The sequence below is a fragment of the Oncorhynchus kisutch genome, linkage group LG17, assembly GCF_002021735.2.
Source record: "Oncorhynchus kisutch isolate 150728-3 linkage group LG17, Okis_V2, whole genome shotgun sequence".
Taxonomy (NCBI): Eukaryota; Metazoa; Chordata; class Actinopteri; order Salmoniformes; family Salmonidae; genus Oncorhynchus; species Oncorhynchus kisutch.
The window spans coordinates 3,894,848-3,966,936 of record NC_034190.2 but is presented as its reverse complement, the minus strand read 5'-3'; positions in this window follow the sequence as shown (position 1 = coordinate 3,966,936).

The window sequence follows — 72,089 nt, the reverse complement described above, 5'->3', positions numbered from 1 at the left end:
GAACGAATTTCAACAATCGCTGAACCTGGAGACATTGCCTCACTAACTTAAACATCAGCTATCTGAGCAGCTAACCGATCGCTGCAGCTGCATTTAGTCCATCTGTAAATAGCTCAACCTACCTACCTCATCCCCATATTGTTATTATTTACTTTTCTGCTCGTTTGAACACCAATATCACTACTTACACATCATCATCTGCTCATCTATCACTCCAGTGTTAATCTGCTAAATTGTAATTACTTTGCTACTATGGCCGATTTATTGCAATACCTCCTCACTCCATTTACACACACTGTATATAGACTTTATTTTTGTCTGGTGTATTATTGACTGTACGTTTGTTTATTCCATGTAAATCTGTGTTGTTGTTTTTGTCGCACTGCTTTGCTTTATCTTGGCCAGGTCGCAGTTGTAAATGAGAACTTGTTCTCAATTGGCCTACCTGGTTAAATAAAAGGTGAAATAAATACAATTAAATGAAATCATTACCCTGTTGTAGTCCTCTAGTACTGTCTCAGAGGTTGACCACTAGAGGGTGGTAGTGCTCCAGCACATTACCCTGCTGTAGTACTCTAGTACTGTCTAAGAGGTTGACTGACCACTAGAGGGTGGTAGTGCTCCATCACATGACCCTGCTGTAGTCCTCTAGTACTGTCCCAGGAAGATTGTGTGGAGAGAGAGCTGGGCAAGAGCTGTAAGGGAACATCTTGGGTACACTAGGGTACAACATCTAAGGTACACTAGGGCACATATAGGGAACATCTAGGGTACAACACCTATAGTACATAAACTAGGGTACATCTAGGGAACATCTAGGGTACACTAGGGTAAAATATCTAGGGAACATCTAGGGTACAACATCTATGGTACATCATCTAGGGTACATCTAGGGAACATCTAGGGTACACTAGGGTACAACATCTAGGGAACATCTGGAGTGCAACATCTAGGGTACAACATCTAGGGTACACGAGGGTACACTAGGGTACATCTAGGGTACATCTAGGGAACATCTAGGGTACATCTAGGGTACATCTAGGGTACATCTAGGGTACATCTAGGGAATAAGATCTAGGGTACAAGATCTAGGGTACAAGATCTAGGGTACAAGATCTAGGGTACAAGATCTAGGGTACAAGATCTAGGGTACAAGATCTAGGATACAAGATCTTAAACAAAATAAGTCTGGACTGATATGAAAGGGGGTTGATATCTGAACTGATATGAAAGGGTATTGATATCTGGACTGATATGAAAGGGTATTGATATCTGGACTGATATGAAAGGGTATTGATATCTGAACTGATCTGAAAGGGTATTGATATCTGAACTGATATGAAAGGGGATTGATATCTGGACTGATCTGAAAGGGGATTGATATCTGGACTGATCTGAAAGGGGATTGATATCTGGACTGATCTGAAAGGGGATTGATATCTGGACTGATATGAAAGGGGATTGATATCTGGACTGATATCTCCTGTACATGTCCACCTCTACCATCCCCTTCTCCTGTACATGTCCACCCCCCCCTCTACCGTCCCCTTCTCCTGTACATGTCCACCCCACCCTCTACCGTCCCCTTCTCCTGTACATGTCCACCCCCCCTCTACCGTCCCCTTCTCCTGTACATGTCCACCTCCCCTCTACTGTCCCCTTCTCCTGTACATGTCCACCCCCCCTCTACCCTCCCCTTCTCCTGAACATGTCCACCCCCCCTCTACCGTCCCCTTCTCCTGTACATGTCCACCTCTACCGTCCCCTTCTCCTGTACATGTCCACCTCTACCGTCCCCTTCTCCTGTACATGTCCACCTCTACCGTCCCCTTCTCCTGTACATGTCCACCTCTACCGTCCCCTTATCCTGTACATGTCCACCCCCCCTCTACCGTCCCCTTCTCCTGTACATGTCCACCTCTACCGTCCCCTTCTCCTGTACATGTCCACCCCCCCTCTACCGTCCCCTTCTCCTGTACATGTCCACCTCTACCGTCCTCTTCTCCTGTACATGTCCACCTCTACCATCCCCTTCTCCTGTACATGTCCACCCCCCCTCTACCGTCCTCTTCTCCTGTACATGTCCACCCCCCCTCTACCGTCCTCTTCTCCTGTACATGTCCACCCCTCCTCTACCGTCCCCTTCTCCTGAACATGTCCACCTCTACCGTCCCCTTCTCCTGTACATGTCTACCTCTACTGTCCCCTTCTCCTGTACATGTCCACCCCCCCTCTACCGTCCTCTTCTCCTGTACATGTCCACCCCCCCTCCACCGTCCCCTTCTCCTGAACATGTCCACCTCTACCGTCCTCTTCTCCTGTACATGTCCACCTCTACCGTCCCCTTCTCCTGTACATGTCCACCCCCCCTCTACCGTCCCCTTCTCCTGTACATGTCCACCCCCCTCTACCGTCCCCTTCTCCTGTACATGTCCACCCCCCTTCTACCGTCCCCTTCTCCTGTACATGTCCACCTCTACCGTCCTCTTCTCCTGTACATGTCCACCTCTACCATCCCCTTCTCCTGTACATGTCCGCCCCCCCTCTACCGTCCTCTTCTCCTGTACATGTCCACCCCCCCTCTACCGTCCCCTTCTCCTGTACATGTCCACCTCTACCGTCCTCTTCTCCTGTACATGTCCACCTCTACCATCCCCTTCTCCTGTACATGTCCGCCCCCCCCTCTACCGTCCTCTTCTCCTGTACATGTCCACCCCCCCTCTACCGTCCCCTTCTCCTGAACATGTCCACCTCTACCATCCCCTTCTCCTGTACATGTCCACCCCCCCTCTACCGTCCCCTTCTCCTGTACATGTCCACCTCTACCGTCCCCTTATCCTGTACATGTCCACCCCTCCCTCCCTCTCTTCCCCCTCTCTACCCCTCCCTCTCTTCCCCCTCTCTACTCCTCTGTCCCCCTCAGACGTGTTCCAGAGTCTGTTGTGACAGCCCAATGTCTCTCCTGCCACACAGCATGATGTCACTGCGTCCCCTGCAGGAGGTCACTGCCACGTCCAATCCCGTTCCACCTCACTCCCAATCAGACTCCGGGCCAATGACACGAGGCTGTATCCCTATGAAGTGTACCTCTTCCGACCAGGGCCTATAGGGGTCCATATACCAGTAGTGAACTGTATAGGAAATAGGGTGCTATTTGGAACAGGCAGACAAGAGATGGCTGATTACAGTCACACTCATTATCACCACTATCTCCGGCCCTGGAAAGCATCTGAAACAGCTGGTTGGAAAGTGGCTCTGAACATGGCTTGGAAAAATGACTCTGAACAGCGCTGAGAGGCAGAAAATGAGAGCTCTCTCTATTCTCTCTACTACAGACAAACACAAATGCATGTACCCACACGCGCAATGAAATTGTTTTAGTAGTTTTTTTTGGGGGGGGGGGGGGGGTGTTGGACAATTTGCAGAGGGGGATTTTGCTATTTGCCCTGTGAAATATTTCTCTCTCGTTTTATGTCGGTATCTCTCTCCTATCCTTTATCTTACACTCCTCTTACTTTCTCGCACTTACTCTTCCCCTCTCTCTCTCTAGGACTTTCTTACTGTCTGTCTCTTTCATTGAAAAATATATATATAAATATATACAGTACGAGTCAAAAGTTTGTAGAATAATAGTGAAGACAACATTTTATTTTATGTTTTATGTGTGGATTAATTGGCTGAGTAGAGGACCTTGTGCATTTCAGGTAAAATAACAACTCAATGTTTATATCCCAGGCCAAATAAGCTAGCAACACAAAGCTAGCTAGCTAAATCGCTTTAAATGTTTAATGCTTGTTGACTTGTTCCCAAATTAATGTAATTGGTTCAGAGTTTGTTTGGATATTTTAACCTGCGTGTCGTGATCGTATTTTGTGTAGGTGGACAAAATACATTTATGCACGATGGCGCACGTACTGTTTGGGTTCTGTTTAAGTTGACTGTGCTTTTAAAAAGCTTGGAAAATTCCAGAAAATTATGTCATGGCTTTAGAAGATTCTCATAGGCTAATTGACATAATTTAAGTCAATTGGAGGTGTACCTGTGGATGTATTTCAAACTCAGTGCCTCTCTGCTTGACATCATGGGAAAATCAAAAGAAATCAGCCAAAACCTCAGATAACAATTGTAGATAGACAATTGTAATAGTACGCAAGTATAAACACCATAGGACCACACAGCCGTCATACCGCTCAGGAAGGAGATGCGTTCTGTCTCCTAGAGATGAAAGTACTTTGGTGTAAAAAGTGCAAACCAATCCAAGAACAACAGCAAAGGACCTTGTGAAGATGCTGGAGGAAACAGGTACAAAAGTATCTATAGCCAGAGTAAAACGAGTCCTATATCGACATAACCTGAAAATCTGGTCAGCAAGGAAGAAGCCACTGCTCCAAAACCACCATAAAAAAGCCAGACTACGTTTTGCAACTGCACATGGGGACAAAGATCATACTTTTTGGAGAAATGTCCTCTGGTCTGATGAAACAAAAATAGAACTGTTTGGCTATAATGACCATCCTATTGTTTGGAGGAAAAAGGTAGATGCTTGCAAGCTGAAGAACACCATCCCAACCATGAAGCACGGGGGTGGCAGCATCATGTTGTGGGGGTGCTTTGCTGCAGGAGGGACTGCAGCAAATAGATGGAATCATGGGGGGGGGGAATTATTTGGATATATTGAAGCAACATCTCAAGACATCAGTCAGGAAGTTCAAGCTTGGTCACAAATGTGTATTCAAAATGTTCAATGACCCCAAGCATACTTCCAAAGTTGTGGCAAAATGGCTTAAGGACAACAAATTCAAGGTATTGGAGTGGCCATCACAAAGCCCTGACCTCAATCTCATAGAAAATTTGTGGGCAGAACTGAAAAAGTGTGTGCGAGCAAGGAGGCCCACAAACCTGACTCAGTTACACCAGCTCTGTCCGGAGGAATGGGCCAAAATTCACCCAACTTATTGTGGTAAGCTTGTGGAAGGCTACCCGAAACGTTTGAACCAAGTTAAACAATTTCAAGACAATGCTACCAAATACTAATTGAATGTATGTAAACTTCTGACCCACTGGGAATGTGATGAAAGAAATAAAAGCTCAAATAAATCATTCTCTCTACTATTATTCTGACATTTCAATTTTTTTAAATAAAGTCGTTTTTACTTGGATTAAATGTCAGGAATTGTGAAAAACTGAGTTTATGATGTATGTAAACAGGAAAGAATCCAGCAACCAGGACTCTGTCACTAAGACATCCAGTCGTGGTTGGTAACTCTACAAATCCAGTCCTGGTGCGGCAGGGTAGCCTAGTGGTTAGAGCGTTGGACTTGCAGCCGAAAGGTTGCAAGTTAAAATCCACAAGCTGACAAGATACAAATCTGTCGTTCTGCCCCTGAACAAATCCAGTTGTGGGTGGTAACTCTACAAACCCAGTCGTGGGTGGTAACTCTACAAACCCAGTCGTGGGTGGTAACTCTACAAACCCAGTCGTGGGTGGTAACTCTACAAACCCAGTCGTGGGTGGTAACTCTACAAACCCAGTCGTGGGTGGTAACTCTACAAACCCAGTCGTGGGTGGTTACTCTACAAACTCAGTCGTGGGTGGTAACTCTACAAACCCAGTCATGGGTGGTAACTCTACAAACCCAGTCATGGGTGGTAAATCTACAAACCCCGTCATGGGTGGAAATTTGCAAATTAGGCTATACACCATACTGTGTTCAAACAACACCTCAAGTCACTTAAAAGTTAACTCTAGATTAACATTGAATAGAAATAACACTGTGAGTGCTCAATTTGTGTAACACTGGCAAGGGTAATAGAGTTTATAAGTTTAACACTACAGAGTTAACATTCATAATGTAACACCTTAATCAGAGTAGTTTTTACACTCTGTAGAGTTGGACCATGTGTTATCTGAGGTAGTGGCAAAATGAAGTCTTTAAATGTTGATTTAACACTTCAAAATGTAATCTGTGTGCACTATATATTGAGTAATCAACCTAGATCCTTAGGACTGTCACATCCTCTGCTATTATAAACCAGGTGTAAGAAATGTTGAAATGTCACCCTCAGCTCTCAATTATCAGTTCTCTACTGTGACACTGATCTCCCAGATCAGTACCCCCTGCCTAACCCTCCCCGTCAATCCCTGCCAATCAGAGACCGAGTATGTAATTACCATGGCGATGGGAGCGCCACGCTCAATAGTCAGGTGATTAGGGTGAGACTGGGAGTCCTGCACTCTGACAGCTAGGGTGGGAGGGATAGGACACGGACACACGGACAACACACACACACACACAGACACAGACACACACAATCACACACACAGGTGTGAACAACACTCCTCAGCCTCACGATGACTCACTGGCCTGGCATTCACAATTCTCTGTAATGAGCAGCTCAGACAACCTATCTAGTTTGTAGGATTTTTACATCCATTTTATAATGCAGAAAGTTATACAGTACCAGTCAACAGTTTGGGCAAACTCTACTCACGGGTTTATCTTTATTTTGATTATTTTCTACATTGTAGAATAATAGTGACGCCATGAAACATTGGAAATAACACACATGAATTCATGTAGAAACCAACAAGTGTTAAATATACTTTAGATTTTAGATTATTCAAAGTAGCCACCCTTTGCTTTGGTGACAGCTTTGCACACTCTTGGTGTTCTCTCAACCAGCTACACCTGAAATGCTTTTCCAACAGTCTTGAAGGAGTTCCCACACTTGTTGGCTGCTTTTCCTTCACTCTGTGGTCCAACTCATCCCAAATCATCTCAATTGGGTTGAGGTCAGGTGATTGTGGAGTTCAGGTCACGTGATACAGCACTCCATCACTCTCCTTCTTGGTCAAATAGCCCTTGAACAGCCTGGAGGTGGGTTGGGTCATTATCCTTTTTAAAAAACAAATGATAGTCCCAATAAGTGCAAACCAGATGGGATGGCGTATCACTGCAAAATGCTGTGGTAGACATGCTGGTTAAGTTTGCCTTGAATTGAAAAATAAATCACTGACAGTGTCAACAGCAAAGCACCCCCACGCCATCACACCTCTTCCTCATGCTTCACGGTGGGAACCACACATGTGGAGATCATCCATTCACCTACTCTGCATCTCACAAAGACATCACACCTCCTCCTCCATGCTTCACGATGGGAACCACACATGCGGATATCATCCGTTCACCTACTCTGGGTCTCACAAAGACATCACACCTCCTCCTCCATGCTTCACGATGGGAACCACACATGCAGAGATCATCCATTCACCTACTCTGTGTCTCACAAAGATACGGCAGTTGGAACCAAAAATCTCTCATTGGGACTCATCAGACCAAAGGAGAGATTTCCACCGGTCTAATGTCCATTGCTTGTGTTTCTTGGCCCAATTAAGTGTCTTCACAAGTCTCTTCTCATTGGTGTCCTTTAGTAGTGATTTGTTTGCAGCATTTCGACCTTGAAGGCCTGATTCACACAGTCTCCTCTGAACAATTGATGTTGAGATGTCTGTTACTTGAACTCTGTGAAGCATTTTTTTGGGCTGCAATCTGAGATGCAGTTAACTCTAATGAACTTATCCTCTGCAGCAGAGGTAACTCTGGGTCTTCCTTTCCTGTGGCGGTCCTCATGAGAGCAAGTTTCATCATAGCGCTTGATGGTTTTTGCGACTGCACTTGACAAAATGTTAAAACTTCTTCACGTTTTCTGGATTGACTGGCCTGCGTGTCCTGGGGCGGCAGGTAGCCTAGTGGTTAGAGAGTTGAGCCGCCACAGGAAAGGAAGATCCAGAGTTAACTAGGAAGTCGGGGCACCACGGGAATGTGTTGTTTATAGAGTTTCAATTTCCCGAGTATAACTCTTCAGATATTTTATTATCTTATCAGAACAGTCGCTTATTAATGAATTGTTATTATTACCTCATCAGTTCTCATTACAGAATGTAACCCTTGGATATCTGCACAAACCCTAGAATAAATTATGAATCAGCGATATACAAATAGTTCAATTATTTATTTACTAACTAACTTAATCACAGAATTACATAATCACACACAATTAGTTCACACATGAGTTACTACATGATACAAAGAAAAAGTCCCTAGCGGACAAAACTGATATGATGGCTTGGTAGACTGTCACGCTCTGATCTGTTTCGCCTGTCCCTTTGATTGTCTCCATGCACTCCTGGTGTCACTTATTTTCCTCAGTGTATTTATCCCTGTGTTTCCTGTCTCTTTGTGCCAGTTTGTCTATGTTAGTCAAGTCAACTAGAGTGTTTTTCCCTGTACTCCTTTTCTATTCTGTTTTTTGATTGTCTTCCTGGTTTTGACCGCTGCCTGACTCTGGACTACTTTCCCACCTGCCTGATCATTCTGCCTGCCCTGACCTTGAATCTGCCTGCCCTTTCGGTAGCTATAGGACTGTGAAATGGTTTTGACCGCTGCCTGACTCTGGACTACTTTCCCACCTGCCTGATCATTCTGCCTGCCCTGACCTTGAATCTGCCTGCCCTTTCGGTAGCTATAGGACTGTGAAATGGTTTTGACCGCTGCCTGACTCTGGACTACTTTCCCACCTGCCTGATCATTCTGCCTGCCCTGACCTTGAATCTGCCTGCCCTTTCGGTAGCTATAGGACTGTGAAATGGTTTTGACCGCTGCCTGACTCTGGACTACTTTCCCACCTGCCTGATCATTCTGCCTGCCCTGACCTTGAATCTGCCTGCCCTTTCGGTAGCTATAGGACTGTGAAATGGCAACCGCAGTGATCGCAACCCCCTCCCCATTAGACAACCAATGGACGATTTGCAATGACATCTGAGTAGGAAACCTCCCTAAAGGGGCCCATTGAAGAGAGGAGAAACAACAAAAAAAACGAATATTCTCTCAGCTCCAACGTGACAGCGAGCGCTAGCTAGACAGAGAGAAGAACGTTTGAAGAGGCACCGCAATCTTTCAAATACACTTCTAACATGATGTGTCATTCACGTGGCCGTCACCCGGCCGTCACCCGGCCGTCACGTGGCCGTCACCCGGCCGTATCTCTTGCAGGTGGAGCTGGAGCTGCTTGATTTCCAACAACATTTTGTGACAAATTCAGAAAAACATGAAGAAATAACGAAAGCAGTGGGATTATACAAAGTATTATATAAAGTCAAAGATTTGATTGCCTATACAAGTATGTACCCTGCTTATTTAAAACAGAGAAGGCAAAGCACCTACAGGTTGCCAAAGCTAAGAAGCACTTTTAATTTGAATGTTTTTCACCCCTTCATTTCATACATTGGAGAAAGAAACCAGGCATAGTCAGTCATGCTGCCATTTTTCTAAATGGAACGTTTTATTTGTCTTTTGGTAAAATAAAGAGTTCATTAGTTAAAGGGTGATGTGTTTTTATTCTTTATTCTTTGTTCTTAAATATAAAGATACCGAAACCGTACCGTTACCGAGGCCCACTGTATCGTGATACATACCGAACCGTGGGACCACTGTATCGTGATACATTCTGATCCGTGGGACCACTGTATCGTGATACATTCTGAACCGTGGGACCACTGTATCGTGATAGATACTGAACCGTGGGACCACTGTATCGTGATACATACTGAACCGTGGGACCACTGTATCGTGATACATTCTGAACCGTGGGACCACTGTATTGTGATACATACTGAACCGTGGCGCACTGTATCGTGATACATACTGAACCGTGGGACCACTGTATCGTGATACATTCTGATCCGTGGGACCACTGTATCGTGATACATTCTGAACCGTGGGACCACTGTATCGTGATACATTCTGAACCGTGGGACCACTGTATCGTGATACATTCTGAACCGTGGGACCACTGTATCGTGATACATTCTGAACCGTGGGACCACTGTATCGTGATACATTCTGAACCGTGGGACCACTGTATCGTGATACATTCTGAACCGTGGGACCACTGTATCGTGATACATACCGAACCGTGGGACCACTGTATCGTGATACATTCTGATCCGTGGGACCACTGTATCGTGATACATTCTGAACCGTGGGACCACTGTATCGTGATAGATACTGAACCGTGGGACCACTGTATCGTGATACATACTGAACCGTGGGACCACTGTATCGTGATACATTCTGAACCGTGGGACCACTGTATCGTGATAGATACTGAACCGTGGGACCACTGTATCGTGATACATACTGAACCGTGGGACCACTGTATTGTGATACATACTGAACCGTGGCGCACTGTATCGTGATACATACCGAACCGTGGGACCACTGTATCGTGATACATTCTGATCCGTGGGACCACTGTATCATGATACATTCTGAACCGTGGGGACCACTGTATCGTGATACATTCTGAACCGTGGGACCACTGTATCGTGATACATTCTGAACCGTGGGACCACTGTATCGTGATACATTCTGAACCGTGGGACCACTGTATCGTGATACATACCGAACCGTGGGACCACTGTATCGTGATACATTCTGATCCGTGGGACCACTGTATCGTGATACATTCTGAACTGTGGGACCACTGTATCGTGATAGATACTGAACCGTGGGACCACTGTATCGTGATACATACTGAACCGTGGGACCACTGTATCGTGATACATTCTGAACCGTGGGACCACTGTATTGTGATACATACTGAACCGTGGCGCACTGTATCGTGATACATACCGAACCGTGGGACCACTGTATCGTGATACATTCTGATCCGTGGGACCACTGTATCATGATACATTCTGAACCGTGGGACCACTGTATCGTGATACATTCTGAACCGTGGGACCACTGTATCGTGATACATTCTGAACCGTGGGACCACTGTATCGTGATACATTCTGAACCGTGGGACCACTGTATCGTGATACATACCGAACCGTGGGACCACTGTATCGTGATACATTCTGATCCGTGGGACCACTGTATCGTGATACATTCTGAACCGTGGGACCACTGTATCGTGATAGATACTGAACCGTGGGACCACTGTATCGTGATACATACTGAACCGTGGGACCACTGTATCGTGATACATACTGAACCGTGGGACCACTGTATTGTGATACATACTGAACCGTGGCGCACTGTATCGTGATACATACCGAACCGTGGGACCACTGTATCGTGATACATTCTGATCCGTGGGACCACTGTATCATGATACATTCTGAACCGTGGGACCACTGTATCGTGATACATTCTGAACCGTGGGACCACTGTATCGTGATACATTCTGAACCGTGGGACCACTGTATCGTGTTACATTCTGAACCGTGGGACCACTGTATCGTGATACATACCGAACCGTGGGACCACTGTATCGTGATACATTCTGATCCGTGGGACCACTGTATCGTGATACATTCTGAACTGTGGGACCACTGTATCGTGATAGATACTGAACCGTGGGACCACTGTATCGTGATACATACTGAACCGTGGGACCACTGTATCGTGATACATTCTGAACCGTGGGACCACTGTATTGTGATACATACTGAACCGTGGCGCACTGTATCGTGATACATACCGAACCGTGGGACCACTGTATTGTGATACATTCTGATCCGTGGGACCACTGTATCATGATACATTCTGAACCGTGGGACCACTGTATCGTGATACATTCTGAACCGTGGGACCACTGTATCGTGATAGATACTGAACCGTGGGACCACTGTATCGTGATACATACTGAACCGTGGGACCACTGTATCGTGATACATTCTGAACCGTGGGACCACTGTATTGGGATACATACTGAACCGTGGCGCACTGTATCGTGATACATACTGAACCGTGGGACCACTGTGTCGTGATACATACTGAACCGTTGGACCACTGTATCATGATACATACTGAACCGTGGGACCACTGTATCGTGATACATACTGAACCGTGGGACCACTGTATCGTGATACATTCTGAACCGTGGGACCACTGTATCGTGATACATTCTGAACCGTGGCGCACTGTATCGTGATACATACTGAACCGTGGGACCACTGTATCGTGACACATTCTGAACCGTGGGACCACTGTATCGTGATGCATACCAAACCGTGGGACCACTGTATCGTGATGCATACCAAACCGTGGGACCACTGTATCGTGATGCATACCAAACCGTGGGACCACTATACCGTTGCATCCCTTAAAGTTATGTGTGTTAGTATTTGGTATAATTTATTTAATTTGTTTAACTTGAGTCAAATGTTTCGGGTAGCCTTCCACAAGCTTCCCACAATACGTTGGGTGAATTTTGACCCATTCCTCCTGACAGAGCTGGTGTAACTGAGTCAGGTTTGTCGGCCTCCTTGCTCGCAAACGCTTTTTCAGTTCTGCCCACACATTTTCCATAGGATGAGGTCAGGGCGTTGTGATGGCCACTCCAATACCTTGACTTTGTTGTCCTTAAGACATTTTGCCACAACTTTGGAAGTATGCTTGGGGTCATTTTCCATTTGGAATACCGATTTGCGACCAAGCTTTAACTTCCTAAATGATGTCTTGAGATGTTGCTTCAATATATCCACGTATTTTTCCATTCTCATGGTGCCATCTATTTTTGTGATGTGAACCAGTCCCTCCTGCAGCAAAGCACCCCCACAAAAATGATGCCTCCACCCCCGTGCTTCACGGTTGGGATGGTGTTCTTCGGCTTGCAAGCCTCCCTTTTTCTTCCAAACATAACGATGGTCATTATGGCCAAACAGTTCTATTTTTGTTTCATCAGACCAGAGGACATTTCTCCAAAAAGTACAATCTTTGTCCACATGTGCAGTTGCAAACCGTTGTCTGGCTTTTTTTATGGCGGTTTAGGAGCAGTGGCTTCTTCCTTGCTTAGCGGCCTTTCAGGTTATGTCGATATAGGACTTGTTTTATTGTGGATATAGATACTTTTGTACCTGTTTTCTCCAGCATCTTCACAAGGTCCTTTGCTGTGTTTCTGGGATTGATTTGCACTTTTCGCACCAAAGTACGTTCATCTCTTGGAGACAGAACGAGTCTTCTTCCTGAGCAGTATGACGTCTGCGTGGTCCCATTTTGTTTATACTTGTGTACTATTGTTTGTACAGATGAACATGGTACAATCAGGCATTTGGAAATTGCTCCCAAGAGTGAACCAGACTTGTGGAGGTTTACAACAACAAAAATTGGCTGATTTCTTTTGATTTTCCCATGATTTCAAGCAAAGAGACACTGAGTCAGTAACCTAGTCAGTAGCCTTGTCGGTAGCATATTCGGTAGCCTAGTCAGTAGCCTAGTCAGTAAGCTAGTCAGTAGCATAATCGGTAGCCTAGTGAGTAGCCTAGTCAGTAGCCTAATCGGTAACCTAATTGGCAGCCTAATCAGTAGACTAGTCAGTAGCCTAGTCAGTAGCCTTGTACGTAGCATATTCGGTAGCCTAGTCAGTAGCCTAGTCAGTAACCTAGTCAGTAGCATTTTCGGTAGCCTAGTGAGTAGCCTAATCGGTAACCTAATTGGTAGCCTAATCAGTAGACTAGTCAGTAGCCTAATCAGTAGCCTAGTCAGTAGCCTTGTCAGTAGCATATTCGGTAGCCTAGTTGGTAGCCTAGTCGGTAGGCTAGTCAGTAGCCTAGTCGGTAGCCTAGTCGGTAACCTAGTGGGTAGCCTAGTCGGTAACCTAGTCGGTAACCTAGTCGGTAGCCTAGTCGGTAGCCTAGTCGGTAACCTAGTCGGTAGGCTAGTCGGTAACCTAGTCGGTAGGCTAGTCGGTAACCTAGTCTGTAGCCTAGTCGGTAGCCTAGTCGGTAACCTAGTCGGTAGGCTAGTTTGTATCCTAGTCGGTAACCTAGTCGGTAGGCTAGTCGGTAGCCTAGTCGGTAGCCTAGTCGGTAGGCTAGTCGGTAACCTAGTCGGTAACCTAGTTGGTAGCCTAGTCGGTAACCTAGTCGGTAACCTAGTCGGTAGGCTAGTTTGTATCCTAGTCGGTAACCTAGTCGGTAGGCTAGTCGGTAGCCTAGTCGGTAGCCTAGTCGGTAGCCTAGTCGGTACGCTAGTCGGTAACCTAGTCGGTAACCTAGTCGGTAGGCTAGTCAGTAGCCTAGTAGGTAGCCTAGTCGGTAACCTAGTGGGTAGCCTAGTCGGTAACCTAGTCGGTAACCTAGTCGGTAGGCTAGTCGGTAGGCTAGTTGGTAGCCTAGTCGGTAACCTAGTCGGTAGGCTAGTCGGTAACCTAGTCGGTAACCTAGTCGGTAGCCTAGTCGGTAACCTAGTCGGTAGCCTAGTCGGTAACCTAGTCGGTAGCCTAGTCGGTAACCTAGTCGGTAACCTAGTCGGTAGACTAGTCGGTAACCTAGTCGGTAGCCTAGTCGGTAGCCTAGTCAGTAAGCTAGTCGATAGGCTAGTCGGTAACCTAGTCGGTAGGCTAGTCGGTAACCTAGTCGGTAGCCTAGTCGGTAGCCTAGTCGGTAACCTAGTCGGAAACCTAGTCGGTAGGCTAGTCGGTAACCTAGTCGGTAGTCTAGTCGGTAACCGAGTCGGTAGCCTAGTCGGTAAGCTAGTCGGTAACCTAGTCGGTAGGCTAGTCGGTAGCCTAGTCGGTAGGCTAGGCAGTCGGCTAGTCGGTAACCTAGTCGGTAGCCTAGTCGGTAACCTAGTCGGTAGCCTAGTCGGTATCCTAGTCGGTAGAGTAGTCGGTAACCTAGTCGGTAGGCTAGTCGGTAGCCTAGTCGGTACGCTAGCCGGTAACCTAGTCGGTAGGCTAGTCGGTAGCCTAGTCGGTAACCTAGTCGGTAGGCTAGTCGGTAGCCTAGTCGGTATCCTAGTCGGTAGACTAGTCGGTAACCTAGTCGGTAACCTAGTCGGTAGGCTAGTCGGTAGCCTAGTCGGTAACCTAGTCGGTAGGCTAGTCGGTAACCTAGTCGGTAGGCTAGTCGGTAACCTAGTCTGTAGCCTAGTCGGTAGCCTAATCGGTAACCTAGTCGGTAGGCTAGTTTGTATCCTAGTCGGTAACCTAGTCGGTAGGCTAGTCGGTAGCCTAGTCGGTAGCCTAGTCGGTAGGCTAGTCGGTAACCTAGTCGGTAACCTAGTCGGTAGCCTAGTCGGTAACCTAGTCGGTAACCTAGTCGGTAGGCTAGTTTGTATCCTAGTCAGTAACCTAGTCGGTAGGCTAGTCGGTAGCCTAGTCGGTAGCCTAGTCGGTAGCCTAGTCGGTACGCTAGTCGGTAACCTAGTCGGTAACCTAGTCGGTAGGCTAGTCAGTAGCCTAGTAGGTAGCCTAGTCGGTAACCTAGTGGGTAGCCTAGTCGGTAACCTAGTCGGTAACCTAGTCGGTAGGCTAGTCGGTAGGCTAGTCGGTAGCCTAGTCGGTAACCTAGTCGGTAGGCTAGTCGGTAACCTAGTCGGTAACCTAGTCGGTAGCCTAGTCGGTAACCTAGTCGGTAGCCTAGTCGGTAACCTAGTCGGTAGCCTAGTCGGTAACCTAGTCGGTAACCTAGTCGGTAGGCTAGTCGGTAACCTAGTCGGTAGCCTAGTCGGTAGCCTAGTCAGTAAGCTAGTCGGTAGGCTAGTCGGTAACCTAGTTGGTAGGCTAGTCGGTAACCTAGTCGGTAGCCTAGTCGGTAGCCTAGTCGGTAACCTAGTCGGTAACCTAGTCGGTAGGCTAGTCGGTAACCTAGTCGGTAGCCTAGGAGGTAACCTAGTCGGTAGCCTAGTCGGTAACCTAGTCGGTAACCTAGTCGGTAGCCTGGTCGGTAGGCTAGTCGGTAGCCTAGTCGGTACGCTAGTCAGTAACCTAGTCGGTAACCTAGTCGGTAGGCTAGTCGGTAGCCTAGTCGGTAACCTAGTCGGTAACCTAGTCGGTAGGCTAGTCGGTAGCCTAGTCGGTAGCCTAGTCGGTAGCCTAGTCGGTAACCTAGTCGGTAGGCTAGTCGGTAACCTAGTCGGTAGCCTAGTCGGTAACCTAGTCGGTAGGCTAGTCGGTAACCTAGTCGGTAGGCTAGTCGGTAGCCTAGTCGGTAGCCTAGTCGGTAACCTAGTCGGTAGGCTAGTCGGTAACCTAGTCGGTAGGCTAGTCGGTAACCTAGTCGGTAGGCTAGTCGGTAACCTAGTCGGTAGCCTAGTCGGTAGCCTAGTCGGTAACCTAGTCGGTAACCTAGTCGGTAGGCTAGTCGGTAACCTAGTCGGTAGCCTAGTCGGTAGCCTAGTCAGTAACCTAGTCGGTAGGGTAGTCGGTAACCTAGTCGGTAGGCTAGTCGGTAACCTAGTCGGTAGCCTAGTCAGTAGCCTAGTCAGTAGCCTAGTCGGTAACCTAGTCGGTAGGCTAGTCGGTATCCTAGTCGGTAACCTAGTCGGTACGCTAGTCGGTAACCTAGTCGGTAGCCTAGTCGGTAACCTAGTCGGTAGCCTAGTCGGTAACCTAGTCGGTAACCTAGTCGGTAGGCTAGTCGGTAGCCTAGTCGGTAGCCTAGTCGGTAACCTAGTCGGTAACCTAGTCGGTATCCTAGTCAGTAACCTAGTCGGTAACCTAGTCGGTAGCCTAGTCGGTAACCTAGTCGGTAGGCTACTCGGTATCCTAGTCAGTAACCTAGTCGGTAGGCTAGTCGGTAGACTAGTCGGTAGGCTAGTCGGTAGCCTAGTCGGTAGGCTAGTCGGTAACCTAGTGGGTAGGTTAGTCGGTAGCCTAGTCGGTAACCTAGTCGGTAACCTAGTCGGTAACCTAGTCGGTAGGCTAGTCGGTAGCCTAGTCGGTAACCTAGTCGGTAGGCTAGGCAGTAGGCTAGTCGGTAACCTAGTCGGTAGGATTGTCGGTATCCTAGTCAGTAACCTAGTCGGTATCCTAGTCAGTAACCTAGTCGGTAACCTAGTCGGTAGCCTAGTCGGTAACCTAGTCGGTAACTTAGTCGGTAGGCTAGTCAGTAGCCTAGTCGGTAGCCTAGTCGGTAACCTAGTCGGTAGGCTAGTCGGTAACCTAGTCGGTAACCTAGTCGGTAGCCTAGTCGGTAACCTAGTCGGTAGCCTAGTCGGTAACCTAGTCGGTAGCCTAGTCGGTAGGCTAGTCGGTAGCCTAGTCGGTAGCCTAGTCAGCAAGCTAGTCGGTAGGCTAGTCGGTAACCTAGTCAGTAAGCTAGTCGGTAGGCTAGTCGGTAACCTAGTCAGTAAGCTAGTCGGTAGGCTAGTCGGTAACCTGGTCAGTAAGCTAGTCGGTAGGCTAGTCGGTAACCTAGTCAGTAAGCTAGTCGGTAGGCTAGTCGGTAGGCTAGTCGGTAACCTAGTCGGTAGGCTAGTCGGTAGCCTAGTCGGTAGCCTAGTCGGTAACCTAGTCGGTAGGCTAGTCGGTAACCTAGTCGGTAGGCTAGTCGGTAACCTAGTCGGTAGGCTAGTCGGTAACCTAGTCGGTAGCCTAGTCGGTAACCTAGTCGGTAGCCTAGTCGGTAACCTAGTCGGTAACCTAGTCGGTAGGCTAGTCGGTAGCCTAGTCGGTAGCCTAGTCGGTAGCCTAGTCGGTAGGCTAGTCGGTAACCTAGTCGGTAGGCTAGTCGGTAGCCTAGTCGGTAGCCTAGTCGGTAGCCTAGTCGGTAACCTAGTCGGTAACCTAGTCGGTATCCTAGTCGGTAACCTAGTCGGTAGCCTAGTCGGTAGGCTAGTCGGTAACCTAGTCGGTAGCCTAGTCGGTAGCCTAGTCGGTAACCTAGTCGGTAGGCTAGTCGGTATCCTAGTCGGTAACCTAGTCGGTAGGCTAGTCGGTAGCCTAGTCGGTAGCCTAGTCGGTAGGCTAGTCGGTAACCTAGTCGGTAACCTAGTCGGTAGCCTAGTCGGTAACCTAGTCGGTAGGCTAGTCGGTAGGCTAGTCGGTAGCCTAGTCGGTAGGCTAGGCAGTAGGCTAGTCGGTAACCTAGTCGGTAGGCTAGTCGGTATCCTAGTCAGTAACCTAGTCAGTAACCTAGTCGGTATCCTAGTCAGTAACCTAGTCGGTAACCTAGTCGGTAGCCTAGTCGGTAACCTAGTCGGTAGGCTACTCGGTATCCTAGTCAGTAACCTAGTCGGTAGGCTAGTCGGTAACCTAGTCGGTAACTTAGTCGGTAGGCTAGTCAGTAGCCTAGTCGGTAGCCTAGTCGGTAACCTAGTCGGTAACCTAGTCGGTAACCTAGTCGGTAGCCTAGTCGGTAACCTAGTCGGTAGCCTAGTCGGTAACCTAGTCGGTAGCCTAGTCGGTAGGCTAGTCGGTAGCCTAGTCGGTAGCCTAGTCAGCAAGCTAGTCGGTAACCTAGTCGGTAGCCTAGTCGGTAGCCTAGTCGGTAGGCTAGTCGGTAACCTAGTCGGTAGGCTAGTCGGTAGCCTAGTCAGTAGCCTAGTCGGTAGCCTAGTCGGTAACCTAGTCGGTAACCTAGTCGGTATCCTAGTCGGTAACCTAGTCGGTAGCCTAGTCGGTAGGCTAGTCGGTAACCTAGTCGGTAGCCTAGTCGGTAGCCTAGTCGGTAACCTAGTCGGTAGGCTAGTCGGTATCCTAGTCGTTAACCTAGTCTGTAGGCTAGTCGGTTGCCTAGTCGGTAGCCTAGTCGGTAGGCTAGTCGGTAACCTAGTCGGTAACCTAGTCGGTAGCCTAGTCGGTAACCTAGTCGGTAACCTAGTCGGTAGGCTAGTCGGTAGCCTAGTCGGTAGGCTAGGCAGTAGGCTAGTCGGTAACCTAGTCGGTAGGCTAGTCGGTATCCTAGTCAGTAACCTAGTCGGTATCCTAGTCAGTAACCTAGTCGGTAACCTAGTCGGTAGCCTAGTCGGTAACCTAGTCGGTAACCTAGTCGGTAGGCTAGTCGGTAGGCTAGTCGGTAGCCTAGTCGGTAGGCTAGGCAGTAGGCTAGTCGGTAACCTAGTCGGTAGGCTAGTCGGTATCCTAGTCAGTAACCTAGTCAGTAACCTAGTCGGTATCCTAGTCAGTAACCTAGTCGGTAACCTAGTCGGTAGCCTAGTCGGTAACCTAGTCGGTAGGCTACTCGGTATCCTAGTCAGTAACCTAGTCGGTAGGCTAGTCGGGAAGGTTAGTCGGTAGCCTAGTCGGTAACCTAGTCGGTAGGCTAGTCGGGAAGGTTAGTCGGTAGGCTAGTCGGTAGCCTAGTCGGTAGGCTAGTCGGTAACCTAGTCGGGAAGGTTAGTCGGTAGCCTAGTCGGTAACCTAGTGTGTAACCTAGTCGGTAACCTAGTCGGTAGGCTAGTCGGTAGCCTAGTCGGTAGGCTAGGCAGTAGGCTAGTCGGTAACCTAGTCGGTAACCTAGTCGGTAACCTAGTCGGTAACCTAGTCGGTAGCCTAGTCGGTAACCTAGTCGGTAGCCTAGTCGGTAGCCTAGTCGGTAACCTAGTCGGTAACCTAGTCGGTAGCCTAGTCGGTAGGCTAGTGTGGTGGAGTCATCAGGCCAATGTGGTGGAGTCATCAGGCCAATGTGGTGGAGTCATCAGGCCAATGTGGTGGAGTCTTCAGGCCAATGTGGTGGAGTCATCAGGCCAATGTGGTGGAGTCATCAGGCCAATGTGGTGGAGTCATCAGGCCAATGTGGCGGAGTCATCAGGCCAATGTGGTGGAGTCATTAGGCCAATGTGGTGGAGTCATTAGGCCAATGTGGTGGAGTCATTAGGCCAATGTGGTGGAGTCATTAGGCCAATGTGGTGGAGTCATTAGGCCAATGTGGTGGAGTCATTAGGCCAATGTGGTGGAGTCATTAGGCCAATGTGGTGGAGTCATCAGGCCAATGTGGTGGTGCCCATTGCATTACAGGTGTCAGTGATTGCAGGAAGTCTTGGAATGTCATTACAACAGACTGCTTATTGCTTTCCCTGTGTCTATTTGTTAAAAAATTGACCCAACTGTCAAATTGCGGGATTTTTAATCGCTGTCCAGGCGCTTAGCCTGTTTGTTTGTTTACCTTTCAGGTGGAAAAGTTACTAACAGGCCATATCAAAGGCGATTGTAAGCGAATCTCATTATAACGTTTGGGCAATGTCCAATTGTCCATGGCTCAAACCATGCGGTGCCTTTTCAAAATGACAATTTAATGTGTGTAGACAAATATGTCCATGTTGAAGCCAATAAAAACAACTGTCTGTTATCACTAGGTGTATTGTAGGGTATATCTACTGTATACTGTTTAATAAACTATCTTCAAATCCTCCTGCCACAGATCCCTTGTGGCCAACGTGTGGACACAGTGCCTTATGCTCATGGAACGAGACATGTGATTTATGATACTCATCCTATTGAGACATATTGTTGTTTACAAACAAACAAACACATTGATTGTTTTTTTGTTTGTTTAATAATTAGATTAAAAGCCAAACGTATTAGAAAGGCTCACTGTCCGTGGGTTTTCTGTTGAGAACTTTAATGGATCGAATGTGAAAATATATCTGTGAGACCGTTCCACAATGTTTATAAAACGTTACAGTTGGAAACAGTATAAACGGTGAGTGGACGTTCCCCCTTCTCTTTATAGTGGAGCTTTGTCCAGCTCCTGCAAAAAGGTTGGGTGTGTTTAAAACCCTCTACAGTCTAAGTTAGTCTTGTCACTATTATACGCCCACGGGGATTATGGTGCCTGGAACTGTGTTCCGACAGCCTTTTAAAGTTCTTTCATTTTTATTAGACTCTCCTTCTCATCTCCCTGTCTCCTTCTCATCTCCCTGTCTCCTTCTCATCTCCCTGTCTCCTTCTCATCTCCCTGTCTCCTTCTCATCTCCCTGTCTCCTGTGTCTATCTCCTTCTCATCTCCCTGTCTCCTGTGTCTATCTCCTTCTCATCTCCCTGTCTCCTGTGTCTATCTCCTTCTCATCTCCCTGTCTCCTGTGTCTATCTCCTTCTCATCTCCCTGTCTCCTTCTCATCTCCCTGTCTCCTTCTCATCTCCCTGTCTCCTGTGTCTATCTCCTTCTCATCTCTCTGACTCCTGTGTCTATCTCCTTCTCATCTCCCTGTCTCCTTCTCATCTCCCTGTCTCCTGTGTCTATCTCCTTCTCATCTCCCTGTCTCCTGTGTCTATCTCCTTCTCATCTCCCTGTCTCCTGTATATATCTCCTTCTCATCTCCCCGTCATCTCCTTCTCATCTCCCTGTCTCCTGTGTCTATCTCCTTCTCATCTCCCTGTCTCCTGTGTCTATCTCCTTCTCATCTCCCTGTCTCCTGTATCTATCTCCTTCTCATCTCCCCATCATCTCCTTCTCATCTCCCTGTCTCCTGTATATATCTCCTTCTCATCTCTCTCTCTCCTGTATATATCTCCTTCTCATCTCTCTCTCTCCTGTATATATCTCTCTTCTCATCTCCCTGTCATCTCCTTCTCATCTCCCTGTATCCTGTATACATCTCCTTCTCATCTCTCTCTCTCCTGTATATATCTCCTTCTCATCGCTCTCTCTCCTGTGTCTATCTCCTTCTCATCTCTCTCTCTCCTGTATATATCTCCTTCTCATCTCCCTGTCTCCTGTATATATCTCCTTCTCATCTCTCTCTCTCTCTCTCCTGTATATATCTCTCTTCTCATCTCCCTGTCATCTCCTTCTCATCTCCCTGTCTCCTGTATATATCTCCTTCTCATCTCTCTCTCTCCTGTATATATCTCCTTCTCATCTCCCTGTCTCCTGTATATATCTCCTTCTCATCTCTCTCTCTCCTGTATATATCTCCTTCTCATCTCTCTCTCTCCTGTATATTTCTCCTTCTCATCTCCCTGTCTCCTGTATCTATCTCCTTCTCATCTCTCTCTCTCCTGTATTTATCTCCTTCCCATCTCGCTGTAACCTAATCATTTTCTCAGGTCTCAAGTGATAAAAAAGTAGAAACAGATCGATAGAATGGAAGGGGAGAGGAGGTGAGGAGAGGGGGAAGGGAGAGTTGGAGGAGAGGAGAGGTAGAGGAGAGGAGAGGAGAGGAGAGGGGGAAGGGAGAGGGGGAAGGGAGAGGAGGAGGGGAGGGAGAGGAGGAGGGGAGAGGAGGGGCAGGGAGAGGAGGAAGGGAGAGGAGGGGGAGGGAGAGGAGGAGGAAAGGAGACGGGGAAGGGAGAGGGGGAAGAAAGGAGAGGAGAGGAGGAAAGGGGGAAGGGAGAGGAGGAGGGGAGGTAGAGGAGGAAGGGAGAGGAGGGGGAGGGAGAGGAGGAGGAAAGGAGAGGAGAAAAGCAGAGGAGGAAAGGAGAGGAGGAAAAGAGAGGGGGAAGGAAAGGAGAGGAGGAGAGGAGGAAAGGGGGAAAGGAGAGGACGTCTGTATGTCTCTAGTTCCAGCTCCACCTGAAATGACAGGAAATTTATTCCAATAATAATGATGTTTCATACCACACAGTACACAACATAACATACATTACAGTGTGTGTGTGTGTGTGTGTGTGTGTGTATATGTGTGTGTGTTCAAGGGAACTTGCCGAGAATAAAAATCACATCATGTATTTTGCATAGGTCAACATTACGTGCTTGTTTTCAGCAAATTAGTTCATCGTCTGAAGCCCTTTTTTGTGCCCAAATAGCTTGTACCGAGGTCGTGGTAGGTTAATAGAAATTACCTTTTGAAGGATTAATCATAGATGTCTTTGTTATCAGCGTAATGCACGTCACATCCTATTAGTTCATATGGCTTGTTTTGCCCAACATGTTTTGATGTTGGGTGTCTTTGATTTGGTCCAGCCATTGTTGCTTCTTCGTTGACCCTCCTTCCTCTGTCTGTATGGAGGGCAGTCCCTCCTTTCTCTGTCTGTATGGAGGGCAGACCCTCCTTTCTCTGTCTGTATGGAGGGCAGACCCTCCTTTCTCTGTCTGTATGGAGGGCAGACCCTCCTTTCTCTGTCTGTATGGAGGGCAGACCCTCCTTTCTCTGTCTGTATGGAGGGCGGACCCTCCTTCCTCTGTCTGTATGGAGGGCAGACCCTCCTTTCTCTGTCTGTATGGAGGGCAGACCCTCCTTTCTCTGACTGTATGGAGGGCGGACCCCCCTTTTCTCTGTCTGTATGGAGGACGGACCCTTCTTTCTCTGTCTGTATGGAGGGCAGACCCTCCTTTCTCTGACTGTATGGAGGGCGGCCCCTCCTTTCTCTGACTGTATGGAGGGCGGACCCTTCTTTCTCTGTCTGTATGGAGGGCAGACCCTCCTTTCTCTGTCTGTATGGAGGGCAGACCCTCCTTTCTCTGACTGTATGGAGGGCGGACCCTCCTTTCTCTGTCTGTATGGAGGGCAGACCCTCCTTTCTCTGACTGTATGGAGGGCGGACCCTCCTTTCTCTGTCTGTATGGAGGGCAGACCCTCCTTTCTCTGACTGTATGGAGGGCGGACCCTCCTTTCTCTGTCTGTATGGAGGGCAGACCCTCCTTTCTCTGACTGTATGGAGGGCGGACCCTCCTTTCTCTGTCTGTATGGAGGGCAGACCCTCCTTTCTCTGACTGTATGGAGGGCAGACCCTCCTTTCTCTGACTGTATGGAGGGCGGACCCTCCTTTCTCTGTCTGTATGGAGGACGGACCCTCCTTTCTCTGTCTGTATGGAGGGCAGACCCTCCTTCCTCTGTCTGTATGGAGGGGGCAGGTACTCATGCACACACACACACACACACACTCATCAGTGTCTTTTCAGAGCAGAGATGACAAAAAAATATAATGAGCACGGCCTTATTTCTATTACAGCATGTTGGATGACTGTCCTTCATATTCCATTCACCCAGTTCAATGTAACATCGATAGGTTTAGGCTACTACATGATACTATACTTTTCCTTATACATTCAATTCCACTTCGCACACTTGCCTGCATCTAGCTGATCTAGTGTCTAATCATTAGTCCAACAGTTTCAACAGAGAGTTTCTATTGGACAAATTCAGATATCCCTATTTTGTTCGCTTCCGTTTTAACATTTTTTTTCCCAACAGATTCGGCGGAATGAATGACTGAATGAATACACCCCTGATCACGTGTAAACACAGTTCACTTTCATAACAGCCACGTTGTATTCCTCCTCCTCCCTTCTCTTGTGGACTTCAACGCACAACACATCAGCTGTATGTGCCAAGCCAACCTACATCGTTGTCCCCGTATTAGCTAAAGTTACGTTCCAGTCAACATAGCTACTAGAACTAACGCGTTAGTAAACCTGCTACAATCATGCAGTGTACAGTCAGTAAGCGGTTTCACCGGGGCCCGGTGGCAATACATTAGTAAGACCAAAAGCTTACATTGACTTGGAAGTTCCAGTGTTGTGTTGGGAAGTCAAAACCAGCTAGCAACATAGCATCCCTCTGTTATAGCCAGCTAGCTAACATAGCATCCCTCTGTTATAGCCAGCTAGCAACATAGCATCCCTCTGTTATAGCCAGATAGCAACATAGCATCCCTCTGTTATAGCCAGCTAGCAACATAGCATCCCTCTGTTATAGCCAGCAAGTAACATAGCATCCCTCTGTTATAGCCAGCTAGCTAACATAGCATCCCTCTGTTATAGCCAGCTAGTAACATAGCATCCCTCTGTTATAGCCAGCTAGCTAACATAGCATCCCTCTGTTATAGCCAGCTAGCTAACATAGCATCCATCTGTTATAGCCAGCTAGCTAACATAGCATCCCTCTGTTATAGCCAGCTAGTAACATAGCATTCCTCTGTTATAGCCAGCTAGCTAACATAGCATCCCTCTGTTATAGCCAGCTAGTAACATAGCATCCCTCTGTTATAGCCAGCTAGCAACATAGCATCCCTCTGTTATAGCCAGCTAGGCAACATAGCATCCCTCTGTTATAGCCAGCTAGCAACATAGCATCCCTCTGTTATAGCCAGCTAGCAACATAGCATCCCTCTGTTATAGCCAGCTAGCAACATAGCATCCCTCTGATTGAGCAGGGTGTTTCAGTAGGCTAAACTAGCTAGCTGCATTTGGTAGCTAAGTAAGTGAGTTATTGTGCTAGCTATCTGTACCGTATGCTTTCAGTACTAGATTCATTCTCTGATCCTTTGATTGGGTCAGTTCATGCTGTAAGACCTCTGATAGGTTGGAGGACGTCCTCTGGAAGTTGTCATAATTACTGTATTTGTATTTATTATGGATCCCCATTAGGTCCTGTCAAGGCAGCAGCTACTCTTCCTGGGGTCCAGCAAAATGAATCAAATCAAATTGTATTTGTCACATACACATGGTTAGCAGATGTTAATGCGAGTGTAGCGAAATGCTTGTGCTTCTAGTTCCGACAATGCAGTAACAACCAACAAGTAATCTAACTAACAATTCCAAAACTACTACCTTATAGACACAAGTGTAAGGGGATAAAGAATATGTACATAAGGATATATGAATGAGTGATGGTACAGAACGGCATAGGCAAGATACAGTAGATGGTATCGAGTACAGTATAACATATGAGATGAGTATGTAAACAAAGTGGCATAGTTAAAGTGGCTAGTGATACATGTATTACATAAGGATGCAGTCGATGATATAGAGTACAGTATATACGTATGCATATGAGATGAATAATGTAGGGTAAGTAACATTATATAAGGTAGCATTGTTTAAAGTGGCTAGTGATATATTTACATCATTTCCCATCAATTTCCATTATTAAAGTGGCTGGAGTTGAGTCAGTGTGTTGGCAGCAGCCACTCAATGTTAGTGGTGGCTGTTTAACAGTCTGATGGCCTTGAGATAGAAGCTGTTTTTCAGTCTCTCGGTCCCAGCTTTGATGCACCTGTACTGACCTCGCCTTCTGGATGATAGCGGGGTGAACAGGCAGTGGCTCGGGTGGTTGATGTCCTTGATGATCTTTATGGTCTTCCTGTAACATCGGGTGGTGTAGGTGTCCTGGAGGGCAGGTAGTTTGCCCTCGGTGATGCGTTGTGCAGACCTCACTACCCTCTGGAGAGCCTTACGGTTGAGGGCGGAGCAGTTGCCGTACCAGGCGGTGATACAGCCCGACAGGATGCTCTCGATTGTGCATCTGTAGAAGTTTGTGAGTGCTTTTGGTGACAAGCCAAATTTCTTCAGCCTCCTGAGGTTGAAGAGGCGCTGCTGCGCCTTCTTCACGATGCTGTCTGTGTGAGTGGAACAATTCAGTTTGTCTGTGATGTGTATGCCGAGGAACTTAAAACTTGCTACCCTCTCCACTACTACTGTTCCATTGATGTGGATAGGGGGGTGTTCCCTCTGCTGTTTCCTGAAGTCCACAATCATCTCCTTAGTTTTGTTGACGTTGAGTGTGAGGTTATTTTCCTGACACCACACTCCGAGGGCCTTGAACAGTTTTCCAGGTGTGACAAAACCAGAGCCTGTAGGCCTTGTTGATAGTTAAGAAGGCAGAACAACACTTTATCATGGACAGACATATATCTCCACACATATATTGTTTCATAGTTTTTGTATTTTTATTCAGTTTAGTCACATGATTTGTTAATTTGCAGTAGGACTTATTTACCTTTTGCATCAACCCACTTACAGTTTTTTACATTTCTCATTAATCCAAGGAGATTTAACATTTTCTTAATGGGTGCATTATTAGTAACTAGAATAAGGAAGGTCATAAATGTGAAAAAGTGCAGTGCAGTGTCTGGTTGCTTCTCATTACACACCACAGACCAGCAGCGTCTGGTTGCTCCTCATTACACACCACAGACCAGCAGCATCTGGTAGCTCCTCATTACACACCACAGACCAGCAGCGTCTGGTTGCTCCTCATTACACACCACAGACCAGCAGCGTCTGGTTGCTCCTCATTACACACCACAGACCAGCAGCGTCTGGTTGCTCCTCATTACACAACACAGACCAGCAGCGTCTGGTTGCTCCTCATTACACACCACAGACCAGCAGCGTCTGGTTGCTCTTCATTACACACCACAGACTAGCAGCGTCTGGTTGCTCCTCATTACACACCACAGACTAGCAGCGTCTGGTTGCTCCTCATTACACACCACAGACCAGCAAATATTCTTTACATCATCAACATATGACTCACTACAAAACGTATTGTATGACCTCTTATACATTATATTAGGCCCAGCCTGACCTCTTATACACTATATTAGGCCCAGCCTGACCTCTAATACACTATATTAGGCCCAGCCTGACCTCTAATACACTATATTAGGCCCAGCCTGACCTCTTATACATTATATTAGGCCCAGTCTGACCTCTTATACACTATATTAGGCCCAGCCTGACCTCTAATACACTATATTAGGCCCAGCCTGACCTCTTATACACTATATTAGGCCCAGCCTGACCTCTTATACACTATATTAGGCCCAGCCTGACCTCTTATACATTATATTAGGCCCAGCCTGACCTCTTATACATTATATTAGGCCCAGCCTGACCTCTTATACACTATATTAGGCCCAGCCTGACCTCTTATACACTATATTAGGCCCAGACTTTGGAACTTTGGTTTTCCTAGATCTGGCTATTATATTGTGATCACTGCATCCTATGGATTTGGATACGGCTTTAAACCACATTTCTGCAGCATTAGTAAAGATGTGATCAATACACGTTGATGATGTCATTCCTGTGCTGTTTGTAAATACCCTGGTAGGTTGACTGATAACCTGAACCAGGTTACAGGCTCTGGTTACAGTTGGGAAGTTTTTTCCTGAGTGGGCAGATTGATGAATGCCAGTCAATATTTAAATCACCAAGAAAATATACCTCTCTGTTGATATCCATACATTATCAAGCATTTCACACGTTATCCAGATACTGACTGTTAGCACTTGGTGTTCTATAGCAGCTTCCCACCAGAATGGGCTTTAGGTGAGGCAGATGAACCTCTAGCCATATTACTTCAACAGTATTTAACATGAGATCCTCTCTAATCTTTACAGTAATGTGGTTCTGAATATAAACAGCAGCACCTCCACCATTGGAATTTCTGCTTTTCGGTAGATGTTATAACCATGTAATGCTACCACTGTATCATCAAAAGTATTGTCTGAGTGAGTTTCAGAGAGATGCAGAATATGAATGTCATCTGTTACAAACAAGTTATTGTCTTAATGGACCTTGTTTCTCAGGCTGCATATGTTAATATGGGCTATTTTTAGCACTTTCCTGGTTGCTTGACTGTTTTTAATGCTTTACTGGGAAACTTATCAGAGGCAGACTTACTCATGTTATTTACATTGGAGCTGATTGTGCTGCTCACCCTGCACTGAGTGGTCTTCCTACTAGGGCACACCGCCTCAGTGCTAACAGTGGAACTCTGGTTCATAGGCTTATGATTACTGCTTAGAACTGAACTGCTTTGTCTGTCCTCCGACTGTCTTCCAAACACAAATGAACTGCTTTGTCTGTCCTCCTACTGTCTCCTAAACACAAATGAACTGCTTTGTCTGTCCTCCCACTGGTTTGATGTCATCTGTTATCAGTCAGGGTTTGATGTCATCTGTTATCAGTCAGGGTTTGATGTCATCTGTTATCAGTCAGGGTTTGATGTCATCTGTTATCAGTCAGGGTTTGATGTCATATGTTATCAGTTTGACGGAACGTGAATTAGCCGTAGTCATTCAGAGATAGAGTACAACACTATTATAGAGCTTTAACCCACCTTTCATTCAATTATGCTCTCTCTCTCTCTGTCTCTCTCTCTGTGTCTCTCTCTGTGTCTCTCTCTGTGTCTCTCTCTCTCTGTGTCTCTCTCTGTGTCTCTCTCTGTGTCTCTCTCTGTGTCTCTCTCTGTGTCTCTCTCTGTGTCTCTCTGTGTGTGTCTCTCTCTCTGTGTGTGTCTCTCTCTCTGTCTCTCTGTCTCTCTCTCTCTCTCTCTCTCTCTCTGTCTCTCTCTCTGTCTCTCTCTCTGTCTCTCTCTCTGTCTCTCTGTCTCGGTCTCTCTGTCTCGGTCTCTCTCTGTCTCTCTCTCTGTCTCTCTCTCGGTCTCTCTCTCGGTCTCTCTGTCTCGGTCTCTCTGTCTCGGTCTCTCTGTCTCGGTCTCTGTCTCTCTCTCTCTCTCTCTCTCTCTCTCCGTCTCTCTCTCTCGCTCTGTCTCTCTCTCTCGCTCTGTCTCTCTCTGTCTCTCTCTCTGTCTGTCTGTCTCTCTCTCTCTCGCTCTGTCTCTCTCTCACTCTCTCTCTGTCTCTCTCTCTCGGTCTCTCTCTCTCTGTCTTTCTCTCTGTCTTTCTCTCTGTCTTTCTCTCTGTCTCTCTCTGTGTCTCGCTCTCTCTCTCTCTCTCGCTCTGTCTCTCTCTCTCTCTCTGTCTCTCTCTGTGTCTCGCTCTCTCTCTGTCTCTCTCTGTGTCTCGCTCTCTCTGTCTCTGTGTCTCTCTCTCTCTCTGTGTCACTCTCTGTGTCTCTGTCTCTCTCTGTGTCTTTCTCTCTCTCTCTCTGTCTCTCTGTCTCTGTTTATCTGTCTCTCTCTCTCTCTGTTTCTCTGTTTCTCTGTCTCTCTCTCTCTCTCTGTCTCTCTGTTTCTCTGTTTCTCTGTCTCTCTCTCTCTCTCTCTCTCTCTGGTGGATTAAAATCTTTTCTCAAAGACAGGGCGAGACACCATAAAAACACTGTCCAGACAGTGACTGAAGCTATATTGAGCCAGTGGTTAGTGGTTTTGATGATGTTAGGAATGCTTATTTGCTTTTGAAGCATGTAATGAATGTGATTCTAATGATGTTTGACTGGGGGTTGATTGTAGGGTGAAAGATGCAAATTTGAGAAGATTCAAACAGGTTCAATTTATTTATTTCTGACTTTTTCAAAGTAGCTGGTTTGAGGTGACGCTAGATGGATCTCTCCCCTCCTCTGGTCTCCTCTCTACCTTCACTCTCCTCCTCTGGTCTCCTCTCTACCTTCACTCTCCTCCTCTCCTCTCTACCTTCACTCTCCTCCTCTCCTCTCGTCTCATCTCTACCTTCACTCCTCTCCTCTCCTCTCATCTCCTCTCTACCTTCACTCTTCTCATCTCCTCTCTACCTTCACTCTTCTCCTCTCCTCTCGTCTCATCTCTACCTTCACTCCTCTCCTCTCCTCTCATCTCCTCTCTACCTTCACTCTTCTCATCTCCTCTCTACCTTCACTCTTCTCCTCTCCTCTCTACCTTCACTCTTCTCCTCTCCTCTCTACCTTCACTCTTCTCCTCTCCTCACCTTGCCTCTCGCCTAGTCTAGTCCAGTCCAGTGGGTGGTAGTAATGAAGATCAATGGGAGGGAGGAGGGAGGCTCTGTCTCTCTGTGTCTGGCTAAAGCCTTATCGATCCATTGTTACTTCACTCTCCTCTGCTTTACTCTGCTCTGCCAACATCTGATAAAGAACCTCTTGCTCTCTTTCTTGCTCAGAGCCTTCTCTCTCTCTCTCCTCTTTCTCTCTCTCTCTCTCTTTCTCTCTCTCCTCTTTCTCTCTCTCCTCTTTCTCTCTCTCTCTCTCTCTTTCTCGCTCTCTCTCTTTCGTCTCTCTCCTCTTTCTCTCTCTCTCTCTCTCTCTCTCTTTCTCGCTCTCTCTCTTTCGTCTCTCTCCTCTTTCTCTCTCTCCTCTTTCTCTCTCTCCTCTTTCTCTCTCTCCTCTTTCTCTCTCTCTTTCGTCTCTCTCCTCTTTCTCTCTCTCCTCTTTCTCTCTCTCCTCTTTCTCCCTCTCCCCCATATCCACAGATTACATCCACCAGCCCAGGAAGAAAACTAAGCCCCCATCACACTCTTTTTAAAGAACATAACTGCCATAAAAACCAAAAGGAAAATGTTGCACTCGGTTTTCATCACTGTCAACTAACGCTGTGGGTTAGTCTGCTCCTCTCCTCCTCTCGTTTCCTCTCCTCCTCTCATTTCCTCTCCTCCTTCTCTGTGGGTCTGCTCCTGTCTGGCCGCTGTGATGTCACTGCAGCGGTTCCATGTGTGTTTGTTACTACTGCCATGTGAAGTCTGTGTTTATGTCTGACCACTCGCGGCAGCCATTTTCTGTCCAGACCGCCTCTCCTCTTCTCAGTGACGTTTCCTCTCCTCCTTCTCTGTGGGTCTGCTCCTGTCTGGCCGCTGTGATGTCACTGCAGCGGTTCCATGTGGGTTTGTTACTACTGCCATGTGAAGTCTGTGTTTATGTCTGACCACTCGCGGCAGCCATTTTCTGTCCAGACCGCCTCTCCTCTTCTCAGTGACGTTATTTACTTCTTTAACCTGTCGGTGCTTCATTCTTTAAAAGTCAACAGGTGAGTTGACATTGGTTATTTGAGAGAGTTGTATTACAGATGGTCGTCAGTGGCAGATGGTCGTTAGTGTAGACTAGTCAGACGGCCAGACATTGTAATTTATGATGGTGGAGAGAGGTATCAATTTGCAACAGTCATCGACATTGTTAAAAGGATTTAAAAACTATTTTAATATTATGAAACAGTTGGAAAATGGATTAAGATATGCCAAAACCTTTAGGATTTTTATAATCCATCAGACATCGAACAAATAATTGATGGAGTTTAGGGATTTTAATGGGAATTCAGGCAATCAATTTAAGGTAAGATTGCACCTTTTTTTTCTTAGAATGCACTCACATATACATGTAGTTATTTAAATGTTTTGTGGTAAAATAGAGAACATTCTATATGCCTATTTTGCAAAAATATACCGGGTGTATTTGCATACACTGAGTGTACAAAACATTATGAACACCTGCTCTTTACACTGAGTGTACAAAACATTATGAACACCTGCTCTTTACACTGAGTGGACAAAACATTATGAACACCTGCTCTTTACACTGAGTGAACAAAACATTATGAACACCTGCTCTTTACACTGAGTGGACAAAACATTATGAACACCTGCTCTTTCCATGTCATAGCCTGACCAGGTGAATCCAGGTGAAAGATATGATCACTTATTGATGTCACCTGTTAAATCCACTTCAATCAGTGTAGATGAAGAAGAGGAGACGGCTTAAAAATCCTAATTTAACCTTTGAGCCTATTGAGAGATGGATTATGTATGTGTGTCATTCAGAGGCTTAATGGACAAGACAAAATATTTAAGTGTCTTTAAACGCGGTATGGTAGTAGGTGTCAAGAACTGCAACGCTGCTGGGTTTTTCCACATTCAACAGTTTGACATCCAGCCAACTTGACCTAACCGTGGGAAGCATTGGAGTCAACATGGGATCCATTTGGAAGGCTTTCGACACATTACAGAGCCCTGACAAATTGAGGCTGATTACACCCACTAGATCAGCTAGATGCAGGCAAGAGTGTGCACGGCGCAATTGAATGTCACTGTCTGTCATATCAAATGTGTCACTCTACCTGCGTGCAAACTGTCCTTCATAAATATGAACAAAAAAAACCTGTGAAAAAATGTCATGGTTGTTTATCGGTGTCACACCCTGATCTGTTTCACCTGCCTTTGTGCTTGTCTCCACCCCCCTCCAGGTATAGCCCATTATCCCCAGTGTATTTATACCAGTGTTCTCTGTTTGTCTGTTGCCAGTTCGTCTCGTCTTACCAAGTCAACCAGTGTGTTTTATTCCAGCCTCCTGCGTTCTCCTAATCTCTGTTTTTTTGCGCCTGCCCTGTTTTTTTGCGCCTGCCTTCCTGCCTGACCATTCAGCCTGCCCTGACACAGAGCCTTCCTGCCTGACCATTCAGCCAGGCCTGACAGGGAGCCTTCCTGCCTGACCATTCAGCCAGCCCTGACACAGAGCCTTCTTGCCTAACCATTCAGCCTGCCCTGACACAGAGCCTTCCTGCCTAACCATTCAGCCTGCCCTGCCTGACACAGAGTCTTCCTGCCTGACCATTCAGCCTGCCCTGCCTGACACAGAGCCTTCCAGCCTGACCATTCAGCCTGGCCTGCCTGACACAGAGCCTTCCTGCCTGACCATTCAGCCTGCCCTGCCTGACACAGAGCCTTTCTGCCTGACCATTCAGCCTGCCCTGCCTGACACAGAGCCTTCCTGCCTGACCATTCAGCCTGCCCTGCCTGACACTGAGCCTTCCTGCCTGACCATTCAGCCTGCCCTGACACAGAGCCTTCCTGCTTAACCATTCAGCCAGCCCTGACACAGAGCCTTCCTGCCTGACCATTCAGCCTGCCCTGACACAGAGCCTTCCTGCCTGACCATTCAGCCTGCCCTGACACAGAGCCTTCCTGCCTGACCATTCAGCCTGCCCTGACACAGAGCCTTCCTGCCTGACCATTCAGCCAGCACTGACACAGAGCCTTCCTGTCTGACCATTCAGCCAGCCCTGACACAGAGCCTTCCTGCCTGACCATTCAGCCTGCCCTGACACAGAGCCTTCCTGCCTGACCATTCAGCCTGCCCTGACACAGAGCCTTCCTGCCTGACCATTCAGCCTGCCCTGACACAGAGCCTTCCTGCCTGACCATTCAGCCAGCCCTGACCTCAAGCCTTTTAGACTCTGACCTTCCCTGCCCCTTACACTGTAATAAATATCAGAGACTCGAGCCATCTGCCTCCTGTGTCTGCATCTGGGTCTTGCTCTGTGGCCTTATACATCGGCTTGATCTTGCACTCAAAATATCATATGAATATAACCTTTAGTTGAGTTAAACGTTTTCTAAGGAAACAATAATAAGCAATTAATTACCACCTGCATTTAGTTCTTTGTAAAAGATAACAGCTCTGAGTCATCTCCTATAAATGTTTAATGCGGTGGGAGAAATCCTATTTGAGACAAAGTCCCCTGTTCCCGAAACTCTCCAGATCCTCACTTGTGGACTCTCCTCTTCAGCTCACCACACTGCCTCTCAACTGGGTTTAGGTCAAAGAAAAGATTGATTCTATGGTCAGTGAACCATCTTTTTGTGTGGATTTGGTGGTATGGTTTGCATCGTTTCCTGCTGGATGATCCAACGACAACACTTCCGGCAGAGACACACAGGTTTTGGCCTAAAATCTCCTGGTACTTGATGGAGTTTAATATGAAAAAGGTTCCCAGGGCCTTTGGAAGTAAAACAGCCAAACAACAACTCTGATCCACCGCTATACTACACAGATTCCACACTATACTACACAGATCACCCACTATACTACACAGATCCATCACCATACTACACAGATCCATCACCATACTACACAGATCGACCGCCATACTACACAGATCCACCGCTATACTACACAGATCCACCGCTATACTACACAGATCACCCACTATACTACACAGATCACCCACCATACTACACAGATCCACCGCCATACTACACAGATCCACCGCTATACTACACAGATCCACCGCTATACTACACAGATCCACCGCTATACTACACAGATCACCCACTATACTACACAGATCCATCACCATACTACACAGATCACCCACTATACTACACAGATCACCCACTATACTACATAGATCACCCACTATACTACACAGATCACCCACTATACTACACAGATCACCCACTATACTACACAGATCCACCACTATACTAGACAGATCCATCACCATACTACACAGATCACCCACTATACTACACAGATCCATTATACTACACAGATCCACCACTATACTACACAGATCCATCACCATACTACACAGCTCCACATAGATCATACATTTTGGCTTGGAGATCGCATCTAATTGTAGTTTTGGAGACCTGGTGACCCCAAGACGTAATCAACTTCTGCATTTCTCCAACCATCTTTCTCACGTGCATAGTGGGGAAAATACAGGCGGGTTCATCACAGCTCCAGTTGTTTAAAATATCTTCATTTTTGCTTAAAAGTAGAGGTTTTTTTCAAGGTGTGTAGCTATCCATTGCCTGATTTGTGAAGCTCAAAAACTTTTTTTCTCTCATTACGTGTGTGTGTTCTCTGGTCTTTTACATGCTGATGAATGACAATGGGAATTTAGCCCGTGTGTCACCTCAAACTATATATACACTATATGTGGATACCTCTTCCCCTCAAAAACTATATATACAGGGTTTGTAGACACCTCTTCCCCTCAGAAACTATATATACAGTGTAGGTAGACACCTCTTCACCTCAGAAACTATATATACAGCAAATTAGTGGATTTGACTATTTCAGCCACACCCGATGCTGACAGGTGTATAAAATAAAGCATGCAGCCATGCAATCTCCATAGACAAAGAATCACAGTAGAATGGCCTTGCTGAAGAGCTCAGTGACATTTAAAGTGGCACCGTCATAGGAGGCCATCATTCCAACTAATGCTCTTGTGTCTGAATGAAAGAAAGTCCCCCGCAGCAACGTTCCAACATCTAGTGGAAAGCCTTCCCAGAAGCGTGGAGGCTGTTATAGCAGCAACGTTCCAACATCTAGTGGAAAGCCTTCCCAGAAGAGTGGAGGCTGTTATAGCAGCAATGTTCCTACATCTAGTGGAAAGCCTTCCCAGAAGAGTGGAGGCTGTTATAGCAGCAATGTTCCAACATCTAGTGGAAAGCCTTCCCAGAAGAGTGGAGGCTGTTATAGCAGCAATGTTCCTACATCTAGTGGAAAGCCTTCTCAGAAGAGTGGAGGCTGTTATAGCAGCAATGTTCCAACATCTAGTGGAAAGCCTTCCCAGAAGAGTGGAGGCTGTTATAGCAGCAATGTTCCAATATCAAGTGGAAAGCCTTCCCAGAAGAGTGGAGGCTGTTATAGCAGCAATGTTCCAATATCAAGTGGAAAGCCTTCCCAGAAGAGTGGAGGCTGTTATAGCAGCAATGTTCCAATATCAAGTGGAAAGCCTTCCCAGAAGAGTGGAGGCTGTTATAGCAGCAATGTTCCAATATCAAGTGGAAAGCCTTCCCAGAAGAGTGGAGGCTGGGTAACCTAGTGGTTAGAGCGCTGGACTAGTAACCGGAAACTGACAAGGTACAAATCTGTCGTTCTGCCCCTGAACAGGCAGTTAACCCACTGTTCCTAGACCATCATTGAAAATAAGAATTTAAACTGACTTGCCTAGTTAAATAAAGGTAAAACACTGTAATATAATCTTTAACATTTCAGGTGTAGTAAATTATTACTTAAAAAAAAAATCCACAAAGAAATTCACATCAAAATAAATTGATCTTTCGTCTCTTTCTTGTGATGTGAGTGTCGAGACGATGCGTTAAATCCTCAACGAAACTATTACGTTTTACGTATTACGTTCTTATCGACGCCACGGAAAGACGACGTATTTCATTGTGCCCATTTCAGACATCACCGGGGTGTGTTTGACAGGTCATTACAAAAAGGTCCCTGCTCGTAATGTTAACGGGTCGAAAAAAGGTCCCTGCTCGTAATGTTAACTGGTCGAAAAAAGGTCCCTGCTCGTAATGTTAACGGGTCGAAAAAAGGTCCCTGCTCGTAATGTTAACGGGTCGAAAAAAGGTCCCTGCTCGTAATGTTAACGGGTCGAAAAAAGGTCCCTGCTCGTAATGTTAACGGGTCGAAAAAAGGTCCCTGCTCGTAATGTTAACGGGTCGAAAAAACGTCCCTGCTCGTAATGTTAACGGGTCGAAAAAAGGTCCCTGCTCGTAATGTTAACGGGTCGAAAAAAGGTCCCTGCTCGTAATGTTAACGGGTCGAAAAAAGGTCCCTGCTCGTAATGTTAACGGGTCGAAAAAAGGTCCCTGCTCGTAATGTTAACGGGTCGAAAAAAGGTCCCTGCTCGTAATGTTAATGGGTCGAAAAAACAAGCAGGAGCATGAAAGAGTGGAAGGAGAAAAACAATCAATTCAGTGACATTTAAGTGACAAACACAGGAAATACCGGTCAAAAACACTTACTCATTCAAGGGAGGAGCTGTGTGAGGAGCTGTGAGGGGGTGGGAGCTGTGTGAGGAGCTGTGAGCTGTGTGAGGAGCTGTGTGAGGAGCTGTGTGAGAGGGTGGGAGCTGTGAGGGGAGCTGTGGGGGGGGTGGGAGCTGTGTGGGGAGCTGTGAGGGGGTGGGAGCTGTGTGGGGAGCTGTGAGGGGGTGGGAGCTGTGAGGGGGTGGGAGCTGTGTAGGGAGCTGTGAGGGGGTGGGAGCTGTGTAGGGAGCTGTGAGGGGGTGGGAGCTGTGTGGGGATCTGTGATGGGGTGGGAGCTGTCTGGGGAGCTGTGTGAGAGCGTGGGAGCTGTGTGAGGGGGTGGGAGCTGTGTGGGGAGCTGTGAGGGGGTGGGAGCTGTGTGGGGAGCTGTGAGGGGGTGGGAGCTGTATGGGGAGCTGTGTGAGAGGGTGGGAGCTGTGTGAGGGGGTGGGAGCTGTGCGGGGAGCTGTGAGGGGGTGGGAGCTATGTGGGGGGCAGGAGCTGTGATATGGGGCCTACCTGTTTAGTGTGATGTGGGGAAAGTGGTGAGGTATTGGAAGATGGTTTTATGGGGTGTGTGACAGAAATCTATTTCACTTGCTTAGGAAATGTTAACATACGTTTCCCGAAGCCAATAAAGCCCTTAAATCAACATTTAAATTTAATTGAAAGGAAAAGAGAGAGAAAGAGAGAGAAAGAGAGAGAGAGAAGTCTGCAGCACCCTACCAGAATCTAGTACTAGAACGTCTACTGTTTGCTGATGATCTAGTGCTTCTGTCCCCAACCAAGGAGGGCCTACAGCAGAACCTAGATCTTCTGCACAGATTCTGTCAGACCTGGGCCCTGACAGTAAATCTCAGTAAGACAAAATTAATGGTGTTCCAAAAAAGGTCCAGTCGCCAGGACCACAAACACAAATTCCAGTTAGACACCGTTGCCCTAGAGCACACAAAACACTACACATACCTCGACCTAAACATCAGCGCCACAGGTAACTTCCACAAAGCTGTGAACGATCTGAGAGACAAGGCAAGAAGGGCATTCTATGCCATCAAAAGGAACATAAAATTTGACATACCAATTAGGATCTGGCAAAAAAAAAAAAAGTCAGTCATAGAGCCCATTGCCCTTTATGGTTGTGAGGTCTGGGGTCCAACCAACCAACTATTCACAAAATGGTACAAACCCCAAATTGAGACTCTGCATGGAAAATTCTGCAAAAATCCTCTGTGTACAACATAAAACACCAAATAATGCATGCAGAGCAGAATTAGGCCGATACCCACTAATTATCAAAATGCAGAAGAGACGTTAAATTCTAAAACCAACTAAAAGGAAGTGATTCCCGAACCTTCCATAACAAAGCCATCACATACAGAGAGATGAACCTGGAGAAGAGTCCCCTAATCAAGCTGGTCCTGTTCACAAACAGACCCCACAGAGCCCCAGGACAGCAACACAATTAGACCAAATCATGAGAAAACAAAAAGATAATTACTTGACACATTGGAAAGAATTAACAAAAAAAACAGAGCAAACTAGAATGCTATTTGGCCCTAAACAGAGAGAACACAGTGGCAGAATACCTGACCACTGTGACTGACCCTAAACAGAGAGTACACAGTGGCAGAATACCTGACCACTGTGACTGACCCTAAACAGAGAGTACACAGCGGCAGAATACCTGACCACTGTGACTGACCCTAAACAGAGAGTACACAGCGGTAGAATACCTGACCACTGTGACTGACCCTACACAGAGAGTACACAGTGGCAGAATACCTGACCACTGTGACTGACCCTACACAGAGAGTACACAGTGGCAGAATACCTGACCACTGTGACTGACCCTAAACAGAGAGTACACAGTGGCAGAATACCTGACCACTGTGACTGGCCCTAAACAGAGAGTACACAGTGGCAGAATACCTGTCCACTGTGACTGACCCTAAACAGAGAGTACACAGTGGCAGAATACCTGACCACTGTGACTGACCCTAAACAGAGAGTACACAGTGGCAGAATACCTGACCACTGTGACTGACCCTAAACAGAGAGTACACAGCGGCAGAATACCTGACCACTGTGACTGACCCTACACAGAGAGTACACAGCGGCAGAATACCTGACCACTGTGACTGACCCTACACAGAGAGTACACAGCGGCAGAATACCTGACCACTGTGACTGACCCTACACAGAGAGTACACAGCGGCAGAATACCTGACCACTGTGACTGACCCTAAACAGAGAGTACACAGGGGAAGAATACCTGACCACTGTGACTGACCCTAAACAGAGAGTACACAGCGGCAGAATACCTGACCACTGTGACTGACCCTAAACAGAGAGAACACAGCGGCAGAATACCTGACCACTGTGACTGACCCTACACAGAGAGTACACAGCGGCAGAATAACTGACCACTGTGACTGACCCTAAACAGAGAGAACACAGCGGCAGAATACCTGACCACTGTGACTGACCCTACACAGAGAGTACACAGCGGCAGAATACCTGACCACTGTGACTGACCCTAAACAGAGAGTACACAGCGGCAGAATACCTGACCACTGTGACTGACCCTACACAGAGAGTACACAGCGGCAGAATACCTGACCACTGTGACTGACCCTACACAGAGAGTACACAGCGGCAGAATACCTGACCACTGTGACTGACCCTAAACAGAGAGTACACAGTGGCAGAATACCTGTCTACTGTGACTGACCCAAACTTAAGGAAAGCTTTGACTATGTACAGACTCAGTGAGCATAGCCTTGCTATTGAGAAAGGCCACTGTAGGCAGACATGGCTCTCAAGAGAAGACAGGCTATGTGCTCACTGCCCACAAAATGAGGTGGAAACTGAGCTGCACTTCCTAACGTCCTGCCAAATGTATGACCATATTAGAGAGACATATTTCCCTCAGATTACACAGATCCACAAAGAATTAGAAAACAAATCCAATTTTGATAAACTCCCATATCTACTGGGTGAAATTCCACAGTGTGCCATCACTTGCTATTGAGAAAGGCTGCCAAAGACAGACCTGGCTCTCAATTTTGATATATGTTTCCCATGCCAAAAAAGCCCATGATTTGAATTCAATTGAATTGAGAGAGTAGGAGGGAGAGAGAACATTTGTATGTGAACTGCATAGGTGTGTTAAGAGAGAGTGAGAGAATCGGTTGCTTATGAAGCATTATTGTGATGTACAGGTAAGTGGACATTTTTAAAGGCTTTTAGATTCAATGTTCTCCTTTACTTACAAACGCATGTCATCATTGTGAACCTGAGCAATTAGATCTCATTCAGAGTAATATATTGACAGTTCTTCAGTTCTCCAGTTCCCCAGTTCTCCAGTTCTCCAGTTCTCCAGTTCCCTAGTTCTCCAGTTCTCCAGTTCTCCAGTTCCCCAGTTCCCTAGTTCTCCAGTTCCCTAGTTCTACAGTTCCCTAGTTCTACAGTTCCCCAGTTCTCTAGTACTCCCGTTCCCTAGTTCCCCAGTTCTCCAGTTCCCTAGTTATACAGTTATACAGTTCCCCAGTTCTTTAGTTCTCCAGTTCCCTAGTTCTCCAGTTCCCTAGTTCTCCAGTTCCCTAGTTCTCCAGTTCCCTAGTACTCCAGTTCCCTAGTTCTCCAGTTCTCCAGTACTCCCGTTCCCTAGTTCCCCAGTTCCCTAGTTCTCCAGTTCCCCAGTTCCCTAGTACTCCCGTTCCCTAGTTCCCCAGTTCTCCAGTTCCCTAGTTATACAGTTCTACAGTTCCCCAGTTCCCCAGTTCCCTAGTTCTCCAGTTCCCTAGTTCTCCAGTTCCCTAGTACTCCCATTCCCTAGTTCCCCAGTTCCCTAGTTCCCTAGTTCTCCAGTTCCCCAGTTCTCCAGTACTCCCATTCCCTAGTTCCCCAGTTCTCCAGTTCCCTAGTTTCCTAGTTCTCCAGTTCCCCAGTACTCTAGTTCTCCAGTTCCCTAGTTCTCCAGTTCCTTAGTTCTCCAGTTCTCCAGTTCCCTAGTTCCCCAGTTCTCCAGTTCCCTAGTACTCTAGTTCTCCAGTTCTCCAGTTCCCTAGTTCTCCAGTTCTCTAGTACTCCCATTCCCTAGTTCCCCAGTTCTCCAGTTCCCTAGTTCCCTAGTTCTCCAGTTCTTCAGTTCCCTAGTTCTCCAGTTCCCCAGTTCTCCAGTTCTCCAGTACTCCCATTCCCTAGTTCCCCAGTTCTCCAGTTCCCTAGTTCCCTAGTTCTCCAGTTCCCCAGTTCCCCAGTACTCTAGTTCTCCAGTTCCCTAGTTCTCCAGTTCCTTAGTTCTCCAGTTCTCCAGTTCCCCAGTTCCCCAGTACTCTAGTTCTCCAGTTCTCCAGTTCCCTAGTTCTCCAGTTCCTTAGTTCTCCAGTTCTCCAGTTCCCTAGTTCCCCAGTTCTCCAGTTCCCTAGTTCCCCAGTTCTCCAGTTCTCCAGTTCCCTAGTTCTCCAGTTCTCCAGTTCTCCAGTTCCCTAGTTCTCCAGTTTCTAGTTCTCTAGTTCCCTAGTTCCCCAGTTCTCCAGTTCCCTAATTCCCCAGTACTCTAGTTCTCTAGTTCTCCAGTTCCCTAGTTCTCCAGTTCTCCAGTTCCCTAGTTTCCCAGTTCCCTAGTTTCCCAGTTCCCTAGTTCTCCAGTTCCCTAGTTCCCCAGTACTCTAGTTCTCCAGTACTCTAGTTCTCCAGTTCTCCAGTTCTCCAGTTCCCCAGTTCTCCAGTTCTCCAAAGGCACAGATTATCACATACTCTTGTAAATCCATTTCATTAAGGTTCATTTAAATTAGTTCTGGGGAGGAGCTAATTGTACTTCTAGGTTACACAGGTTGTACAATATCAGATAAGCTTCCCAGAAACATAGCCCCTTCCTTTATATTTGTTTATTTTGAGCAGTTAGTCTGTTAACTCCAGAACGTGGCTCATCTCTTCTCCAAGAGAGAACGGTGAACTCCAGAACGTGGCTCATCTCTTCTCCAAGAGAGAACGGTGAACTCCAGAACGTGGCTCATCTCTTCTCCAAGAGAGAACGGTGAACTCCAGAACGTGGCTCATCTCTTCTCCAAGAGAGAACGGTGAACTCCAGAACGTGGCTCATCTCTTCTCCAAGAGAGAACGGTGAACTCCAGAACGTGGCTCATCTCTTCTCCAAGAGAGAACGGTGAACTCCAGAACGTGGCTCATCTCTTCTCCAAGAGAGAACGGTGAACTCCAGAACGTGGCTCATCTCTTCTCCAAGAGAGAACGGTGAACTCCAGAACGTGGCTCATCTCTTCTCCAAGAGAGAACGGTGAACTCCAGAACGTGGCTCATCTCTTCTCCAAGAGAGAACGGTGAACTCCAGAACGTGGCTCATCTCTTCTCCAAGAGAGAACGGTGAACTCCAGAACGTGGCTCATCTCTTTTCCAATGAGAAGAGGTTTCACTTCTTCTTGCCTCACTAAGAATGGATGAAATTTGAGCGATGCTAACGCTAATTCCATCTCCCTCTCTTACTCAATTCAATGTGCTTTATTGGCATTGGAAACATATATTTATTTACTCTCTCTCTCTCTACTTCTACTTCTACTCTTCTCTCTCTTGCTTTCTCTCTCTAACGTTAATTCCATGTGAACTCCACCAACTGTTAGCTTAATGTGGCTAATAATAGCTAGCGGATTAATTGGACTAATTGGATCTAGCGGAAGATGAAGATGATTCGACAAGAGAGACAAGAGGACGTCTATTGGAGTAGAACTGTAGCTGGGAACTAATCGTATCTTTAGCCAAACCTTGTTTGTGACTCTAGTTGCCAAAGTCGTCTGTTGTGTCAGTAGTTTTTCTCCGTCTATGTGAGCGAAGGAGATAGGAGTGAGTCTTGTGGCGATCCCCCTAAATCAGGAAGAGAAGAGAGGCGTCTTTTTCTTTCCTTGATTCCCCCCCCCTCTTCCTCCTCTACGCTCTTTGTAAGGCTCCCTCGTTTTTTTTTTAACCTCTGTGGTTCAACATCTCCCCTAAGGGAGGCTCAGGGACCACAAGTCTGAAGGGATGTGTGTGTGTGTGTGTGTGTGTGTGTGTGGTGGGGAGACAGAAGACAGTTGTCCCCTACCATGTATATTATACACCTCTAGGCATGTTGCATGGCCGCCCCTCAAATCAGTCAGGTGTCAAAAAAACGCCCACCCTTGAGAAACTCTTTCTCTCGCTCTCTCACTCTCTGACACACAAAAACACTTTGAAATAGCATGCAGTGCCAAAGAAATGCATGTAAATGCTTGAGTGTTTCTGCTCCTTTGCATAACCATTCACACAATACTCCCTCCTCTCTCCTCATTGCCACACAGCCACACACACCACAGGCACACACACCCACATCCCTTCAGATTCTTTCTCCCTGAGCCCCCCTTAGGCAATATGTTGATTCAGTCAATGCAGACGTGAATTTAAAGACATTGGATCCCTGAAAATGTTCTTCAATATTTGTGACTCATGTATTTGAACGTCGTGAAGGCTCGAGGCTGTCTATGGGTCTATGGTTTTGGTGAGGAGCTCGCTTTTTGTTCTTTCGGCGATGTGCACCTTTCCTTCAGGACGAAAGTTCTGTCACTGTAACCCGACAGATTTTCTATTCCACAGTGCTACATAGAGCCATGACTACACAGAACTCTATTCCACAGTGCTACATAGAGCCATGACTACACGGAACTCTATTCCACAGTGCTACATAGAGCCATGACTACACAGAACTCTATTCCACAGTGCTACATAGAGCCATGACTACACGGGACTCTATTCCACAGTACTACACGGAACTCTATTCCACAGTGCTACATAGAGCCATGACTACACGGAACTCTATTCCACAGTACTACACGGAACTCTATTCCACAGTGCTACATACAGCCATGACTACACGGAACTCTATTCCACAGTACTACACGGAACTCTATTCCACAGTACTACATACAGCCATGACTACACGGAACTCTATTCCACAGTACTACACGGAACTCTATTCCACAGTACTACATACAGCCATGACTATATGGAACTCTATTCCACAGTACTACATAGAGCCATGACTACATGGAACTATTCCACAGTACTACATACAGCCATGACTATATGGAACTCTATTCCACAGTACTACATAGAGCCATGACTACATGGAACTATTCCACAGTACTACATACAGCCATGACTACATGGAACTCTATTCCACAGTACTACATACAGCCATGACTACACGGAACTCTATTCCACAGTACTACACGGAACTCTATTCCACAGTACTACATACAGCCATGACTACATGGAACTCTATTCCACAGTACTACATACAGCCATGACTACACGGAACTCTATTCCACAGTACTACACGGAACTCTATTCCACAGTACTACATACAGCCATGACTATATGGAACTCTATTCCACAGTACTACATAGAGCCATGACTACATGGAACTATTCCACAGTACTACATACAGCCATGACTATATGGAACTCTATTCCACAGTACTACATAGAGCCATGACTACATGGAACTATTCCACAGTACTACATACAGCCATGACTATATGGAACTCTATTCCACAGTACTACATAGAGACATGACTATATGGAACTCTATTCCACAGTACTACATACAGCCATGACTATATGGAACTCTATTCCACAGTACTACATAGAGCCATGACTACATGGAACTCTATTCCACAGTACTACATAGAGCCATGACTATATGGAACTCTATTCCACAGTACTACATAGAGCCATGACTACATGGAACTCTATTCCACAGTACTACATAGAGCCATGACTATATGGAACTCTATTCCACAGTACTACATAGAGCCATGACTACATGGAACTCTATTCCACAGTACTACATAGAGCCATGACTATATGGAACTCTATTCCACAGTACTACATAGAGCCATGACTACATGGAACTCTATTCCACAGTACTACATAGAGCCATGACTACATGGAACTCTATTCCACAGTACTACATAGAGCCATGACTATATGGAACTCTATTCCACAGTACTACATAGAGCCATGACTACATGGAACTCTATTCCACAGTACTACATAGAGCCATGACTACATGGAACTCTATTCCACAGTACTACATAGAGCCGTGACTACATGGAACTCTATTCCACAGTACTACATAGAGCCATGACTACATGGAACTCTATTCCACAGTACTACATAGAGCCATGACTACATGGAACTCTATTCCACAGTACTACATAGAGCCATGACTATATGGAACTCTATTCCACAGTACTACATAGAGCCATGACTACATGGAACTCTATTCCACAGTACTACATAGAGCCATGACTACATGGAACTCTATTCCACAGTACTACATAGAGCCATGACTACATGGAACTCTATTCCACAGTACTACATAGAGCCATGACTATATGGAACTCTATTCCACAGTACTACATAGAGCCATGACTACATGGAACTCTATTCCACATCAGATAACTGATGCAGCAGTAGAATCAGGTTTAAAAACAAACAGATACACCTCACTGTGAAGAGACACACAAAGGCACAGACACACATACGACACCCGGTCTACACACACGTAAACATGGATGCCTGAGGGAACACACTTAATGTCATGTAATATTTTAACTGGTATATAACTGCCTTAAATGTTGCTGGACCCCAGCAGCTAATGGGGATCCTTAATGAGTACAAGGTCCAGAGCCCATATGACTTTAACCAGGGCCCATATGACTTTGCCCAGGGCCCACATGACTTTGCCCAGGGCCCACATGACTTTGCCCAGGGCCCACATGACTTTGCCCAGGGCCCACATGACTTTGACCAGGGCCCGCATGTCTTTGACCAGGGCCCGCATGACTTTGACCAGGGCCCACATGACTTTGACCAGGGCCCACATGACTTTGACCAGGGCCCACATGACTTTGACCAGGGCCCATATGTCTTTGACCAGGGCCCATATGTCTTTGACCAGGGCCCATATGTCTTTGACCAGGGCCCATATGTCTTTGACCAGGGCCCATATGTCTTTGACCAGGGCCCATATGTCTTTGACCAGGGCCCACAGGGCTTTGATCACAAGTTGTGCCCTATATAGGGAACATTTTGATTGCATCCAGTGTTCTAATGACATTCCTTGCTGTTCAAAAGGTGCATAACTCATAGACCTTTATGAGAAGAAAAACACTAGTTAATAAAAATGTATCTGAAAAAAAGATTTCTGACAGAATAATTTAATGTCTTCTTTGGTGGGAGTTATGGGAGCAGGGAAATGTTTGGAAAATGAAGGTTAGTGTGTGTGTGTGTGGGGGGGATGTGTACATGTGTGTTTTTGGATGGTCATGAGTTCATGAGTAAGGTCATCATGAGTCTAAAATGTTTTTGTGTCTTGTGAGAAGCTGGTGGACTCATCTGTCGAACACTCAACACCGCTCTCTCACACTGTATATCTTCTGTATATCTTCCCCTGTCATAACCAAGATGGGGCTTGGGTTCTGTATATCTTCCCCTGTCATAACCAAGATGGGGCTCTGGTTCTGTTTCTCTTCTCCTGTCATAACCAAGATGGGGCTCTGGTTCTGTTTCTCTTTTCCTGTCATAACCAAGATGGGGCATGGGTTCTTGTCAGTGTCGGAGTGTTCGCGTAGCCTAAGAGGGGTTATGACGAGAAGATGGGCACACACACACACACACACACACACACACAGTGCAGAAGTTAGGCAGGGTTACACCCCAAACCAAACAATGCCACAATGCCTTATTCAATAACCAACGGGAGTATGAAGTATCTCATTGATTGGACAGGGCCATAGCCAATGGGCTCAGCTCTAGGAAATAAGAATTCAGAGATTGGCTGGAAGGAACGAGGACGTGGGAAAATTTGGTTGAACTGGAAGCAACATTGATTGTCTTAGACCGCTGTTCAACAGAGTATACGACTGAAGTTAAAGGCTGTATCCAAAATAGCCTAAAGCCTGAACAAAAATATTAACGCAACATGTAAAGTGCTGGTCATGAACTGAAAGAAAAGATCCCAGAAATGTTCCATACGCACAAAAAAACCTAACTTCTCTAAAATGTTGTACACAAATGTGTTAATAACATCATTAGTTAGTGAGCATTTATCCATTGCCAACACAATCCAACCACCGGACCGGTGTGACATATCAAGAAGCTGATTAATCAGCATGATCATTACACAGGTGCACCTTGTGCTGGGCACAATAAAAGGCCACTCTAAAATGTGCAGTTTTGTCAAACAACACAATGTCACAGATGTCTCAAGTTTTCAGGGAGCGTGCAATTGGCAGAGCTGTTGCCTGAGATTTGAATGTTCAGTTCTCGACCATAAGCCGCCTCCTACACCATTTTTGGAAAATGTGTCAGTACGTCCAACCAGCCTCACAACTGCAGACCACGTGTATTAGCTGATTGGTTGAAGAGGGCAGCCACACCTTTAGCTGGTGGGTTGAAGAGGGCAGCTACACCTTTAGCTGGTTGGTTGAAGAGGGCAGCCACACCTTTAGCTGGTTGGTTGAATAGGGCAGCCACACCTTTAGCTGGTTGGTTGAATAGGTAGCCCACACCTTTAGCTGGTTGGTTGAAGAGGTAGCCCACACCTTTAGCTGGTTGGTTGAAGAGGGCAGCTACACCTTTAGCTGGTTGGTTGAATAGGGCAGCCCACACCTTTAGCTGGTTGGTTGAATAGGGCAGCTACACCTTTAGCTGGTTGGTTGAAGAGGTAGCCCACACCTTTAGCTGGTTGGTTGAATAGGTAGCCCACACCTTTAGCTGGTTGGTTGAATAGGTAGCCCACACCTTTAGCTGGTTGGTTGAAGAGGGCAGCTACACCTTTAGCTGGTTGGTTGAAGAGGTAGCCCACACCTTTAGCTGGTTGGTTGAAGAGGGCAGCTACAAAACACCAGGAGCAAAAGATCCATTGGTTACAAGGAAGGAGATTGAGAAGACCACCCAGAACAGCATGACTGAAGGAAGTCGTCTATCTTATGCTCCCTGGGGTAAGAATGTAAATAATGGTAGAAGTTTAAAGTGAATATCTAGACTCTCTCTGACACGAGATAAGGGGCACTGACACGAGGTAAGGGGCACTGACACGAGGTCAGGGGAAAGGTCAGAGGGAAAGTTAGTCACCAAGAGAGAGATCTTGCAATGCCTGTGACTCTCAAGCATTATGGGTTTCTCTCGTTAGCTGGAGTGATTTTAGTGTTGGTGTGTGTGTGTGTGTGTGTGTGTGTGTAACTAGTGTTAATCTGTTGTACAGCTAGAGAATGAGACAGTTTTAAGTCCTGCACTTCACTCACTGCTCACTCTGGACTCTGAGTCACAGCCTACCTTTCCCATCCCATTCCCTATATAGTGCAGTATGTCTGACCAGGGCCTATAGGGAATAGGGTGCACTACTGTTGACCAGAGACCCATAGGGAATAGGGTACACTACTGTTGACCAGAGACCCATAGGGAATAGGGTGCACTACTGTTGACCAGAGACCCATAGGGAATAGGGTACACTACTGTTGACCAGAGACCCATAGGGAATAGGGTGCACTACTGTTGACCAGAGACCTATAGGGAATAGGGTGCACTACTGTTGACCAGAGACCTATAGGGAATAGGGTGCACTACTGTTGACCAGAGACCTATAGGGAATAGGGTGCACTACTGTTGACCAGAGACCTATAGGGAATAGGGTGCACTACTGTTGACCAGAGACCTATAGGGAATAGGGTGCACTACTGTTGACCAGAGACCTATAGGGAATAGGGTGCACTACTGTTGACCAGAGACCTATAGGGAATAGGGTGTACTATTTTATTTATTTATTTTACCTTTATTTAACTAGGCAAGTCAGTTGAGAACAAATTATTATTTTCAATGACGGCCTAGGAACAGTGGGTTAACTGCCTGTTCAGGGGTAGAATGACAGATTTGTACCCTGTCAGCTCGGGAGTTTGAACTTGCAACCTTCCGGTTACTAGTCCAATGCTCTAACCACTACGCTACCCTGCCGCCCATATAGGGAATAGGGTGCACTACTGTTGACCAGAGACCTAGAGGGAATGTCTGTCTGTCTGACTCAGCTTTTCTAGATCAGGACGTTTTATATTACCGCATAAAACAGTCAAATTACCATAATATTACTGCATAAACCAGTCAAATTACCATAATAGTACTGCATAAACCAGTCAAATTACCATAATATTACTGCATAAAACAGTCAAATTACCATAATATTACTGCATAAACCAGTCAAATTACCATAATAGTACTGCATAAACCGGTCAAATTACCATAATAGTACTGCATAAACCAGTCAAATTACCATAATATTACTGCATAAAACAGCCAAATCACCATAATAGTACTGCATAAAACAGTCAAATCACCATAATATGGTCCTCATGGGCGATTTATCTCCAATCTCTGAGGCCATAACATAAGAACTGTGCAATACTCCAACTATAAATACAATCCCAAAGACATCTCTAAATCAACACTTATTGATGTTATTCTAACAAAATACTCGGCCGTTGGGATTTTCTCTAATGATTTAAGTGATATCATTGTACAGTTGCTTGCATTAGAGACACCAACATCCTCAAAGTGCTCTGTCGAATTCATAGTCAAATGAAGTTTTAGGCAGTTCTGTGAGCAGACATTCCTGCATTAACTTTATGCAAATGAAGGCGGCAGGGTAGCCTAGTGGTTAGAGTGTTGGACTAGTAACCGAAAGGTTGCAAGTTCAAATCCCCAGAGCTGACAAGGTACAAATCTGTCTTTCTGCCCCTGAACAAGGCAGTTAACCCACTGTTCCTAGGCAGTCATTGAAAATAGGAATTTGTTCTTAACTGACTTGCCTGGTTAAATAAACAAAGACACTCCCATATCGAAGACACTCCCATTTTCATTCCATGTTTTCTACTATCTGTGATAAACACACCCCTCTCAAAAAGTACCGGGTAAGGAGGAAGAGACACTTCCTGGTTGACAGGACAATTATCTGATTGGATCCATAAATACACAGTGGACCAAAGGCAGAAAGGGGTAATTCCCAGGCCGAATGATATAGTGGGAGAATTCAGTTATTCAGGGCTCTGAGCAAGAAGTGCACCTTGTTAATACGGAAATGCAAATCTAGCTTTTATTACAAATCTACCAAGGCAAACCTCAATAACCCGACCAAATTATGGGAAAACCATTTAAATCCATGAATGCTAACACTAACTCCTCTGTTGAAATTGACCTCAAATTCAATGGATGTGACTCACAAGAATAAACTGTTTGACATGTTTAATGAGCATTTTGTTAAAAGCTGGGCATTTTATTTGATAATGAACTCTTTCCTAACATCTCAAATGAGGCTGCGAATGAAACTGCCGCGTGTTCAGCTTATTGGTTCATTTATTTCATTTTTACAGAGATTGAGCTTTCAGAAGTTGTAAAGGAACTCAAATCTATTGATAATAAGAAAGCAGCTGGTCCGGATGAATTAAACCCCCCAAAAATTGGTTCAGGGATTATTGCTGCCCTTCTCACTCATATATTAAATTCTTTCATTGGCGAGTAATAACATTCCAAAAGTCTGGAAAGCAGCCTATGTCACGCCTTCACATAAAGGTGGAGATCTGTCCCAGTTGGATACATATTCTACTGTATTATTTAAGTCATTGTTGTTGCCAACGTGATGCTTTTGGAATATTTTTGTATTCTGTACAGACTTCCTTTTTTTCCCCCTTTCTCTTTTTTTAACTCTGTCAGTTAGGTTTAGTATTGTGGACAAACTGAAATGTTGTTGATCCATCCTCAGTTTTCTCCTATCACAGCCATTAAACTCTGTAGCTGTTTTAAAGTCACCATTGGCCTCATGGTGGTCACCATTGGCCTCATGGTGGTCACCATTGGCCTCATGGTGGTCACCATTGGCCTCATGGTGACATCCCGAAGCAGTTTCCTTCCTGTCCGGCAGTTTAGAAGGGTGACTGTATCTTTGTTGTGTACATCATCCACTGCATGACTATTAGCTTAAAGAGTGACTGCCCCCTTTAAAAAAAGTAACTTCTCATTGTGAAAATGGCCTGTATGGGATCGATAAAAAAAAAAAAATGACTACAATGTGGAAATAGGATAATTTTGGTCATAAAGTCAAATCTAAAACAGAGATTACGAGATGATTGGGAGAAAAATGTTGCGTCACGGAATGAAGGGTACAGTAACAGCTGGCAGTCAATTTGGTTTGACAGTCCATATCCTAATGGGGCTGGTTAGGACCATCAGTACATTACACAATGAACACGGGACAATGTCAATAGCTCCACATTTCAATGACTTACAAAATCTCAAAACCCAACTATAAAATGTAGAAATTCATATTAAAAAAATATTGAAAACATGAGACAGCTGAATTATGAAAATATTATCCCATTTAAAATCATTTAATAGGCTATCCAAACTAACTATAGTCAGAGATAGGCTATCCAAAGTCAAATCCAACTTTGCCATGGTCGCATACCAGCTGGCTGAAGCTAATTGGCAAAAATAATTTGTCTAACTCTTCCCACCTGTGGACACATCAAACCAAACAACTCAATCAAATTCAGTCGTCATGGCCGCTAGCGTAAAATTTTTACATCTAAACAAAAATCCCCATCAAAATTGGTCTGTTTAATTTAGAGATACCTGTTCGTCTTGTATGGGCTGCATCTCAGTCTACTCCATCTGCCGATATAGTATGTAGAGTCCGAACAAATGAGACTTTGCTCTAGGGCGCTGGGAGGGTGCAGTGCGTTCTATGCCTCCACAATCATCACAAGACTTGACTTTGTCTAAAGTGCCTCCGCCACAATCCTGTCTCAGCACTCTACCAACAATTACTTTGACCTCACAACTTGGTTTTTGCTCTGACATGCACTGTCAATTATGGGATGATACATAGACACCTGTGTGCCTTTCCAAATCATGTCCAATCAGTTGATATTGACCACAGGTGGACTCCAATCAAGTTGAAGAAACATCGCAAGGATGATCAATGGAAACAGGAAACAACGGAGCTCAATTTAGAGTCTCATAGCAAATACATTTGCAAAAATGTCTAAAAACCTGTTTTCACTTTGTCATTATTGTTATTATATTGTGTTTATTAATGATTAAAGATTAATGAGGAAAAAAATCAAATGCAATTTTTTGAATAAGGCTGTATGTGTATAAAGCAAATGTGGAAAGGTCAAGGGGTCAAGGGTCAAGGGGTCTCAGTACCTTCTGAATGCACTGTACATATAGTATGGAGATAGTTCAGTGCCTAAAATAAAAATAAATAAGGGGGTGTACTGTATATACACTACATTACCAAAAGTATGTGGACACCAGCTCGTCGAACATCTCATTCCAAAATCATGGGCATTAATATGGAGTTGTTTCCCCCTTTGATGCGATAACAGTCTCCAATCTTCTGGGAAGGCTTTCCACTAGATGTTGGAACATTGCTGCTATAACAGCCTCCACTCTTCTGGGAAGGCTTTCCACTAGATGTTGGAACATTGCTGCTGTAACAGCCTCCACTCTTCTGGGAAGGCTTTCCACTAGATGTTGGAACATTGCTGCTATAACAGCCTCCACTCTTCTGGGAAGGCTTTCCACTAGATGTTGGAACATTGCTGCTGTAACAGCCTCCACTCTTCTGGGAAGGCTTTCCACTAGATGTTGGAACATTGCTGCTATAACAGCCTCCACTCTTCTGGGAAGGCTTTCCACTAGATGTTGGAACATTGCTGCTATAACAGCCTCCACTCTTCTGGGAAGGCTTTCCACTAGATGTTGGAACATTGCTGCTATAACAGCCTCCACTCTTCTGGGAAGGCTTTCCACTAGATGCTGGAACATTGCTGCTATAACAGCCTCCACTCTTCTGGGAAGGCTTTCCACTAGATGTTGGAACATTGCTGCTATAACAGCCTCCACTCTTCTGGGAAGGCTTTCCACTAGATGTTGGAACATTGCTGCTATAACAGCCTCCACTCTTCTGGGAAGGCTTTCTACTAGATGTTGGAACATTGATGCTGCTTCCATTCAGCCACAAGAGCATTAGTGAGGTCGCGCACTATTGTTGGACGATTAGGCCTGGCTCGCAGTCGGCGTTCCAATTCATCCCAAAGGTGTTCGATGGGGTTTAGGTGAGGGCAGTGTGCAGGCAAGTCATGTTCTTCCACAAAATCATGTCAAACCATTTTTGTATGGACCTCGCTTTGTGCACGAGGGCATTGTCATGCTGAAACAGGAAAGGGCCTCCCCCAAACTGTTGCCACAAAGTTGGAAGCTCAGAATCGTCTAGAATGTCATTGTATGCTGTAGAGTTAAGATTTCCCTTCACTGGAACTAAGGGACCTGAACAATGAAAAACAGCTCCAGACCATTATTCCTCCTCCACCAAACTTTACAGTTGGCACTATGCATTGAAAGTCACTGCACTCTTCAGTAAGGCCGTTCTACTGCCAATGTCTGTCTATGGAGATTGCAGGGCCGTGTGCTCGATTTTATACACTTGTCAGCAACAGGTGTGGCTGTAATAGCCAAACCCACTAATTTGAAGGGATGTCCACATTTAAATATATATATATATATATATATATATATATATATATATATATATAGCCCATACCAGTTGAGAGCAAGTTCTCATTTACAACTGCGACCTGGCAAAGATAAAGCAAAGCAGTTCGACCTAAACAACAACACAGAGTTACACATGGAATAAACAACAACACAGAGTTACACATGGAATAAACAACAACACAGAGTTACACATGGAATAAACAACAACACAGAGTTACACATGGAATAAACAACAACACAGAGTTACACATGGAATAAACAACAACACAGAGTTACACATGGAATAAACAACAACACAGAGTTACACATGGAATAAACAACAACACAGAGTTACACATGGAATAAACAACAACACAGAGTTACACATGGAATAAACAACAACACAGAGTTACACATGGAATAAACAACAACACAGTTACACATGGAATAAACAACAACACAGAGTTACACATGGAATAAACAACAACACAGAGTTACACATGGAATAAACAACAACACAGAGTTACACATGGAATAAACAACAACACAGAGTTACACATGGAATAAACAACAACACAGTTACACATGGAATAAACAACAACACAGAGTTACACATGGAATAAACAACAACACAGAGTTACACATGGAATAAACAACAACACAGAGTTACACATGGAATAAACAACAACACAGAGTTACACATGGAATAAACAACAACACAGAGTTACACATGGAATAAACAACAACACAGAGTTACACATGGAATAAACAACAACACAGAGTTACACATGGAATAAACAACAACACAGAGTTACACATGGAATAAACAACAACACAGAGTTACACATGGAATAAACAACAACACAGAGTTACACATGGAATAAACAACAACACAGAGTTACACATGGAATAAACAACAACACAGAGTTACACATGGAATAAACAACAACACAGAGTTACACATGGAATAAACAACAACACAGAGTTACACATGGAATAAACAAACGTACAGTCAATAACACATAGAAAAGTCTATATACAGTGTGTGCAAATGAGGTACGATTGGGGAGGTAAGGCAATAAATAGGCCATAGTGGTGAAATAATTACAATTTAGCAATTAGACACTGGAGTGATAGATGTGCAGAAGATGAATGTGCAAGTAGAGATACTGGGGTGCAAAGGAGAAGAAAAAAAACAATATGGGGATGAGTTAGTTGGGTGGGCTATTTACAGATGAGCTGTGTACAGGTGCAATGATCTGTGAGCTGCTCTGACAGGTGAAGCTTAAAGTTAGTGAGGAAGATATGAGTTTCCAACTTCACTTTGATTTTTGCATTTTGTTCCAGTCATCGGCAGCAGAGAACTGGAAGAAAAGCCGGCCAAAGCAGGTGTTGTTGAAAGGAAGTGTTGGCTTTGGGGATGCCCAGTGAAATATACATGTTGGAGCGCGTGCTACGGTTGGGTGCTGCTATGGTGACCAGTGACCTGAGATAAGTTGGGGCTTTAGCTAGCAAAGATTTATAGATGACCTGGGTTTGGAGACACATTTGAAGCGAGGGCCGACTAGAGCATGCAGGTCGCAGTGGTGGGTAGTATATGGGGCTTTGGTGACAAAACGGATGGCGCTGTGATAGACTGCATCCAATTTGCTGAGTAGAGTGTTAGAGGCTATTTTGTAAATGACATCTCCAAAGTCAAGGATCGGTAGGATAGTCAGTTTTACAAGGGTATGTTTGGCAGCATGAGCGACGGATGCTTTGTTGCAAAATAGGAAGCCGATTCTAGATATAATTCTGAATTGGAGATGCTTAATGTGAGTCTGGAAGGAGAGTTTACAGTTTAACTAGACATCTAGATATTTGTAGGCAGAATCGTACAGAGTAGTGATGCTAGACGGGCGGGCAGGTGCGGGCAGCGATCAGTTGAAGAGAATGCATTTAATTTTACTTGCATTCAAGAGCAGTTGGAGGCCACAGAAGGAGAGTTGTATGGCATTGAAGCTCATCTGGAGGTTAGTTAACACAGTTTCCAAAGCAGCAAGTGCGGATTTGGGGTTGTACCTGGTAGGTTCCATGATGATTTGTGTGAGATTAATGGCATCAAGCTTAGATTGTAGACCGGTCGGGGTGTTAAGTATATCCCAGTTTACGTCACCTAAGAGTACGAACTGTGAAGATAAATAGGGGGCAATTAATTCACATATGGTGTCCAGGGTACAGCTGGGGGCTGAGGGGGGTCTGTAACAAGCGACAACAGTGAGAGACTTATTTCTGTAAAGGTGGATTTTTAAAGTAGAAGCTCAAACTCTTTGGGCTCAGACCTGGATGCATGACAGAATGACAGAACTCTTGGCGGAAAATGTTGTAGTTGGGAATGAACATTTCAGAATTTTTGGTGGCCTTCCTAAGCCAGGATTCAGACATGACAAGGGAATCAGGGTTGGCAGAGTGTGCTAAAGCAGTGTAAAAAACAAACGTATGGAGGAGGCTTCTGATGTTAACATGCATGAAAGCAAGGCTTTTGCCGTTACAGAAGTCAACAAATGAGAGCACCTGGGGAATGGGAGTGGAGCTAGGCACTGCAGGACCTGGATTCACCTCTACATCACCAGAGGAACAGAGGAGGAGTAGGATAAGGGTACGGCTAAAGTCTATAAGAACTGGTCGTCTAGTGCGTTGGGGACAGAGAATAAAAGGAGCAGATTTCTGGGCGTGACAGAATAGATTCAAGGCATAATAATACAAGGGTATGGTAGGATGAGAGTACAGTGGAGGTAAACCTAGGCGTTGAGAGACAATGAGAGAGGTTTCGTCTCTGGAGGCACCAGTTAAGCCAGGTGAGGTCTCCGCATGTGTGTGCGGTGGGACAAAAGGCATTTTGAGTGGGACTGAGGGCTCTACAGTGAAATTTAACAATAAGAACTAGCCGAAACCGCACGGCATATTGACATTAGAGAGAGGCATAAAGCTATCACAGGTGTTAATCAGGAGAGATTAGACAACAACTGGTAAATGGTGATGAATGGGCAGAGCGGGTCAGTTAGGTACATACAGGACCTGAGTTCGAGGCTGGGGCTGACAGGTTAACAAAATGAGGTACCGTGTTATTGAAACAGTCCAGGGGGCATCGGCTGTGTAGCTGAGTGATCATAGGGTCAAAAGAGTAGCAATACGTGAGAAAGGGGGCCGTCCGGTAGTCACTACTACACTGGGTGAGTCAGGGGGCACAGCGTTCAGAAAAGCTAGCGGGCCGGGGCTAGTAGATGGTTCTGTGGCGATATCGTAACAGATATCGCCTGTTGAGACCACATCGGGCGATCACGTTGGCAGTTCAGTCGTGATGGATCGGTGTGGCTCCGAGTCGACAATAAAGATTCCTGGCAAAGGAGTTATTGTAGCCCTAGAATTAGCTGGTATATGGGCCTAGCTTGAGGCTAGCTCAAGGCTTGCTTCAGGACAGAGGCGTTAGCTAACAGTAGCCACTCGTGTGCAGATAGCTAGTTGTGATGATCCGGAGTAATGATCCGGAGTGGCAGGAATCCGGTGATGTGGTAGAGAGTACCGTCAAGTGATTGTCCGATCTAAGGCTGACTGATTCCAGGAAAAAAGTTGAGGACCGCTAGTCGTGGCTAACAAAGACTAGTAGCTAATTAGCTGGCTAGCGGACAGCTAGCCGTGGCTAACAAAGACTAGTAGCTAATTAGCTGGCTAGAGGACAGCTAGCCATGGCTAACAAAGTCTAGTAGCCAATTAGCTGGCTAGAGGACAGCTAGCCATGGCTAACAAAGACTAGTAGCTAATTAGCTGGCTAGAGGACAGCTAGCCGTGGCTAACAAGGACTAGTACCTAATTAGCTGGCTAGAGGACAGCTAGCCGTGGCTAACAAGGACTAGTACCTAATTAGCTGGCTAGAGGACAGCTAGCCATGGCTAACAAGGACTAGTAGCTAATTAGCTGGCTAGAGGACAGCTAGCCGTGGCTAACAAGGACTAGTAGCTAATTAGCTGGCTAGAGGACAGCTAGCCATGGCTAACAAGGACTAGTACCTAATTAGCTGGCTAGAGGACAGCTAGCCGTGGCTAACAAAGACTAGTAGCTAATTAGCTGGCTAGAGGACAGCTAGCCGTGGCTAACAAGGACTAGTAGCTAATTAGCTGGCTAGAGGACAGCTAGCCATGGCTAACAAAGACTAGTAGCTAATTAGCTGGCTAGAGGACAGCTAGCCATGGCTAACAAAGACTAGTAGCTAATTAGCTGGCTAGAGGACAGCTAGCCATGGCTAACAAAGACTAGTAGCTAATTAGCTGGCTAGCTCCTGATGGAAGTTCCAGTAATAATGAAATAAAAAATAGCAGCTCCGTACCACATTGGGTGAGGTGAGATGCAGGAAAGTATATTTAGTTAGAAAATAGAAAGTGAGATTAAGATATATACAAAAAGACTGGCTATTTACACAGGATAAGACACGGGATAAGACACGAGATAAGACACGGGATAAGACAGGGATAAGACAGGGATATGACGGGGATAAGATGGGGATAAGACACGGGATAAGACACGGGATAAGACAAAGATATACACGTCGTCCTACTGCGTTTCCATATTGGATTTAGAGATACATACTTTTGTACATACAGTGTACCGGGGGGGGGGGGGGGGGGGGGCGACTATCTGTTGTTCCATATAGTGAATCAATTATGCAGCAATGCCACATTCAATGTTTCACCCGCCCCCCCCCCACCAAAGTCTATTATTCATTTTTTAATACCTCAAGGGGTCTTAAAATTCTAAATAAAATAGCAAATTTATCCTTGGTATGACCATCTTAAAACAATCCCACATATTAGGTTAGAACCCACCTCACCCAGGCTTAGACAGGGCTTAGACAGGGCTTAGACAGGGCTTAGACAGGGCTTAGACTCTAGAGGTTAAGGGAGATGTTACCATTAAGGGATATCTTACCAGAGGAACACTATTGATTTCTCACTGAACTCAATAGGGAGAGTGGGTGGCTGTGGCGCTCCCAGGCAGCCGCTGGAGAGCAACATGAGTTACAAGGTATCAAATGTTTATTTTACATTTTTTTATATATATATATATATATATATAGATGATTTTTTTTGTCGCACTGCGTACTTTTCTTGCTCTTTTAACTGATTATGCATGGCTCTGACAACAATGGATTGTACAAACGTTTTGCATTTTCTCCAGGCTTACAAACATCATGCACCTCCACTGGCACGGCATATCTGAGACAAACTTCAGTGCTTTGAGATAATGTAAGAAGCCGCGTGAGAGGGACTACATCTGGTACGGAGCAGACGGAGGAAAATACTGACAATCGAATGCAGCAGAACTAAAAATAGTTAGAAATCTCTCACGTGAAATCTCTCACGTGAAATCTCTCACGTGAAATCTCTCACGTGAAATCTCTCACGTGAAAACTCTCACGTGAAATCTCTCACGTGAAATCTCTCACGTGAAATCTCTCACATGCAGAGTTTGGAAGAAGAAAAAAATGCCCCCAGGACTCTCAGCTTGTCTGTAACTCAAGATCATTGTGGATACATTTTAATTGCAACTTCAGTCAATAAATGCAAACATTGGATGTGTCACTGTAACATGCGCCCATGAAAATATCCCAGATGTATCTCTTTTCATACAAGACTATCAACTGTTCCGAAACGACTGGTCCAGAGAGGGGAAGAGAGGAGGTTGGGGTGGCTGTGATTCACAGTACGCACGCAGAGAGAAGAACAGACCAAGAGAAAGAGGATTTTGACTGAATGTGTCTTCAACGTGGTCCTAAACGACTCCCAAGCTCAGTTTCAACTCTGGTTAGTGGGAGTACTCTACCATCCACCATGGACACATTAATAAACAGTTCAGCAGATCACCCTCCATGTCATCAGGATGTCCGATCCCCAAACGGGTCTCATTCTGTGTGGAGACTTTAATCACCTACACATGCTGAAAAAACTCCCATCCAGACATGGAACAAGTGGACAAAGACAAGACCAGAGAGGACTGATCATTACCAATCTGAAGAATCACTACAACACCTCCTTGTACTGGAGAAGATCTAGTAGACAGACACACAGCCCAGTCAATTAGTAGACAGACACACAGCCCAGTCAACCAGTAGACAGACACACAGCCCAGTCAACTAGTAGACAGACACACAGCCCAGTCAACTAGTAGACAGACACACAGCCCAGTCAACCAGTAGACAGACACACAGCCCAGTCAACTAGTAGACAGACACACAGCCCAGTCAACCAGTAGACAGACACACAGCCCAGTCAACCAGTAGACAGACACACAGCCCAGTCAACCAGTAGACAGACACACAGCCCAGTCAACCAGTAGACAGACACACAGCCCAGTCAACCAGTAGACAGACACACAGCCCAGTCAACCAGTAGACAGACACACAGCCCAGTCAACTAGTAGACAGACACACAGCCCAGTCAACCAGTAGACCGACACACAGCCCAGTCAACTAGTAGACAGACACACAGCCCAGTCAACTAGTAGACCGACACACAGCCCAGTCAACTAGTAGACAGACACACAGCCCAGTCAACCAGTAGACAGACACACAGCCCAGTCAACCAGTAGACAGACACACTGCCCAGTCAACCAGTAGACAGACACACAGCCCAGTCAACCAGTAGACAGACACACAGCCCAGTCAACTAGTAGACAGACACACAGCCCAGTCAATTAGAAGACAGACACACAGTCCAGTCAACCAGTAGACAGACACACAGCCCAGTCAACTAGTAGACCGACACACAGCCCAGTCAACCAGTAGACAGACACAAAGCCCAGTCAACCAGTAGACAGACACACAGCCCAGTCAACCAGTAGACAGACACAGAGCCCAGTCAACCAGTAGACAGACACACAGCCCAGTCAACCAGTAGACAGACACACAGCCCAGTCAACTAGTAGACCGACACACAGCCCAGTCAACTAGTAGACAGACACACAGCCCAGTCAACCAGTAGACAGACACACAGCCCAGTCAACCAGTAGACAGACACACAGCCCAGTCAACCAGTAGACAGACACACAGCCCAGTCAACCAGTAGACAGACACACAGCCCAGTCAATTAGAAGACAGACACACAGTCCAGTCAACTAGTAGACAGACACACAGCCCAGTCAACCAGTAGACAGACACACAGCCCAGTCAACCAGTAGACAGACACACAGCCCAGTCAATTAGAAGACAGACACACAGTCCAGTCAACTAGTAGACAGACACACAGCCCAGTCAACTAGTAGACAGACACACAGCCCAGTCAACTAGTAGACAGACACACAGCCCAGTCAATTAGAAGACAGACACACAGTCCAGTCAACTAGTAGACAGACACACAGCCCAGTCAACCAGTAGACCGACACACAGCCCAGTCAACCAGTAGGCAGACACACAGCCCAGTCAACTAGTAGACAGACACACAGCCCAGTCAACTAGTAGACAGACACACAGCCCAGTCAACTAGTAGACAGACACATAGCCCAGTCAACCAGTAGACAGACACAGAGCCCAGTCAACCAGTAGACAGACACACAGCCCAGTCAACTAGTAGACAGACACACAGCCCAGTCAACCAGTAGACAGACACACAGCCTAGTCAACCAGTAGACAGACACAGAGCCCAGTCAACCAGTAGACAGACACACAGCCCAGTCAACCAGTAGACAGACACAGAGCCCAGTCAACTAGTAGACAGACACACAGCCCAGTCAACCAGTAGACAGACACACAGCCCAGTCAACCAGTAGACAGACACACAGCCCAGTCAACCAGTAGACAGACACACAGCCTAGTCAACCAGTAGACAGACACAGAGCCCAGTCAACCAGTAGACAGACACACAGCCCAGTCAACCAGTAGACAGACACACAGCCCAGTCAACCAGTAGACAGACACACAGCCCAGTCAACCAGTAGACAGACACACAGCCCAGTCAACCAGTAGACAGACACACAGCCCAGTCAACTAGTAGACAGACACACAGCCCAGTCAACCAGTAGACCGACACACAGCCCAGTCAACCAGTAGACAGACACACAGCCCAGTCAACCAGTAGACAGACACACAGCCCAGTCAACCAGTAGACAGACACACAGCCCAGTCAACTAGTAGACAGACACACAGCCCAGTCAACCAGTAGACAGACACAGAGCCCAGTCAACTAGTAGACAGACACACAGCCCAGTCAACCAGTAGACAGACACACAGCCCAGTCAACTAGTATACAGACACACAGCCCAGTCAACCAGTAGACAGACACACAGCCCAGTCAACCAGTAGACAGACACACAGCCCAGTCAACCAGTAGACAGACACACAGCCCAGTCAACCAGTAGACAGACACACAGCCCAGTCAACTAGTAGACAGACACACAGCCCAGTCAACTAGTAGACAGACACACAGTCCAGTCAACCAGTAGACAGACACACAGCCCAGTCAACCAGTAGACAGACACACAGTCCAGTCAACCAGTAGACAGACACAGAGCCTAGTCAACCAGTAGACAGACACAGAGCCCAGTCAACCAGTAGACAGACACACAGTCCAGTCAACCAGTAGACAGACACACAGCCCAGTCAACCAGTAGACAGACACACAGTCCAGTCAACCAGTAGACAGACACACAGCCCAGTCAACCAGTAGACAGACACACAGTCCAGTCAACCAGTAGACAGACACAGAGCCTAGTCAACCAGTAGACAGACACAGAGCCCAGTCAACTAGTAGACAGACACACAGTCCAGTCAACCAGTAGACAGACACACAGCCCAGTCAACCAGTAGACAGACACAGAGCCTAGTCAACCAGTAGACAGACACACAGCCCAGTCAACTAGTAGACAGACACACAGCCCAGTCAACTAGTAGACAGACACACAGCCCAGTCAACCAGTAGACAGACACACAGCCCAGTCAACCAGTAGACAGACACAGAGCCCAGTCAACCAGTAGACAGACACACAGCCCAGTCAACCAGTAGACAGACACATAAACCCTACTAGGGTAGCATCCAAATAAAAATATCTGCTACAAAACTGAAAACCTGAAAGAAGAAGGACCCCTAAAGAATGATATTTTGAATGACGTCTTTGCTGAGGTATGGATACGAACCACAGAAACAGAGAGAGAGGTCATGAGCAGATGAGCTCAGACATTGTTCTGCTTGTTTTTAAAAATAAATAGATTTAGAGTTAGACTAACTTAGATATTTTTGTCAGGGACATATATAGGATGCTACCCTCTACAACATAACCTTCACTATGTCACCATGACATATACAGGATACTACCCTCTACAACACTATGTCACCAGGACATATACAGGATACTACCCTCTACAACACTATGTCACCAGGACATATACAGGACACTACCCTCTACAACACTATGTCACCATGACATATACAGGATACTACCCTCTACAACATAACCTTCACTATGTCACCAGGACATATACAGGATACTACCCTCTACAACACTATGTCACCAGGACATATACAGGATACTACCCTCTACAACACTATGTCACCAGGACATATACAGGATACTACCCTCTACAACACTATGTCACCAGGACATATACAGGATACTACCCTCTACAACACTATGTCACCAGGACATATACAGGATACTACCCTCTACAACACAACCTTCACTATGCCACCAGGACATATACAGGATACTACCCTCTACAACATAACCTTCACTATGTCACCAGGACATATACAGGATACTACCCTCTACAACATAACCTTCACTACCTTCACTATGTCACCAGAACATATACAGGATACTACCCTCCACAACACTATGTCACCAGGACATATACAGGATACTACCCTTCACTATGTCACCAGGACATATACAGGATACTACCCTAAACAACATAACCTTCACTCCAAATCAAAACTCCAAACCTACAACCTGATTTTGGATGGAATTACTCTGAATGCTTCCTACACTCAAGGATTATACAGCAGAGAGGCTATATACAGTAGAGAGGCTATATACAGTAGAGAGGCTATATACAGTAGAGAGGCTATATACAGTAGAGAGGCTATATACAGTAGAGAGGTTATATACAATAGAGAGGCTATAAACAGTAGAGAGGCTATATACAGCAGAGAGGCTATATACAGTAGAGAGGCTATATACAGTAGCGAGGCTATATACAGTAGAGATTATATACAGTAGTGAGGCTATATACAGTAGTGAGGCTATATACAGTAGACAGTATATACAGTAGTGAGGCTATATACAGTAGAGAGTATATACAGTAGTGAGGCTATATACAGTAGAGAGTATATACAGTAGTGAGGCTATATACAGTAGAGAGGCTATATACAGTAGCTACATACAGTAGCGAGGCTATATACAGTAGAGAGGCTATATACAGTAGAGAGGCTACATACAGTAGCAAGGCTACATACAGTAGAGAGGCTATATACAGTAGAGAGGCTATATACAGTAGAGAGGCTATATACAGTAGCGAGTCTATATACAGTAGCGAGGCTATATACAGTAGCGAGGCTGTATACAGTAGCGAGGCTTTATACAGTAGCGAGGCTATATACAGTAGCGAGGCTATATACAGTAGCGAGGCTTTATACAGTAGCGAGGCTATATACGAGGCTATAAAAGTAGCAAGGCTACATACAGACACCGGTTAGTCAGGCTGATTGAGGTAGTATGTACATGTAGATATGGTTAAAGTGATTATGCATATATGATAAACAGAGAGTAGTAGTAGCGTAAAAGAGGGGTTGGTGGGTGGCGGGACACAATGCAGATAGCCCAGTTAGCCAATGTGCGGGAGCACTGGTTGGTCGGGCCAATTGAGGTAGTATGTACATGAATGTATAGTTAAAGTGATTATGCATATATGATAAACAGAGAGTAGCAGCAGCTTAAAAAGAGGGGTTAGGGGGTTGGGGGGGACACACACAATGCAAATAGTTTGGGTAGCCAAACCTAAAGTGTCAAACTATTTACAACGAGTGACTGGAGACCCGTCTTTGTATCTTTCATACCTTGTAAAAATCCAGGAGAGCTTTATCACGAAAACACTCAAGCCAACAGCTTCTATCTGAGTGCACAACTCAGTACGCCCACCTACCAATGTCCAGCAGTACTCCCGCCCTTGTGAAAGCCACACACTCCTGGCTGACATCTACAGACCTCAGAAAACCAACACTGGTTAGATTGTTACTTGCTGACATGTCCAAAAGCCTTTGATCGAGCAGATGATGCAACGCTCCTGCAACATCTGTCTGACATTGAACTGTGTCCCAGGTTACTAGCCTGGCTCCACAGCCACACCGCCGGAAGAAGGCAGAGGGTGATGATGACTAGCACATTTAGCCCCTGGTCAGAGCTGACCTCTGGTGTGCAACAAGAGGATGTAGAGGATGTCCTGAGCCAAACCACTAACCAACATCCAAAAAACACACTTCCAAAAAACACACTTCTAACAAACACACTTCCATGGGCTTGGAGGCGTAGCAGCTGGAAGAGTTGGCCACATCCAACAACATGAACATCCTGAATGAGGACAGAGTCTGTGGAAATTCATACATGTTTTTGTTTTTCAAGAGAAACTCCACAACCTGCACCACTCGTTCTAAGGGGACAGGAAATACCAGGTGATAACGTCTAAGTGTCTTGGTTTTTATCTTGACTCTAACCTCACCATTCACACCACATCAAGCTGCACCACTCATTCTAAGGGGACAGGAAGTACCAGGTGATAACGTCTAAGAGTCTTGATTTTTATCTAGACTCTAACCTCACCATTCACACCACATCAAGCTGCACCACTCATTCTAAGGGGACAGGAAGTACCAGTGATAACGTCAAAGAGTCTTGGTTTTTATCTTGACTCTAACCTCACCATTCACACCACATCAAGCTGCACCACTCGTTCTAAGGGGACAGGAAGTACCAGGTGATAACGTCAAAGAGTCTTGGTTTTTATCTTGACTCTAACCTCACCATTCACACCACATCAAGCTGCACCACTCATTCTAAGGGGACAGGAAGTACCAGGTGATAACGTCTAAGAGTCTTGGTTTTTATCTAGACTCTAACCTCAGCGGTGACACACATGTGAGGAATGCCTCAAAACAACTGTCCTTGCCAGAAATGACCTACCCACTGCTACCACAGTCAACACTACGCTGGTCGGGCCTTGTCTGGAATACGGTGGAGTGCTGTTAGTTGGATACAGTAAAGCAACAGGCCCAACTGGACAGGGCGCGGAGGAGGGTCCTGAGGAATCATCTCCTCAGGTGGAGCAGTTCAACCACGGCTGCTGTCACTGCAGAGCAGGCAACAGCAGGCAACAGCAGGCAACATCAGGCAACATCAGGCAACAGCAGTCAACATCAGGCTACGGTGCACCAGGTGAAGGACATGAACACTGTTTAACACTCACAGCATGACCTGCTCCCTCCTAAAGAGCTGACTGCTCCACCAGGCTCCTGAGAATCAAACTGCCCTGTATCACTGCCCATATGAACCATCTGAGAATCAAACTGTCCTGTATCACTGCCCATAGGAACCATCTGAGAATCAAACTGTCCTGTATCACTGCCCATAGGAACCATCTGAGAATCAAACTGTCCTGTATCACTGCCCATAGGAACCATCTGAGAATCAAACTGTCCTGTATCACTGCCCATAGGAACCATCTGAGAATCAAACTGTCCTGTATCACTGCCCATAGGAACCATCTGAGAATCAAACTGTCCTGTATCACTGCTCATAGGAACCATCTGAGAATCAAACTGTCCTGTATCACTGCCCATAGGAACCATCTGAGAATCAAACTGTCCTGTATCACTGCCCATAGGAACCATCTGAGAATCAAACTGTCCTGTATCACTGCCCATAGGAACCATCTGAGAATCAAACTGTCCTGTATCACTGCCCATAGGAACCATCTGAGAATCAAACTGTCCTGTATCACTGCCCATAGGAACCATCTGAGAATCAAACTGTCCTGTATCACTGCCCATAGGAACCATCTGAGAATCAAACTGACCCCACTGCTGTTATACTGTACAATAATAATAACTCTAGCTCTTAAATGGATTTCAATTACCACCATGGAAAAAAATGTTGTGTAACGTTTTTAATTATCCTATATTCTGTTTTGACGTGTGTTATGTGTTCTGGTTTTAAATTATTTTTTTTTGCAATTCTGCATTTCTTTATTTGTGAGGAAGAATAAATAAACTCAAACTCAAACTAACTGAGATGTTACCATTGTGTGATGTTACCATTAACTGAGATGTTACCATTAACTGAGATGTTAATTTAAGTGAGATTCTACCATTAAGTGAAATTAACTGAATCACTTTATAGCTAGCCTGATCAGTTTGGGGTATATAGACCATTTCTAGCTGCCTTAGTGAGCTACTGTGGGCCTAATCATAATGAGAGGACTTTGTCCAACACACCGTGAAATGACTTTATAGCCTTTTTCACATTAAAATAACTGATACGATGCATTTCTAATAAAGCCAGCACAGTGCTCAACGGAAACGCATTGGGGCCTCCAGTCATGGGTGGTAAGGTGTGTGTGTGTGTGTGTGTTTCTCTCTGTGTTTTTGTCTCTGTGTGTGTGTCTCTCTCTCTGTGTGTGTGTGTGTGTGTGTCTGTGTGTGTGTGTGTGTGTGTGTGTCTGTGTCTGTGTGTGTGTGTGTGTGTGTGTGTGTGTTTCTCTCTGTGTGTTTGTCTCTGTGTGTGTGTGTGTGTGTGTGTGAATGAGAAAGACCGGGTAATAAAAGTGGCATGGAAAGCAAATGGAACAAATGTCAAATTTGCAGCGTGACACACACACGCACACGCACACGCGCACACGCACACGCACACGCACACGCACACACACACACACACACACACAGACACAGACACACACACACACACACACACACACACACACACACACACACACACACACACACACACACACACACACACACACACACACACACACACACACACAGGTCACATTTGCAGTTGTAAATCAGAACTTGTTGTCAACTGGTCTACCTGGTTAAATAAAGGGAAAATCAAATAATATATATATATATATATATAGTTAAAGTCTGAAGTTTCACCGTAGCCAAATACAATAAATTACATTTAATCCCAGTAAAACGGTTTTAGGTCAGTTAGCATCACCACTTTATTTTAAGAAAGTGAAAAGTCAAGAATTAATTTCAGCTTTTTTCTTTCCTTCATCACATTCCCAGTGGGTCAGAAGTTTACATTCTTTACACTCAATTAGTATTTGGTAGCATTGTCTTTTAACTGTTTAACTTGGGTCAAACTTTTCGTGTAGCCTTCCACAAGCTTCTCACAATAATTGTGGTCCATTCCTTCTGACAGAGCTGGTGTAATGGAGTCAAGTTTGTAGGGCTCCTTGCTCGCACACGCTTTTTCAGTTCGGCCTGCACATTTTCTATGGGATTGAGGTCAGGGCTTTGTGATGGCGACTCCAATACCTTGACGTTGTTGTCCTTAAGCCAATTTGTGATAACTTGGGAGTATGCTTGGGGTCATTGTCCATTTGGAAGACCCATTTGCAACCAAGCTTTATATTCCTGACTGATGTCTTGAGATGTTGCTTTCATATATCCACAATATATCCACATCATTTCCTGCCTCATGATGCCATCCATTTTGTGAAGTGCACGAGTCCCTCCTGCAGCAAAGCACCCCCACAACATGATGCTGACACCCCCGTGCTTCATGGTTGGGATGGTGTTCTTCAGCTTGCAAGCCTCCCCCTTTTTCCTCCAAACATAACGATGGTCATTATGTCCAAACAGTTCTATTTGTGTTTCATCAGACCAGAGGACATTTCTCCAAAAAGTATGATCTTTGTCCCCATGTGCAGTTGCAATCCGTAGTCTGGCTGTTTTATGACGGTTTTGGAGCAGTGGCTTCTTCCTTGCTGACTGACCTTTCAGGTTATGTCGATATAGGACTCGTTTTACTGTGTATATAGATACTTTTATACCTGTTTCCTCCAGCATCTTCACAGGGTCCTTTGCTGTTGTTCTGAGATTGATTTGCACTTTTCTCACCAAAGTACGTTCATCTCTAGGAGACAGAACGCGTCTCCTTCCTGAGCGGTATGACGGCTGCGTAGTCCCATGGTGTTTATACTTGAATATTATTGTTTGTACAGATGAACCTTCAGGCGTTTGGAAATTGCTCCCAAGGATGAACCAGACTTGGGAGCAAGCTCTTGACTGATTTGTTTTTATTTTCCCATGATGTCAAGCAGGGAGACACTGAATTTGATGGTAGGCCTTGAAATACATCCACGTGTACACCTCCAATTGACTCAGATAGTGTCAAATAGCCTATCAGAAGCTTCTAAAGCCATGACATCATTTTCTGGAATTGTCCACGCTGTTTAAAGGCACAGTCAACTTCGTGAATTGTTAATGTAATTTCATAATTCCAATATGTTTTCATTAATTTAATTCTCTTTGTCTATTCTATGAGAATTTGTAAGATTCTTATTTGCATAAAATAAACAAAGACCAGTCTAATCAAAATGAGATAATAGTATTTATTCTAGGAGCGTAACCACGTACAACAGTTTATATACAAAATAAAACATCTCCCAGTTCTCTCTGTCACACAGTTAAATCGAGATTAAAACTTCTGAAGTCTTCATCCATCACCATTCAGCAGACAGTTCCAACTAATGGAAAACCTAAGAAAACACACACTTCCTTATCTAAACATCCCAGAGCTAAGTTAAGTCGGTTCAACCATAGTTTAACAATCCTTTCTGCTTACTTAAAGCCCACAATCTAGTCCTCCCCAACCTAGCTGGAATGGTATTTATTTGATTTAATTACCCCCTGTTTCATGCTCTGCAATCCCTTCCTTATGAATTAATATTGTTTAATCAGATATAATAAAACAGAGCATAAGTTTCAGTAGTTAAAGTTCTATTTAAAATGTAGATTGTTTAGTCATTATTCATAATATTCTTAACATGAATGTAAACTTCTGCCCCACTGGAATTGTGATACAGTGAATTATAAGTAAAATAATCTGTCTGTAAACAATTGTTGGAAAAATGACTTGTGTCATGCACAAAGTAGATGTCCTAACAGACTTGCCAAAACTATGTTAACAAGAACATTTGTGGAGTGGTTGAAAAATGAGTTTTAATGACGCCAACCTAAGTGTATGTAAACTTCCGACTTCAACTGTATACACACAGTATGTACTCTGTCTATTCACACTAGGTAAGACCTGGGCGGACCACCCTCTGTATGTTGGTTAGCCAAGTGGCCAGGTGGCCAGTGGGTACACCCCCTGTATGTTGGTTAGCCAAGTGGCCAGGTGGCCAGTGGGTACACCCCCTGTGTTTTGGTTAGCGCGCCAGGTGGCCAGTGGGTACACCCCCTGTATTTTGGTTAGCGCGCCAGGTGGCCAGTGGGTACACCCCCTGTATTTTGGTTAGCGCGCCAGGTGGCCAGTGGGTGCACCCCCTGTATGTTGGTTAGCACGCCAGGTGGCCAGTGGGTACACCCCCGGTATGTTGGTTAGCGCGCCAGGTGGCCAGTGGGTGCAACCCCTGTATTTTGGTTAGCGCGCCAGGTGGCCAGTGGGTGCACCCGCTGTATGTTGGTTAGCGCGCCAGGTGGCCATTGGGTACACCCTCTGTATGTTGGTTAGCCAAGTGGCCAGGTGGCCAGTGGGTACACCCCCTGTATGTTGGTTAGCGCGGCAGGTGGCCAGTGGGTGCACCCCCTGTATGTTGGTTAGCGCTCCAGGTGGCCAGTGGGTGCCACCCCTGTATGTTGGTTAGCACGCCAGGTGGCCAGTGGGTGCACCCCCTGTATGTTGGTTAGCGTGCCAGGTGGCCGGTGGGTGCACCCCCTGTATGTTAGTTAGCGCGCCAGGTGGCCAGTGGGTGCACCCCCTGTATGTTGGTTAGCACACCAGGTGGCCAGTGGGTGCACCCCCTGTATGTTGGTTAGCGCGCCAGGTGGCCGGTGGGTGCACCCCCTGTATGTTGGTTAGCGCGCCAGGTGGCCAGTGGGTGCACGCCCTGTATGTTGGTTAGCGCGCCAGGTGGCCAGTGGGTGCACCCCCTGTATGTTGGTTAGCGCGCCAGGTGGCCGGTGGGTGCACCCCCTGTATGTTGGTTAGCGCGCCAGGTGGCCAGTGGGTACACCCCCTGTATGTTGGTTAGCGTGCCAGGTGGCCAGTGGGTGCACCCCCTGTATGTTGGTTAGCGCGCCAGGTGGCCAGTGGGTGCACCCCCTGTATGTTGGTTAGCGCGCCAGGTGGCCAGTGGGTGCACCCGCTGTATGTTGGTTAGCGCGCCAGGTGGCCATTGGGTACACCCTCTGTATGTTGGTTAGCCAAGTGGCCAGGTGGCCAGTGGGTACACCCCCTGTATGTTGGTTAGCGCGGCAGGTGGCCAGTGGGTGCACCCCCTGTATGTTGGTTAGCGCGCCAGGTGGCCAGTGGGTGCCACCCCTGTATGTTGGTTAGCACGCCAGGTGGCCAGTGGGTGCACCCCCTGTATGTTGGTTAGCGTGCCAGGTGGCCGGTGGGTGCACCCCCTGTATGTTAGTTAGCGCGCCAGGTGGCCAGTGGGTGCACCCCCTGTATGTTGGTTAGCACACCAGGTGGCCAGTGGGTGCACCCCCTGTATGTTGGTTAGCGCGCCAGGTGGCCGGTGGGTGCACCCCCTGTATGTTGGTTAGCGCGCCAGGTGGCCAGTGGGTGCACGCCCTGTATGTTGGTTAGCGCGCCAGGTGGCCAGTGGGTGCACCCCCTGTATGTTGGTTAGCGCGCCAGGTGGCCGGTGGGTGCACCCCCTGTATGTTGGTTAGCGCGCCAGGTGGCCAGTGGGTACACCCCCTGTATGTTGGTTAGCGTGCCAGGTGGCCAGTGGGTGCACCCCCTGTATGTTGGTTAGCGCGCCAGGTGGCCAGTGGGTGCACCCCCTGTATGTTGGTTAGCGCGCCAGGTGGCCAGTGGGTGCACCCCCTGTATGTTGGTTAGCGCGCCAGGTGGCCAGTGGGTACACCCCCTGTATGTTGGTTAGCGCGCCAGGTGGCCAGTGGGTGCACCCCCTGTATGTTGGTTAGCGCGCCAGGTGGCCAGTGGGTGCACCCCCTGTATGTTGGTTAGCGCGCCAGGTGGCCAGTGGGTGCACCCCCTGTATGTTGGTTAGCGCGCCAGGTGGCCAGTGGGTGCACCCCCTGTATGTTGGTTAGCGCGCCAGGTGGCCAGTGGGTGCACCCCCTGTATGTTGGTTAGCGCGCCAGGTGGCCAGTGGGTGCACCCCCTGTATGTTGGTGACGTTAAGAATAGGTATTAGAGGGGGAACACTTGTACTTTCTTTACGTTCCGTCCTCTTTTCTCCACCTTAAATGATATAATAATAAATTCCCTGTAATATTCTCTGCCTCTGTCATCCCTTACCCCTTACACCTACAATCACATCACCTTTATTCACTCCACGGGGAGTTGAGTTGTAGCAGGGTGTCGCGTTCCCTCTTCCAAGAGACGTACGTAACGACATGTGGGAATCAATCGCGATTATGTAACTACAGTATATATATATATATACATACATCTCTGAATAACTAACATTACACATGTGGAAGTCATGATTAACACATAGTGAGCAAACGGTTTATAAATGCCTCATTAATGGTTTATAAATTATTTGTTACCTACCCTTATAATAAAGTGTTACCTTTTTTTTTTTTTTGTACAGATTATTTTCGAAGTGTGGAT